Raw genomic sequence first — 72,089 nt, forward strand, 5'->3', positions numbered from 1 at the left:
ACGTATAGGCTACTTTATGCAGTAAGTATAGCCTACTAATAGCGATTGACTAAAAGCATACTTGTAAGTGTACTGTTTCATTACTACTTGGAATTGGCCCACTTTTTAAAAGTATACTTTTACATATAGGCCTACTTTAAGTGTAACAGTAGTAAACTTTGAGTCAGTAAACTACTAGTTTATTAGTTGTATTCTACAAGTGTAGGTTACTTGTAAGTTTTCTTTAAGTGAAGATAACATCATACTTGTAGTTTACTATTTACGTATATATTATATGCACTTTAAGTATGTTCCTAAATCCTATTTAGGTGTTCAATGTTTGAAGATCGCGTTATTTTACATTTTCGTGAGCAATCTTCTTCTATCACTTGTTTCAGCTTCTTCTCTTCCTGTGTTTTGATCCAGAGATTCTGTGCTCTTTCAGAAGATGTGTAATAGCGCCCACTACTGTATAACCGTGAAAACATGGATAGCCGGAAAATTCAGTCAATGGCGGGGAAAGAAAGTAGGTTTGAAGAAAATTCCTATGTACACAACCAGTGGACTAGCAAAAAGTCAGATACTCAGAATTAAAAACATATCTTTATAAATAAATTATTAAGTTTTATAAAAATTATAAAGTTTTCTTTATAAATAAATATTTTCAAAAAAAAAATGTAAGTTAATAAGACAGTATGTAAAACTTTGTGAAAAAAGTATTTAGTTAGCTACTCAATAAAAAGAGTAAACACAACTAAGCCAAGCATACTTAGAATACCTAATTATACTTTTAAGTATAACTCGATCAAAAGATTGAGTACAAGTATAGGCAAAATATATTTAGACTTTTCTGTCAGTATAAGTCAAGTATACTAAAGGGTAAACTATTTACAATAGACAACAGAGCTTTTTGCCTGTAAAACTTCACAGTAAAGTCATACGGGTTTAGAATAACACAAGAAAATGATTGCATCATTTTCATCTTAGATTGAAATATTCCTTTAAGGTTTCCTCATCTTTTAAAGTCTACTGTTTTATTCCTTTCCAATGTCATTCTCTCTCCATCATTGGGAAACCATCATTGACCTACATACACCCCGGCATCAAAACTGCATGTAGAGGAGTACATGAACACACACACACACACACACACACACACACACACACACACACACACACACACACACACACACACACACACACACACACACACACACACACACACACACACACACACACACACACACACACAGTTTATTACTCTTTTAGCTCATGAGACTTAAGTTTAATTTAAGTATCAACTTTGACTCCTAAAATCCTTCAGGAGGGAAAAATGGGCACAAATGAGTCCATAGTTGTCAAAATATAAGAGTAAAAGAAGCCGCTCAGATCATTTACAGTTTTTTACAATCACTTTGTTACTATTTTCAGAACCTTGATGTCATTTTTCAAAACTCTAGACACAAAACTCACAACCAATGATCAAAATGCACATTTTTCAAAACTCTAACCCTTTTCTCAATTGCTTGGATACAATACACATACAACTTAGATCATTTGTTCATTCAACAAAAATCACCTGTTCAATATGACACAACTTAACATCAAAGTACTGCTATTTCAAAAGGCAATTCACACATTACATTTCAAATGAGTGTCTATTCATTTCCTTACATTGATCTAACTATCAATTGATACAACTGCTCAAAATGATAAGTAACTGTTGCATTACTCTGAATGCATAGTTGTGTGGAAACAGACAAACAATCTTCCATGTTTACTAAATCATGAAAGTTTCAAGATAACAATCCATGGATATTGTAGTCTAATTGGTTCATGCTCCACGCTAAATGGTGACAATGAATCCATTGTCACCAATTAGCATGGAGCATGAACCAATTAGACTACAATATCCATGGATGTAGTCTAATATTTTATCATACTGTAATGCTTCATCAGTCTATGGTCCCAAATACTGTACCACCTTTTCAGACTATTTACAGTATTGACAGCACTGCACTGTATAGATAATCACTCTTTTGTTTCTTACAGTACAAGCAAGCAAGTTGAGGAACACTGCATTTGATGTTTTACAGTACTGTCTTTTCTTTTCTATTTCATAGCTAATTATTTTTGCTTTGATTCAAATAAACCTATGTTGTGATTGTACTGTAGTGTTTTGCATCAATATATTACAAACTTTGTTCAATGATTCCACTGTAGTATTCTCTCTACTACTGCAGTGCTTTTACAGAGATGTATTTACTGTACATGTAGTGCCATAATGAAACCTGTATCACCTATTTTGTTCTACAATATTTAATGATTGTACAAACAATGACACAGTGAAACTATCGGTTGCTTGTGTGTGGGTGATCTATAGTTATGTTTCAATGGTATTTCACAGTAAATTTGTTTTTTGAACCAATGATTGTGCAAGTGCAAGATTTCCTTAAAGATGTGAATGCACAATGCAATGTTTTGAACATTAGACAGCCTGTGTTACAAGTGATAACCGTTTTGAGTTTTGTGTCTAGAGTTTTGAAAAATGACATCAAGGTTCTGAAAATAGTAGCAAAGTGATTGTAAAAAACTGTAATCTTGGAGAAAATGCAATCAAATGTGGAAATCTTTGACTTATTCGCTGAGTTTGAATCATTATTAAGACCTCTAGATTATTGTTTTGTTTTTGTTTTCCTCAGAATAAACATCTGAGAAGCAGGAAAATCTCCATTTGTTCTCCATTTAATCTCTAATGCACTCTAAGAAAGTCTCATTTCTGATTTTCCTCTCCTATAGGAGATTGAAGCACGCTGTAGATCAACAGGGGAAAAAACGAATCCCCTCCTCCGTTTTCATCTAGAAACAAATCACATACTCGTCTTTCCCAGCTCCTCCCTTCCGCTCGTTCTGTGTAACGAAGATGTGATCGCTCTCAGTCTTCAATCTATACTTGCTGGAGACCTCCCAATTAGTTTCTTTAATGACTATTGAGCACCAACATGGAGTAAATTACAGCAAGACATTTCTAGCCTGTGACCGAAGGCAATCCCAGCCTCTGTCCAAAACAAATGAACAATCGTAAAGGTGTGTAGAGTTCAGAGCCACACAGAACAACAGTCTTCACTGGTGTATTTAATATCAAAGACTCTCCATAGCAATGCAATTCACACAAAAGTTACTTTATTCAAAGAAAATGAAACAAACTTTAAAAAGACATAGCAAATTTGCCGTGGTGTGATTCTAAAGCAGAGCTTATTGATGTGATAAAGTGGCTAATTAGCTGTGGTTCAATGTGAAACATTACAAATCAGTTCCTATAAAGAAGAGCAATCATGGGTTTTTGTTCATGTTCTGAAGACATCCTGCATTCATTAAATAATCTTTTAAACTGAAGTTACTTTTTGGAAGATAGACAATTAGTGCATATATTGATTTGCAGACAATTGACTCTGATTATGTTTGTGATTTGTCCACAGATAATCACAGACATCCTCATTTGATGTTTACTTGTGCTTCACCAGGAAAAATGAACTACTATATAGAACTATTTATTGGTTCAACATTAACACAACATTAACTTTAGCAAAAACATTAACATTTTTGCTCCTAAAATCATTTCCAGACTAGGTCTAAAATTAACTCTTACCAAACACCAAGTGCAAGAAAAAATAAACGAGTTACTGGAAAAAAATAAACGAGTTACTGGACAGATGGAAATTTACCATCAGCAGTAAAGTAGCAAGCCAAGCATTTTTCTTTGTTCTGTAATTGCCGTAACCACAGAGTGCCATGTGCTGACACACGTGTGGTGCCAAAACAGGAATAAGGAAGAATTAGGATGAGTCTGGATATTTTTGTGACTGTGGGAGACATGATGACCTGTGCTGTTTGTTGCACATACTGTATGCAAGCTAAATAATAATAATAAAAAAAATCCTTTGTCTGAAATAGGGTTAGTAGTTGGTGCCAATACCAGTAAAATTTTGCAGTTCTCAGTACCAGTACAGAGCAAAAGTACTCAGTACAGAGCAAAAACGGCTGAATTATAGGAACAAGCCGACTTTTTGGGACTTTAGCTTATTCACCGTATCCCCCAGAGTTAGATAAGTCCACACATACCCTTTTCATCTCCGTGCGTGCCGTAACTCTGTCTGACACCCACCGCTAGCCTAGCTTAGCACAAAGACTGGAGGTAAACGGCTCCAGCTAGCATACTGCTCCCAATAAGTGACAAAATAACGCCAACATTTTCCTATTTACATGTTGTGATTTGTTGTGATTTGTAACAAGGTCACGAGACAGCCATCTTCTAATCATATACATATTGGGAACTATATTCTCAGAAGGCAAAGCACTGCTACTTGGGCAGAGTGATTTACTCTAACTCTGAGCGAACTCTCTGCTCCTCACCACGGGGCTTCTCAGGTGCTGCGAGCAAATCACTCCGCCTAGCAGTGCTTCGCCTTCTGATAATATAGTTCCCAGTATTTATATGGTTAGAAGATGGCTGTGTCTCATGTGACCTTGTTATTTGTACACGCTGTGACTATACAAATCACAACATGTAAATAGGAATATGTTGGCGTTAATTTTGTCACTTATTGGGAGTATTATGCTAGCTGGAGCCGTTTACCTCCAGTCTTTGTGCTAAGCTAGGCTAGCGGTGGGTGCGTCAGTTATGGCACGCACGGAGATGAAAAGGGTATGTGTGGACTACGTGCTGCACGATTAATAGTATCGCAATCGCGATGTCAAGCCTACGCGATTATATGACGCAAAATGCTGCGATTTTATATTAAATAAACAAATTAGCGCTGTTAACGCAATTAACGCAGCATCTGTTAATTTTTGGCATCCTTTAGCTAGTGTTACATGATCCCGCTCTTATTCATGCAAATGCTTTTAAACCATTCACGCGCGATAAGACAAAAAAAGAACACGCTGCCTGTGAATGTCCTCCTGACACACACACACACACACGACCCACAGATAGACGCGCGCCAGTATCAAGTTCTCTTTCGCGGTAGAACGAACAAAACACATGTATGCCAAAATGAACGCGTTGCCTGTGAATGTCCTGACTGTGACACGCAGAAAGACTCGCGCTAATATCGTGCGTGCGCACCAAACAGCATGCCAGAAATTCAGACTACAGCTCTCTTTCGAGCTTGAACGAACAATAACACACACAATTATGCCAAAATGTCTTTTTGTCGAGTATCTTCATAACATAAGAGTAGTCTTATGATGAACGTGAAGAGTTGTGATGACTCGTGAGAGAATGAGGCGCGTGTGAGATCCGTGTCTCTGACAGCAGCGCAGCAGCGGCTGGTCTTAAAGGGACAGTACACAGCAGCCACTAATTATATCTGTCGCTAAAGTCAATCAAAGAACAAAGGGAACAGAGAAAAACACTCACTGCTCTTGACTAAAGAACTTTTTTCTTTAGGCAGATTATCACTAATCTGTGTGTGCATTTATTTTCCTTGAGAACCAAGCAAGTTGACTCATGAAACCATTTGTTTATTATATCGCATATCGCAATCGCAATTTTGACCTCAATTATTGCAATATGACATTTTCCCCAAATCGTGCAGCCCTAGTGTGCACTTATCTAACTCTGGGGGATACGGGGGATACGGTGAATAAGCTAAAGTCCCAAAAAGTCGGCTTGTTCCTTTGTCTCGTCCGTTGTTATCACTGTCAATCACTGTAGTTTCTGATTCAATTGCGCATTTAAATACGGTTGTCAATCCAGAAACTTTGCGGTGTAGCAGCATGAAAAACTAAACTTGTATTCAGATTGTGAATGGGTAAACAGAAAGCAAGAGAAGAACCCTCCCTTTATTATCAGTAAGGCTAAAGAGAAAGTTCACTTAATTCTGTATTCTCACGAAAACTTATGTTACAATAAAAAAGCTGTCTTAATTATACAATGAATCTCTTATTTACATCATGTTTATGCTTTGTTGGTAAAAATTTAAAGGAGTCGAACCAAACTAAACCAAACTAAACCCTGTGCGTTTTCAGTGGTGTTAAGCGGATTCTGACACACTGACTAGCACCTCTGATAGGCCATTGAGTTCACGCGCTCAACAGATATGATTGTGATTGGCTTCAATGCTCAACACTGTAAATAGAAACCTTTGAGCACAGAGAGCACTCAAGCAAACATGAACGAGAGCGTTTGAAAGCAGCGTCTGTCAGCAGGTACTGAATATACTCAGTACTGGCACTGCAGAAATGCTGGTACCTTCAACTATTCTTGTACCGACTGGTAGTATTGGTACTGTGGTAAAGGTAAAGTGTAATAAAAAAGGTTAATAAATAGATTATAACTACTGTAGTACCATAAAAAACCCTAAAAATACAAAATATTAATATTCATCACTGAAATTAATATTAATACATTTTAAAACATCTGCCATTTTTGACCGCCACATGAGGAGCACCAAATGGTTAGAAGTCTCCTCTGCTCACCAAGGCTGCATTTATTAGATACAAATACAATATACTTACAATTTAAAAGTATTGTTTTCTATTTGAATTTATTTTACAATGTAATTAAAATAATGTAATTATTCCTGTGATCAAAGCTGAATTTTCAGCATCATTCCTCCAGTCTTCAGTGTCACATGATCCTTCAGAAATCATTCTAATATGCTGATTTGATGCTCAAGAAGCATTTATTTTGTTAATATCACATAATATTGTTATGGAAACTGTCATGACTATTTTTGATGATGATGAATAGAAAGTTCAAATGAGTAGCATTTATTCGAAATAGAAATCTTTTGTAACATTAGAAATGTCCATTTAATGCATCTTTGCATTAATAAATAATGTAAAGTAGGTTTTATTTTTGGTTTCCATTTGGGGTGTAAGAAAGCAAGGAAGGAAGGAAAGACAAATGGCAGAGAAAGGAAATTGAAAAAGAAAGTGAATATAAGGGGGAGGAAACTCTGGTGGAAAGAGGAACGGTGAAAAATGGGGAGGAAAAATTGGGAGTAACATGGAGACGAGAACAGCTAAAAATAGATTGAGAAAAAAGGGAAGAGAGTCTGGTAAGTAGGACAAGATTGACAATTGAAAATGAGAGAGATAAAGAAGATTCAGAATTCCAGAAGGATAATTCTAGATCCCCGATCTCATCCTGAACTCACACTTACGATTTCTTTCGCATATTCATACCTGATGCAATAGGCCTATATTGTTGTGAAACAGAGGCGTACCATTTCCAAGGGAAGTTTTGGTTTGCATTCGTCTAGTTTGACAGCAAGAGTTGAAGGTACCAGTGGGCAAAAATAGTCTTGGAACATTCTAGAATATGCATGAGGACCACCTGACATCAGGACGTGGGTGTCGACATACAGCTGCCAGTGACTGGCCCTTTTCCCATCCTTAAATAACGTATCTTACAGACTGCGTGCGTGTGTGTGTGTGTGTGTGTGTGTCTGAGTTTTCCCAGCGCTGTCAGGGTTCACATTACAGGGATCCTGACAAGGTGAACGGCCTCATTAAGATCTCGTCAGATGTGTTAAACTGACGAGATACAGATACAGCCTCTTCTAATCACCAAGGTCAAGTACACTATGCTCAGACTGTGTAATGTCTGCTGGTGATTGACTGCTCGGGAGTGATGAGCACTCTGAAGCACATAAGCTGCTGCCCACCGGACCCATCTGTGACTGACAGCTCCAGCGGTATACGCTGTAATATTGATCATCCGATAAATCATAAATACAACTGGATTCTGGTGAAAATGTGGATGGTGTTTGTCATGGAAAACTTGCAGCTGCGATGCTAGAGTGTTGAGGATGATTTCTACGGCATTTCTGTGTTGTTAGGTGGTTGGATTTGCAAAAATCTTCTTAAGAAAAACATTAAGTTCGTTCTTAAAGTCACAGTGAAATCAAAATGGACAATTATTATTTTTTATGTAATATTGCAGTGTTTATTATTCATTATTTATCCATGCACATCATAATTATTATTTTTAAATTCATATGCCTTGTAATCTTTATTCAAAATAGCTTTCCCTCCCTCTTGCAGCTCATCTCTTCTCTGATGACATGTTTACTGGCGTGAGGGCGGGGCAACCTGTCAATCACATGAGATCCACCAATAGCAAACCACAACCATTCAATCAATTCCCCATGGACAAAATCAAGTCCCGCCCGACATTTATTCTCGTTTGAGAAGCCGTTTCACTCGGATATACATCACTATACCGAAGAAAGATTATTGCAACTTCCATTTCAATCCGACATTAGGATAAATACTAGTACTAGTTTGTAGTGCAGAAGTTCTCAAATATTTTTTTTTTCTTACAAATAAAATGACAGGCTTTACACATTTGGGGATTTAAGACAAGTTGAATTGCATTAAGGCTCACTACAGATCATGCAAAAGCGTCCAAATTCATCACCATTTTGCCAAAACATAGTCACAAATTGCCATGAATCTGGCCCTGATTCTGCTCTTCAACAGCGATGCCATAGAAAAATACAGAGCTGTCTCAAAAACACTTCAGTTAATTCAAACACTAAATTCCCTATTCTAGCTTATGCTTTTCTAAGCAATGTCTGACACTTTGAGCACTTCTTGTGCTTGTTTGACTCTTCACGATGAATCGCTTGCTGCATTCCTCATTTGTAAGTCGATTTGGATAAAAGCGTCTGCTAAAGGAATAAATGCGAATGTAAATTATAAAGATGGCTGTGCGCTTGTTTCTCTGGCACTTAAGGTCTATATGTGAAGAGTCTTCTAAGAGTGTAGTAATAGAACGTAATATATAAAAAAACACTCTCCTCAAGGTATAATTCACATCTATAGCAGAGATGGCGCACCTAAATCTAATACTTAGAGTTAGGGGTTTGTTCAAATCACTGACCGTAAGTATGAGCGATAGAAACCGTGATTCTTGCCTTGGAAGCCGGGAGGAGCCTGTGTGAAACGATTAAAATGATCAACGCTCCCTGACAGGCTGTGAATCAGTAAAGCTCAGCACAAATCTTTTCTAAGTTCAAAGCAAACCAACTTTTAGTTGAATTATTATCTACACCTCCGTGTTTCACTGGTTTTGACAAGAATTTCAGGACTCGTAAAGGTAATGTAAATGTCAGAGCTGCCTGTCTGGCGGAGGACTCTTAATCACACTGTAAGGCTGAGAATTACACAATAATGGATTAAACAACTAAATCACAGACCATCTCCACTCCTGTCTGTCCTGATGCATGATGGGTGTCAAAATATATGGACATTTTTGCCATTTGTGATGGCCAGTGCTGGAGAAAGTACTTTAAAACGGTAGTTTGCCAAGTTAAATATACTGCTCATTATTCAAGCAACATAAAAGCAGCACTATACTGCAATACTAACACAATACAGTACAATTCTAATCAAAAAGCTACAATAGAAGCAACAAACACAAATTTGAGCTCTTTTGATGATATAACTTGTAATTTAATCAGAGCAGAATCAAAAACAATAAGGCTTTTTAAATGAATCTTGATTAAGCATTAAACTTGACTGATACATTTACACTTAATAGAAAAAAATGAATTGAAAACAGAGATGAACAGCAGCGTTAATTAAATATTTTGCCATGAAAAGACACAAAGACAATCAGTGATTCATTTCTTTTTGAACTGGTTCATTTACATATCGTCTAAACAAATCTAAACACCAGCGATTTCAACCCCCTGTTTTTGAGACTGTCTTTGGTTCACTGCAGTTTTAAAGAGAAAATACTCAGCAATGGTCCTGACTTATGAATTTGCACATGGTTTGTCTTAAAGCATAGACATATAAACAAAATTAAAAGCTTGATTTTCACCATAGGGGGACTTTAATAAATATTACTGATCAATAATTGGTAATAATTATTAATGAATAATTATGTTCTACAAATGACAGATGACCTTTTAGGAGACATTTCATTATTTAAGAAATATAATATTAATAATGGATAATAGCCTACAAAGTAATAATTAGCTTAATTGATTAATAATTAATAATAAATATTTAAGCTGTGCTACAAATGCCATAGAGATGACATTTTAGAAGGCATTTAATTATTCTAGAAAACACTAATTAGATAACATAATTATTATAATTAAAGGTCCCACTCTTCGTGATCCCATGTTTCAAACTTTAGTTAGTGTGTAATGTTGTTGTTAGAGTATAAATAATATCTGTAAAATTATAAAGCTCAAAGTTCAATGCCAAGCGAGATATTTTATTTAACAGAAGTCGCCTACATCGAACGGTCCGTTTGGACTACATCCCTCTACTTCCTTCTTTAATGACGTCATTAAAACCGTTTTTTGACTAACCTCCGCCCACAGGAATGCTCCCTCAACTCTACCGAAATTCGTTTATGTACTTGCGCACTTCTTATAACTTACTGTTTACTCAGCTCTTACGGTGATTTTCTGAAGTAAAATTGACGCTTCATCTTTTGTGTGATGTACAATAAACTTTATTAAACTCATCAGTATGTTTGATCATCATTCAGACAGCAGACTTGTAGGCTATTAATAAATAATGGATACAAGCAGATGACAAATACGTTATAATAACCGTAATTAAACTACTAAACTATACCTGTTCCATCTCTATACAGCACTCTGACTCTGTAGGCATTATTGTCCGACTCGAAATGAACACCGTTACTGAGAGTTTCTGATATTATCATCATTCCGTGAGATGAAATTGTCCTGAGAGACTGAGCGCGAGCTCATGAAGCTCCGCCCCCTGGGTCGTCCAGCAGCAGCTTATTTGCATTTAAAGGGCACACACTAAAACAGCGCGTTTTTCTGAGCCCCAAAAAATGACAATTTAAACATGCTGTAAAAAATGATCTGTTGGGTATTTTGAGCTGAAACTTCACATACACACTCTGGGGACATCAGAGACTTATTTTACATCTTCTTTTACATCAAGGGGCATAATACGGGACCTTTAATAATAATTATTAAATGTTCTGTTGCAATATATTGCAACATTAAAAGCAGTGTTTGTCACACTACACTGCTACCTGTAGGAAAAACGTATATAGCGGTTACTAGAAGAGCTGTTATGAAAATAGCTGATCTGCAGTCAGGCTGAAAAATGTAAAGTAAGTAGCATTGCTACTTTCAGCTAGCGACTCGCTAACACCAGCGACGCCACAACAGGCCAGTCTGGGCTGAGCTCTCATGCTAGTATCTGAGCACACTTCTGGATGTCATCAGGCCTGTGTTTTATTTGTCATACAGACGCTGCCCTGTGTGTGGGAGTGTTTGTTCACTTGTGTGTGAATGTTTGTATATTGATCTCTGTATTGATCTGTTTATTGTGAGTGATAAGCTGGTGGGTGTGGGTGAGAGAGAGAGAGAGAGAGAGAGAGAGAGTGTGTGTGTGTGCGTGCGTGCGTGCATGTGTGTGTGTGTGAGAGATTAGTTTTAATAGGCAGGACTGATCCTCTCGAAAAGGTCAGGACTCAAAGCCCAGTGCACACTTGATGCAATTATTCACTTTTTTTCCATTCTCTTCCATGAGTGAGAAAACATTTTTCCCCTTACACTTCTCTTCCTCGTTCTGTCCAGCTCTTTCCGAAACAGATTTTTCCCCCCGTCGCTGCTCGTTTAACATGCAGATGTTAACACTAACTAGGTCACCTCATCTCATGATGTCTGTCAAACCATAATTAGAGATATTTTTAAATCTGAGGAAGTAAATTAAGCCCCTGACAGACACCACTGAATCCGTAATGGATCTCCATGGGGAAAACGCTTCCCACATGCACAAAAAAACATTTGATCTCTAGCACTGATGTAACCAGATATTCAGGTTTGAGGGACCAAATGTAATCATTTAAAGGGATAGTTCACCCAAAAATGAACTGTCTGTCATCATCATTTACTCACCCTCATGTCAATCCATTATAAGAAAAAAAAAAGAAAAAAAAAATGTCCATAAAAGTCAATGGGGTGGTTTTGACCCCCATTGGCATTAACCTGAAACAAAAAGAAAAATCTTTCTGACCCCAAACTCGTAATGTAATGTAAACATTTAAAAAATAAACATGTAAATTATAGACTATTATATTTCAGGCATGTTTCTCAGACAATAGCATGAGTGGAGATTTGACTGTGGCCACACATTTCTGCACAGAAGCTCATAATAAACAAGATGCACTCTGACTGCCATGACAACAGTTTATGGTGGCTGAACTTGTGAACTACGACGCAGAGAAATCCTATACAAATCCTGACAAATTAGCCAAGCCTGAGAAAGCCTGCCTATGTAAACAGAAAACATCACATAAACGTACTAGTTTTTGGAGCAGATTTTCCCTCTATCTCTCTCTTTTTGCCTCAGGCTGCAGTAAATGGCTCTTCAGACCTCTTTGAGAAGAAGCGGATTGACACAGTTTGTGGGTGGATGTCTGTCTGTCTGTCTTTGTGACCAATTCAGGATGGCATCAAACACTCAAGTTACATAATGCCTGGCAGTTGCTGTCCAAGCAAATCACAGTGAGTCTGAATAAGAATGAGAGAGAGGAGCAAAAAGCATAGAAACAATATGTGAAATAGAGCATGCACACACACATAAGTGGATGTATGCGCACACACATACACACATTGTAACTTAAAGGGGTCATGACATGGATTTTTTAGTTTTTTTGGTATTTGAATACGTTCCTTGAGGTTAATTTATAATGTTTATATATTTTTTTCTCTGTCTGAAATGATCTGTTTTTAAAGGGCGACTTGTCATTAAACGGCCAGTGTTATGATTGGCTAACGTCATTGCATAGGAAATGGTATCAACACCCTCTTGTTATTACATCCGAGTTATGAAAACATTATCAATATAAAACCGTCATTTACAGACAAAACAATGAAATAATTAACTTAAGGTTTGTGATGCAGCTGCTGTCAGATCCAATACAGCTTCATCGAGCCCGATCTCATGGGAAAACGTACAAATTCTACGAGGTGGCTTATTCGTACGAATTCATACGACCTGACTCGTACGAATTAGTACGTTTTTTGCAAAATCGTACATATTTTACGAATTGGCCAATTCGTATGAATTCATACGAATGACCTACCCCTGACCCCGCCCCTAAACCTACCCATCACGTGGGTTTAGACAAATCGTACAAATTCGTACGAGTGAGGTCGTACGAATTAGTACGAATTAGCCAACTTTTATCATTCGTACGAATTCGTACGAATTGGTCGTGAGATAGCGTTGGCTTCATCTGTCAACAGCATCATCTTTGCAAACTCTCCATTACACTGTGCCTCATTTACAAAATAAAATGCTCCGAACAAACATATAATCCTCTGATGTGATCCGGGATGCCATTAAAATAAAGCATCCTCTTGTGTCTGAAGCTGGGATCCTTCTAAAGTTAGTCCAGAGACACAAACCAGCTGTTTAAACTGGACACGTCAAAGCAAATTTCTTTCACTCTTCCATTTGTCCTGACGTTGACAGACTTAAAGCCCATGCACACCGGGACGATTATCGCGCTTGTTTTTCGCCAACATTTAACGCCTCGTGACTAAACAAAGGGCACCAATGTGAGTATGCACACCGACGTGCAAAACGCCAGGCATAGGAGCGTAATTTAAAAAAAAAGTTATTTATTTTGGTTTGACAAGCAGCGTTAAAACTGGCTGACCAATGAGATTGGCGCTTTTGTTCAGGTGCCTGGAGCTGCTAAAGTTACAGTACTTGGTGGCGCTCAAGCACAAAACGGTCTTGCCGAGCACACATTGATAGAAGACGATGATGAAGAGTAAGTAAGCAGACGAAAAAGAAGATGCAACGAGGCAAGATGAATGTAGAGCTGCTGGTCTCTGGTGTCTGAACACAAGGAACTTTATGACAAACGCCACAGCGATAGCAAAAATCTGTTAGCAAAAAGTGTGCGAATGGTTTTGGCAAGCACTTCTTCTTCTATGTGAAAAGTGAGTGTCAGAAGCATAAAGTTGTGCAGCGCCACCTTGTGTACCGGGTATTTTTGTTTTTCAATAAGCGCCATCTACTGTCAGGGAGTGAATTTGCATGTTCACTCGGCGCATCGCCAGTGAAAATCGCTTGGGTATGAACACAAAGATGCGCCGAAAAACGTCTTGAAAAACGCTGGCAATAAGCGCACGTGATAATCGTCCCGGTGCACCAGGCTTTAAGCGTGTGAATTATGTGTGTGATTATAATTCACAGAAATAAAGGCTTTATTTGCTTTTGATGTGTCGCAACGCTCACATCCACTAAAGGCAAGTGTCGGCCGTTAAGCGACTGAATGCCAGTGGGCGGGGCCTATGGTGTGAGGATGTATAGATTCGTAAAGTGTATTTCTCTGGAGGCAGTCAAATGTAAATGTATTTGCCCGTGTGACGTCACAAATCCCACAATATCCAAACAAGCCATTTTTGGAGCTTAAATAAATAAATTCTTTGTTTATAATGAGGAAGAAGTTTTAAACGATGAAACTTCAATGGTAAAGAACTCTTATATGTCAAAAGATCAAGGCAAATTTGATTTCTCAGGTCATGACCTATTTAATGACAGCATTCACTAACACACATGGACGCATAGATGTGAGAGAAAACAGAGCATGTATTTGTGTACATGAGAAATAAAATTCAGCCACCTTTATTTCACTCCAATAAAGAATCCTATATGCAGTTTCTCAGCTTGATCAATGCTCCAAACACACCGTGCAAAAACACACACGCATAAGATATTTTACGAGCGCTAATGTTCATAAAACAGCCGGCTGAGATGAAACCAATTAGGTTGTGTTCCCCCGAGAAACATTCCCAGCGAGGAGATCGCCTCATACACACAGAGAGCCGTATAAATATAAAAAGCAGCGAGACAAGCTCTGTTCCCTGTGTCTAGTTTTCTGCCAGGACAAAATAAACTGCAGAGACGCAGGAGGATCTGAGATGTTCTGTACACAGTGCTCGTATTGACATTTCTACAGGGAAAAACTGGTTTTAGGAAATCTTTCAAAGCCACAGAGAGAGATCATTACAGTTTTTCTGCATCACGGCAAGACATCAGAGGTCAGAAAAAGAGTGAAAGAATGAAAGCATCCTGGTTAACACTCCAATTTAGTAGCCCGAAGTCATACTTCCCAACCTTATAACTGCTCTAAATGTTAGATTGCATGAATAAAACAAGGGCGCTTTTACGAAAATGGTGAAATGTCTAATCAAACCCAACTCTTCTGTGACATGAGGTTGCATTGCAGATGAATTTCAGCTGGTCTTACAAGCAGAAATTGAATCTCTTTGCACCTCCAAATGCGAAACTGTTTACACCTTCACACTAAATCATTGATAATTAATGTGAAAGGTCTATGAATTACACTGGATATGATACCAGAGTTACTAATGCAATATAAAGACAGTCTGGAACGTCTGGAGGGTCAACGGGTTATTAATCAGTCCGCAAGGAAACTAAATCTTTTTTAAAAGACACCAGAGTGAAATTATAAAGTATTTCTGTTGAAGATCCAATCATTGTATTGATGTTTTCAGCATAAAATCTTTAAAATGCACTTTGTAGCATTAAAACTAGAGCAGAGCCACTAACAAATGAATCTAGATACTGGACCAGAATTTATGATGATTGTCAGACATCGTGCTCATTATACATTGTGTCATCATAATGAGCCATGTTAAAAATAATATGATTTCAATGTGCACCACATGGAGATCTAAAATGGACGTTATTTTTCATGCGATATGTTCTCAACATCCTCACCCTAAACTGAAGTATACATTCATCACTGGGTATCAATGACATGTTAATTTTCTCATTGCACAACCAATATCAATAGATGATCCAGTGAGCGAGCAGGTGTGTTGCTCAGCAACAGAACCTGAAATAAATGCATTAATTAAATGAATTAATTTGCTGCCAAATGTCTGAATGGTGACGTCACTCAACGTTTTGGCATGAAGTCATCTAACCGGCCCAGGCAAATAAAGTGGATAGCCAGGCTTGTCTAATTGAACACATTGTGTGAACCTGAAATCAACAGTTTTCACTGTGATGATAATATAAGGGAAGTAAAACTTCCTTTTCACAGAGAGGCGATAATATTGTAAAATGCATCCACTGAAGATTAATGGAAAAATTTATCTGTTTGCACAATTTTCATATTCAAAATTTATACATTTACATGTTAATGTGTTTTCTCATGCAATAAATAGATCAGTACAGATGTTACGCTCCGCAAATCTTTTTGTTGGTCACAAAGACATGAACAGATTTAGTCAGAGTCATCAGAAAAGCACCTGCTGTTATTGTAAGCAGCAACAAGCTTTGAAACAACTGAATCATTAATGCTTATACTGAAATCATAAAACGCGGCCTTCTCATAATTATATTGAACACTGTGCTCCTGATATGAATCATATTAATATTTAATCATATTTTTAAACACCTCGATATATTATCTACACGGTTGCTAGTCTGAATGTCTTATGCAGGCTGAACACATTACTCGTGGTTTCTGCCGTGGAAAAAAAAAATGCATATAAATTTGCTGTAATGGCTTCCACACACCAATCAATAATGCATAGGACTGGCTATTGATAATATAAATCTTCCAGGCTTAACTGACCACAACTTACTCCTGCATGTCTCCCCACACCTAGAGTGGCCCCAAAATATATTGGACACTTAAAATGTCTGAATGTTATTGCAAAGATGATAAAACATCAATTCAAGTGGCATCTTGACAAATGTTGCAGCATCTTTTCTCAGAAATGACTTTAATTTTCTTCATTTTTGCTCAATGACTTGTAACTTTAGTGGAACAGTATATGTTTTATCATTTAAAAACGTTTAAATGTTTCTTATATATATTTAGGTCTCTTCATCTTACCAAGGTTGCATTTATTTGACAAAAAATACAGTAAAAAACATTAATATTGTTAAATATTATTACATTTTAACTAATTATTTTCTATGTTAACATATTTTCGAATCTAATTTATTCCAGTGATCAAAGCTGAATTTTCAGCATCATTCCTCCATTCTTCAGTGTCACGTGATCCTTCAGAAATCATTATAATATGCTGATTTGCTGCTCAAAAAACATTTATTATTATTATAAATTTTCCCAGGATTCTTCGATGAATAGAAACCTAAGGATTTTTTTAATATATATATAAATTTTAAAATAAACACACCAAAACCACAAAGAACATCTTAGCAAACGTATAGCAATGCCCTGGCAACGACCAGCGTTTCTTCAGAAAACATACACATCTAATTTCGTCAGAAATACTTCATTTTAAACGCCATTTTCAGAAAAAAAAAACCTTTCTCACAAGTGTAGTCAGACTGTTTTGACGCCACGCAAGGCTCTACCAATTAACTCAGTCTAGCTCTTCCTCCTCTCCCGCATCCCCGTTGAATTTCCCACGCGCGCAGCATGTCACATCCGGTTTCAGCACCTCGGACAGCTCGCGCTCGCACTCCCCAATCTTTCTGCCTCACACATCGCGATACACACAAAGTTTTGGGCTAACCAGACCACCCTGCGTGACGCTAAACCTCCAGAGCCGCTAATCTAACGGGGACAGGAGTCGACGGTCGGGGAGGCAGAAAGACACACGGGAGAAAACGGGAGGCGTGAGACGACGCTCCGCGCGCGAGATGCCCAGAGACGGCTGCGCGAGACCGAGTTCTGGTTCTCTGTCATTCTGTTGCTGAGAAGAGAGCGAAAGAGAGAGAGAAGCGAGAGACCGGGGACAGAGGAGCGAGGAGAGAGCATCATCGAGCGGGTGGACCGGATCTGCATGCGAGAGCGAGTCCGAGCGAGCGGAGGCGCGAGATGCAGCGCGTGAACAAGCTCTTGAGTCTCATCGTGCTGGTGCTGATGGGTACGGAACTCACGCAAGTAGGTCTATCGCCATCTTTACCTCCCACACACACACACACACACACACACACATCGAACACAGATCAGACTGCGGTGAATTAGCCAGATTACTGTAAAAAAGAGATTAATAGACGGGATTACAAGCGGAGAGATATGAGAGTCCACGGTTATACTCATTAGCTCACAGCAAACACGAGAAACAATCTGCACGCGTGCAAGTTGCAAGAAAAGCGCACGATTTACATATTTGTGCCTCAAAAAAGCCCAATTAAAGGAAACATTCATTATAACATATTATGATTCATGCTACTGTATATTTAATCATCATTTACTGTTGAGATTGACTTTGTATTCTTTGTTTTGGGTCTCCACATGCAACACTGTATGTGTAAAATAACAATAATGAAAGCTTTTAATGTGTTCTTCTAATTGAATCAAACCCCATCCAGCAGATGTTGCCAAAAAACTAGTCATGCACTTTTCAGAAATGTGACCAAAATGATATCCAATACAATCATGTTGCTTCTGTTTGTTGTCAGATTGATCAATAGACATTGCAGAAAAACACAAAATAAATATAGCAAAATTTCTAGAGAGATCTTGTGTTGCATTTCATTGCATGTATTTTTTATAACTGGTGTCTCTGAGCCCCTAAAGGATGTTTTTAGTGTATCACAAGTTCAAACACTTGTACAATTCATGAAGTATCAACCTGATATAAGGATGTTTTTGAGCTTTTAAAGGCCTTGAGAGACCAGCTATGTAATATTAATGCAAATATTTTGTGGAGTTGTAATTGCACATTGCTACTGTCAGCATCACACCAATTACATGAAAGAGGGAATGATTTGAAAAAGTCTACATAGTGCATAATTATGATTATCAAAAAGAGGGGGAATGAATATATACATTTTTCAAATTGGGTCATAATTGGTTCTATATACCTTAGGATAGATGTGATATTTCATTTTACATGAATGAAAAGATGTTATAGTACATGTACAGAGTTTAATGGGTTAAATTGTACCTCTTCCTTGATTTTAATTGTTCAGCCAATGCAACGCTGAAATAAACCACACAACGTGGCTTGTGAAAATTAAACGTGTCAAATCTGTAAGTCCCTCATTTTCATTTACGTCAAATTAAAAATGGCATCTCCCCTTGTGTACACTCCTGTTAAAATGGGCTTTAGTGGCAAAGTGTTACAAAAAGAAACTGGAGCTTTTGCACTAGAGAATTCGAGAGCATTTGGCCGCTCTTACTAACATTCCCCAGTGCGCAGTGTTCTTGGCTTCTACATATGCAAACAGTGCTCTTCACGCTTCAGTTATTACTTTAACCAGCGTCTCACTGTAGCATGTATTTTCATATTGATCAGAAAGGATGAGCATGTGAACCGTACAGCCTGTGTAAATGTTGCATTAGGCTCGCAGCGGGGCAGCATGCTTACTCGGCATGTGCGCGCAAGTAAATCTCAAACTGACTCTGCCAAACCCATCAATTACTGCCACGAGGCTCGGTCATCTTCTCATCTCAGAGATTTACGGCCCATTGAATCTGCGACAATTTGGCATTTTGCTCAGCTTTACCCGGGTTAGAGAAGAAGACTTCGCACATGAACATATACAGTACACATGCACATGGTAGCCCATATCCAAAATTCTTTCCCATAGCTACACATAGAAAAGTAGTGTTTCTTCACAGTAGAACAGCATTCTGTGATTCAATTTGGCTCTGCTGTCAGTGTTAAATTAAACACATGAAGTACCTTAGGAGCACAGGTGTGAGCAAATGCATGCCGGAACTTGCATAAATGTGATCTAGTTTTAAACTTTCAGGAAATTGTCATGGTTTGATAATTGTGTTGTGGAATGGACATTGAACTGGCTTTCAGAGTTGAGAGTAGTCACGCGGTCCATTTGAGTTCTTTGTCTGTTCTGTTCCGGCCTCCAGGCGTGTTAATGGACATAACCCCAACACTCTTAAAAATAAAGGTTCCAATTAGAACGAAAAAAAGAGTCTAATGTACAAAGGAGAATCTATGTGAGCTTTTTATCCTCTATCTCTTTAGAAAACCATCGGTGTAGTGATGCTTTAATGGACCACGCATCAATATGCTATATAATGTGACTTCAAGATCTTTTTTGATCTTAAAGAACCATAATAAGAACTCAAGAGAGAAAAGTTGAAGAACACACCTGAACACGTACAAACACATGCACCGTTCATAAAACACTACTTACGGAACACCACCCGAATAACTTCTCCTTAAATGTAAATACCCCTCAGAGAATGCTTAAACGGTAACAGCTGCTGAACCTAAACACCGCTCAACAATTCCCTCACAGTACACATACTAAACACCACCCACCACCATGAAACACCTCCAAAATGCCTCCCCTTATCGCCCACAAAACATCTCCTTAATGGAAAAACCACTCTCTGAACATCTACTAAACTGAACACCACCAATAAAAAAGATCATCACACCACCCACAGAACAGCTGGTATCCTACAGATTTCCTAAACACCACCATCAGTTCACCCACTTCACTAGTTCTAAAACTGAAACAGTTTGACAGAATGAGGTCTAAAGTGATCTCATTTTAAAAGACAGTAACATAATTTAGGTCAGAAAGCAAGTTGGAACATCATATTTCCCACTGTCAAAGTTATGCGCCAACCATCGATTAGATTCAAATTGATCCAACCAGCAGTTTTTCTAGAGGGCTTAACATATGTAAAATATGCATATAAAAGCATTGAGTAGGTAATATTATCCAAGCTGCCCCCCTCATCGTGTGATCATGTAAAGCAACACTGAGTGGAGGACGTTGAGTTTGTTTGACAGGAATTGCAGGAAGAAGCATCAAGCTCAAGTCCTAGGAGACATAAGAACAGATTTAGAAGACTTAGACCCAATTTCTAATAAACTGGTAGCTGTTTATTTATGTGTTAGATATGTCCGGCACAAAATGTTCTGTTTTAAATAGAAATACGTCAACACAGGAAAGCAAACTTGTCATGGTGATTTCACAGAGTCTCTAGTAGGGCCGTCGCGATAACCGAAATATTGTAGTACCGCGCTACTGACAAGCCAATCGCGGAGGAACGCATTCGATATTCACGTGTTTTCTTTTTTCATAAGGCCATACCCTTCTTGTTTTGAACTTCGTGCATGTGTATTGAATGTCAAATAAGTTAATAATGATAACAAGACTGTTTATCATGGTGATTTGTACAGAGGCTTCATGGATTTGCACTTAAGCCTAAACAGACAGTGAATAAGATCGACTGAGCGCGTGCGATCGCTTGCGTCTGTCTTCGAGGCCAAGTCATATATTCTTGAAAAGGTTGCCGTGTCCAAGGAAAAAGAAATGTGTGACAGAATGAGGTCTAAAATGAACTCATTTTAAAAGTCAGTACCATAATTTAGGTCAGAATGCAAGTTGGAATATTCCCAATATTAAATACATTATTGGAATATTTTTTCTTGCATTAACCACTTAGCTCATAACTCTGGCACGGCACGTGTTCCTCGGGTTTCAGTGGGCCTGATGCTTCTGCTCCCAGTGCTGCCTATGCTGTCTTTTCAATTTGTGTTAATGTCCTAATCGTATTTCAGTATGTAGCCCAAGTCCAAATGTAGAATCCATTCAAACTTCCATTAACAAGAGAGAGATTGAGAGTGAGAGTGAGAGAGAGGGAGAGAAATAGATAATGTATCCACATTCTAAATGCTCAGTTCCCCCAGCTATAGAATGGATGAGATTTGTTCTTGAATACCACTGTACAGATACGCGTCTTCTATGGTCTTATCACCTTCATGGAGATAAAGGTCATCACTGTGGTCTCACAGAAGAGAATAATCTAGCCTGTGGATAAGGAGAATTATCATATTAGTAATGGTTCTGCCATTAATCGATTGTGTCTGGTTTTGAGTATGAAAGGGAGATAAAAAGAAAGCGTGTGTGTGCGTTTGAAAAGGAAACACAAGCTGTTGTTTATATGATGGCATTTTACCACCCCTGACACTCTTTGTTTCTCTCGAACAACGCACACACGCACACACACACTTTTCTTGAATTCTCCAATCGATCACTAGACAGATCTATCATCAGCATGCACTCAGTCTTTACACTTGTGTCGTCCATCATATAATCTGTAGCATCTGAACTGTGAAAGGGCAAGTGTGTGTGTGTTCATTGTTTTAGAAAAAGAGATGCATAAGGGTCGATGCACACAGAACATGTTATTTCCACTCCACTGCTCTACTTTTCCATTGTTTTTCTCTGTAAACATAGAGGGCAGGATATTATAGTCTTGTAGACACTTGGGTAGGCTGTTTTAACCTAGGCCACTTAGAAACCACCTCGCAGTCGCAACCAACTATAACACTGTAGTGAGTCTTCAGTAACAACATAGCAATACATCAGCAAACAGCCAAAACAACCAAAAAGCAGTACAATTACAAACATTCAAAACACACTAACAATCACTAAGTACTCTTTAGCAGCATAGCAACAATCCTGGCGGCCACCCAAAACACCAAAGCAATCAAATACCACACCATACACTAACATCCATTCAGAACACCCTGGGGTATTATATATTATTTGTAGGAATCTGGAATATTGAAATCGATTTTGAATGCACGCTCGCTTTTTACTTTCATTTCCGAATTCGTGATCACGCGTACTCTGTGTATAGGGAGTGGTGGTACTGAACACACGTTTTACAAGATAAGCTATTTGTCAATGACGATCTGGATCTGTGGCGCATCAGGATAATTGTTGCATTATTCCAAATAAATAGATTGAGATTTACAAATAAATGTAAAGAGATTCACAAAAATGTATCAGATTCACAAATAAATAGATTAAGATCCACAAATAAATATGCTGTGATTGGTCTGTGCAAATGGCTGTTATCTCACTGACTTAAGTAGAGGTGGGTGGAGTCCACTTATTTGATTTTTCTACATGTCTTGAAGCTAGAAATGTTTCAAAATCCACAAATGCACAGAAAGCGATTCACAAATGCACAGAAAGTGATTCAAAAATGCACAGGAAGCGATTCACAAATGCACCGAAAGCGATTCACAAATGCGCAGGAAGCGATTCACAAATGCACAGAAAGTGATTCACAAATGCACAGGAAACGATTCACAAATACACAGAAAGTGATTCACAAATGCACAGGAAGCGATTCACAAATGCACACAAATGCACCGAAAGTGATTCACAAATGCACAGGAAGCGATTCACAAATGCACAGAAAGTGATTCACAAATGCACAGGAAGTGATTCACAAATGCACACGAAGCGATTCACAAATGCACAGAAAGTGATTCACAAATGCACAGGAAACGATTCACAAATGCGCAGGAAGCGATTCACAAATGCACACGATACGATTCACAAATGCACAGAAAGCGATTCACAAATGCACACGATACGATTCACAAATGCACAGAAAGAGATTCACAAATGCACAGAAAACAATTCTCAAATGAATGCAAGGCACAGTTGTGTTTGTGACAAAACTGCATAAAAAAAAACATTTGTAATTTTTTTTTTAATTTGTGATTTTTTAATCATTTTTGTGAAACTCTTAACATTTATTTGTGAATCTTAATTATTTATTTGTGAATTTTATTCATTTTTGTGAATCTCTTTACATTTATTTGTGAATCTCAATTAATTAATTGGGAATAATGCAACAATTCTATCCCCATAGGTGCGCACCAAATCCCCCGCCATCATCCTGTCAGTCATCTCTCCTTACTCTTGTCATGTGATCAGTGAAATCTGACTCCTGCTGCTCTGTGTTGCGATTCTGCAGCTCATGCTGTACGGAGCAGAGAAGACGCTTTCAGCTTATAATTATAGCGTCCGTTGTCCAACTGAACTAAATGGTGTTTATATGTGTAAAAAAAGCTAAACGACAGTGGGGGCGGTGCCGCAGTGGGCAAGTCATGTAATCGGCCATTGCAACACCCAAAACACCCTTGAATCTTGCCTGTGAATTTTACAGTCAAACGCCTCTTAATTTTTTTCTTCAAGAAAACACCAAAAATCTACCATCTGTTCACACACACAGCACTCTCCTTCCATTTACCGAGATATCATTTTTTTTCGAAATCACAAAATAAATCCCTATGTTTTGAAGCAATTATAGACGGATATTCTATGAACTAGCTCTGAAAACAGCAGGAAGAACAGACTGCTTGGAGAACGCAGTGGAAACGCAGGGGAAGGGGAGAGTAAATGTTCAAACAGCAGGGCTCCGTTCCAAACACCTCTGCAGTACCACGGGCACCAGGGCCCAGAGTCAGCCAGAGCATCTGAAGTTTCAGAAGAAGAAAACTTCTGAAAACATGGACTTCTCCTCCTCCTCCTCCTCCTCCTCCCTACACTGCAGAACCGTTCAGGAGGTCTCCAGCACTCTTGTTCAGACCTATTGATAAATCACTTCTATCATGCTGGACTGTTTTTTTACACGCAGCCTGAAGCTGAAGGCTTTACTGTAGACCATTACAGATGAGTTACTGCTGCCACACTCTCCTTCTGTCCGACAGCTCAGATGGTTTCTGCTGCTACGCTCTGAACCAACCATCATCTAGCGCTCCTGATCTACAGGATATTATCGTTTTGCTGCGGGCTGCAGAAATTGCACAGCCTACACATGAATTATTAAAGATGATAAAAAGAACAGTGTTAAAGGGAATCCCAATTTGAGATTACGGTTTTTGCTTCTAAGTAAAATTGAACGCAGCTATAAAACATTCATATTAGACGTTTACTGCACATCTTGTTTCGGAATTAATAGCAATATACCGGACCCAACAGATGAGTGCTTTTCTATGTGCTTTTGTAAAGAACATACAGATTAAAGAAGCTGTTCACCAACGAATAAAACAATTATGCACTCTACTCACCTTCATGTCGTTCCAAACCCATGTGACTGACTTTCTTCTGTTGAACACAAAAGAAGATGTTTGCCAGAATGTTCACGCTGCTCATTTCCAATTAAACAGCATGTAATGTAAACGGATGCTGTCAAGCTTCAAATATCTCAAAAAATAACAACACGAGGGTGAGAAAATTTTTTGAACGAACTATCTCTTTAAGGTTTAGCTTTAACCTCATTGGTCTTAATGTTAAAACGGTCTTGATCAATTCGCTGCTTAAAGGAGAACTGCGGTCAATTTTAACATTGAGCTCATTTTTTTGTAAATTTGGAGTGCTGTCAATACAGAGAACAACGACAAAAATCGGTGTTGCCTACACTGTGTTATCCTCTTTTTAAAATTTGCACCCTGTTGACTTCAGTGGGGCAAGTTTTAAACCTGCTTTTAGCCTCTTAACATCCTTGATGTGTCATTACAAGTGCCCAGCTAATGTGAGTGATTCCTTCAGAGTGATCACGGGTGAATCTGACTGCAGTAGATGCTAAATATATTAATAAAAATGATGTTATTTCAGCCAGCGCACATACCTGTATTTACATCCTGTTTTCGGTCGAAGTCCTAGTAATCGATTGTCAAGTTCACGCGCGTGATCATAGGTAACTAAACCTATGCGTGTGAACTCGACAATCGATTACTATGGACTTCGACCGAAAACAGTATGTAAATACCTTTAATACCACAATCCAAGCACAATCTATTTGATGTCTTAACTTCTAATATCTATTTGATGTAAAAACTTGTGTTGTCATTTATATTCTAGTCATAGTGTGTAGAGAGAAATAGCCAAAAAACCCATTTAAATTCCTGATGTTTATTAAATTAACCAACATAGACATTTGGCATTGCTTTTGATTGTTTGATTCATTAGCCCAAAATTGCTTTATTGAAAAGTATTATTTAGCACAGTTTCGTAATTAAAAAAGTGTCAGCTTTTATCAAGAGCCAGAAAGAAAGCTAGGTTGGAAACAAGTATTTAATTAACATGGTCAAGTTCACAAAGTTTACAGAGAACTAACAAGACCAAATGTTACATCAAAAATGAAAAACAACCTCCCCGAGGACACTAATTTGTAGATAAGTGTCTATTTGACAGTTCCAAGTCCGAGGCCGTGACACAAGGTCAGCTAAACACCGAGAGCGTTCTAATAGGCAATGCTGAATCTTTTTATGCAAAACCTCATCCTGCTATGTGCGGTGGATATGTTTCTCATTAATCTGAAATAAGATCAAGCCAATGTGATTCAAGTTGCATTGTTCATTGGCACACACACAGAGATATCTCAAGGCCAAACAAATTCAAGCCCAAAGCGATGTGTGCTGAAGTGACCTTCTGTTTCTATGGCTCTGTCATTCATTCACTCCATCTCTTTTATGTCTCTCTCCATCTCCCCACACACAAAATGCAACCAGTGTTGTAACCGTGTTATCTGGGAGGTCATGTGCAGAAGATATTTAACTGTCATCAATTACTCACGTTCGTGTTGCTCCAAACCTCTGGTTTCTTTCGTGAAGCACGTGAGCTGCTCACTTCCGTATTAAAGCAGATGGGGACTTGGACTGGTGCTGAGCTCTAAAAAATGAGAAAGAAACATCATAAAGGGAGTCCATTCCACTTGTGCACTAAATTTCAAGTCGGTCTGAATTTCTAAACTTGCCTAGTCACCATTCAGTTTCTTTGTATGGAAATTGGATGTTCTGTTACAAATAACTCTTTTTGTGTTCTACTGGAAACCAGAAATCATACAGGTGAGAGTGAATGATTGATGGCAGATCTGGTCCTTTAAGACCAGTACAGAAAGATCGGATCATTTCGGATCCGCAAGCAAACCAAAATGTGTGTGTGTATGTGTAATAGACAGTGACAGGCCCGGAAAGAATATCTGCCCTAGATTCAGTGTTTTAGATGTTTTCTGTGTGATGTTTTATTAAAGTGAGGTTGGATATGCTGACAGAGACACAACTGGATGCCTGACACTCCCTGAATCTCTCTCTCTCTCTCTCTCTCTCTCTCTCTCTCTCTCTCTCTCTCTCTCTCTCTCTCTCTAAAAGGTCAGTCTGTGTAAAGTGCCTTCCCTTTAACATATTCATGTTTTTATCCAAAATAGCAGTTTATTTTAGACAAAAAATCTGGTTTATTTATTAAACAACCGAGAATGTATATTTAAAAACTTTTAGGTGTATTTAAAAACTAAAAGACAAATAAGATAAGAATACTTTTTAAAGTGAACACAGTAAAAACTATCCTGAACTAGGCTATTCTCAGGACATTGGTGTGTGTGTATGTATATATATATATATATATATATATATATATATATATATATATATATATATATATAGGTTTGAGTATGTTGTCACATGCTGTATGTTTTATATTTTGTAATTTTAAACTCAATTTGAATGCTTTCTTCTACATTGTTCAGAAATACTTATTTCATATCATGTTTTAAACAGCAGGTTCCTGTTGTGACAACTTACCCCTTATAGTTTGACTAAATGCCCAATTGCAGGGGGCATAAAGCTAACATATATATAAGTTTAGACACCCATACTAAAGTTGACTAAAAAGAGGAATAAAAAAATCATCTTTTGGAAACTGAACTTAATGCCTTAATTAAAAAAATTAGGAAAAATCCAACCTTTAAGGACACCAATTTTCTTTGTGAATGAATAATGTATCGTAAATAAATAAATATTCTTCCTTAAAATACAGGGTGCATAAGTCTGGACACCCCTATGTTAAATTCCCATAGAGGCAGGCAGATTTTTATTTTTAAAGGCCAGTTACTTCATGGAGCCAGGATACTATGCATCCTGATAAAGTTCCCTTGGCCTTTGGAATTAAAAAAGCCCCACATCATCACATAGCCTTCACCATACCTAGAGATTGGCATGGTTTTATTTCAGTTAGCCTAATAGCTAGTTTGATTTGCATTGAGAGATGATCTTATGGAAAGTACTCCATGCCAATCACTAGGTTACTTGTACACACACACACGATAGAAATAAATAAAACTACCCCTGAGAAATATTCACTAGAGTAAGAAGTGTGACAAACAGCCCGGGTCTCCTCTGCTTATTTATGTAATGTGATTATTTTTGGTATCAGGATTCGTGCACATCTAACAATGACGCGTTTTGCACTTTTTGTTGTGTCACGACTACTCACTGTCATGGCATGTCTAGGTTTGTGAACAATAGGTGTTAACCAAGCGATGCATGAGACTGCACACTGCTCGTCCTGTCATACTGCCAGATAGTAGTCGGTATAATTGCATCAAAGTTCCGCCGATCACAACACGGGGGCGCTAGAGTCATTCTAATGCAAACTGAGTTAATGCACTTGCGGCACTGGATGTGTAGGACGAGCGCATGGTGCGTCTCTCAATATAATTTTTCACTAACAATCTGTCTACGCATGTGCATGACAGATATTTACATATGTTTAAGGCTGCAATAAAGATATTCCAACCACATATGCTCCATATGTTTCCCTTTATTTATTTGTTTATGAGAAATAGGCTATGTCTCTGATGTCTCGTGACACTTCTTTTCAGTTGTTTAACGGTACTGTTTCTGAAAAACACTGATAAAATTGACTTTTGCAGGGTGCTTTTTAAAATAACCCTTTAGCTGTGTGTTTAAATTTCAAAGTTTCAGTGTGACGTTACAAACTAGACGCGCGCGAACAGAAGTAGCGTTTAAATGTACCAGATTTAAATATAGCCTACCACACATAAAAACATTAGTTTTTTTTTTTTTTTTTTTTTTTAGTTTATGCTTAACTATGCTTTAAGACAACTTTTGTGGCGCGAGAACGAAAAGAACCTCAAGATTGTGCCGCGAAAATCATGTCTTTGTATAATTTGCAAACTGGTGACAGTTAAGGGTTTTAATGGGAGGATAGTAAAAGGGAGAGCGCGAGAGAAATGTGATCATTATTCACTCCCGTTGACCCGGAGTGGAGCGTGACATTGGGATGTTTCGTTTACAACCTTCTTGTGCGCGTGGCTATGACAATATCGGGCCATTAAAGCGATCCGGTGCCAAGTGCAAATCCCTGGTGGCGCGTCTCGTGAGCACAGGGGCTTATATAGGAGCGCGTGGCGCCGCCTACTTTCTCATCCACGGAGAGCGGTCGGCGTGTGCAGTTGTAATCCATCCATAGTAATTCACTTGCGTTGGGAAGGCGGACCAAAAAGGGCGTGAACGCACACAAAAGAGGCTTGGATAACAGAAAAGACACCAGACGGGACCAGCGCGGAGAAGAGGGTCAAAACTGCTCGGTTTCCGTTACTTTAACCACACCGGACTCCTTTTAACCAACGGCATAAATCAAGATGAGCACCCTGAGACCGTCCGAACCGGGACCGTTAGAGGAGATGATGCGGATGATGGTGATGCACGAGGCGCTCACGGGCAGCGATGCTCGCCGTTATGGTTCCCGGGTGGCTTGTGTAGAATGAGAGTTTGGGTCAGTGCGCACAGAGATGTCGGTGCCTTTGCTGAAGATCGGTGTGGTGCTCAGCACCATGGCCATGATCACCAACTGGATGTCCCAGACTCTGCCATCACTGGTAGGGCTCAACACCACCAAGCTGACCGCGGCGCAGGGCGGCTATCCGGACCGGAGTATAGGAGTAAGTGTCGGGTTATTTTCCTTTCAAATGAAAATTCAAACGAAAAGTTCAGATATTAAGCAATTAACCCAACATGTAAAGAAAAAGAAAAAAATCCATTCGCGCATACAGCAGCGCGAATCAACTCCGCGTTTTTTGTCGACATTTAAGGGGGCGTTCACACGGGGGCGTGATTCTTGTGAATTCTGTTGTATTCTTTTATTTTAATTTTCGAATGGAACGGGTCTTGTGCGCGCGCCTCCTTGCGCGTTCTTTCTCGTTTTCAGAAAGTGGCGTTCACAGACATGCTGCTTGTGATGTCCTAGAATTTCGAACGCTTAGCTCATACATATTCAAATTTGTAATGTTGTCGTTTCGAATATGAGTGTTCTATTTCGCCCTATTAAACTTTTTTTTTTTTTTTTTTTTTAATGAACAAAAACTGCTGAACCATTTTTTTTTTTTGCGATTTCACTAGAATGAGATGCAGTGCATTCAAAGAGTAGCCTAGAGGTCTGAAAGCAAGCTTTAAAAAGTCAAACTTGACACAGAGTCTTAAAACAGCATAGCTGAATTGAACAAAGTATATCACCAACATTTAAAAACGCAGTTGTGTAGTTCTTCCATAGTTCTGTCATTTCCACTTCACAAATGTAATACAGTATGGACAATTTTAATATAAATATAACTTTTAATATGAACAAATATAACATGAAACGACTGCAAAGCGGATAGAATCAAAGTCTATTTGCAGTGTGGTAATATTCCATTAGTGCACCATTGGTTTGGAGATTTAGGACTCTCCAGACCCGCATCAGCGGATGTTCATCAATCCTCCATCTGTTCCTAACTCTCACCAGCTCCACACACACTGTGATCAGATCTGGATCTGTAACAGAAGTTCAAGAATGGCACAGCTGAACGGGACAAGATCCCTTCACTCTAACAGCTGTCAGTCAAATACAACCATAAAACTGTGTGTGTGTGAATGAAACTGGTGTTTGTCTTCCTGGTAGTAGATGTAATGCTGCTGCATTCTGATTGGTGGGTGTGGATATGGGCGTGGTCTGATCTGATGTGGCATGAGCAGATGTGGTCTTAATCTTGTGTCAAGTGTTTGTAATGCCAATGAGTATGGGATTATGAATGAGACCATAACCTTTAGATGTTGTATTACTGGTAAAATCACCTTTCTCTTTCTCTCTCCTCTCTCACAGGTTTTACCCGCTAACCCAGAGGAGTCATGGCAGGTGTACAGCTCGGCTCAGGACAGCGAGGGCAGGTGTGTGTGTACGGTCGTTGCACCTCAGCAGACCATGTGCTCGAGAGACGCCCGCACCAAACAACTCCGCCAACTACTGGAGAAGGTGACCTCCCGACCCATAAAGCTCTACTGCATTGCCCTTGGGCATCACGTTACCTCTAATGCGAAGTTGTCACAGACACCAAATCTATGACAACCAGAGTTTTCCTACAGAGATCAAAGTGACCTAGAGGCATGAGCCTAACGACTCATAGACTACAGTATCATTCACATACAAACACACAGAGTTAATGAGTTCCTCTGGAACACGGCTGGAGCAGAGGCAAACAGCCTTTCCTCAGAAAGACAATGATGCAACTCCTCCGACACATCAGATGATTAGCAGACGTGGAGTAGAGCTCGCTAGTTTTATGAAGGTCACTAGATTCATTATTTATGGATGTTTTTAGAGTACTTATATTTAGATGTTTCTTTAAAACGAGATTATCATGATCTCAAACATGATTTTATGAAATGGTCCAAATAGTACCTTGTGTTAAATTATCGGGGGGGAAAAATGTTTTGGAAAAAAAAATATATATATATATATATGTACACACACACATATATATTATATAAACACAAACTTTTATTAGATTAGCGATTAGTCATGTTGACAGCTCTAATACATACACATACATGTATAATTTCAATTTTGATAATATATCTCTAATAACTGCATGTTTGTGTGTGTGTGTTTGTGTGTGTGTGTGTGTTTTTTTAGGTGCAAAACATGACGCAATCAATCCAAGTATTGGACCAGCGGACCCAGAGGGACCTGCAGTACGTGGTGAAGATGGAAGATCAACTCCGTGGCCTGGAGACCAAATTCAGGCAGGTGGAAGAGAACCACAAACAAAACATCGCCAAGCAATACAAGGTAAACACACAATTAAATGCAAGCAATGCACATATTTCACATGAATCCACACATCAGCCCATATGGATACAGCACACACACACACACACACACTACAGACTGCATGCACACCTTAAATGCTTGTATGATTTTTGTGAAATGTGCAGACCTGTCTGACTCCATCCAAACAATTAGTGAACTTTTGTGCAAATGTAATATTTGCATTTTATTGAAGATTAATTTGTACATTTACTACCATCAAAATGTAATCATACGAATAATTATAATAGAAAATAATAAAAGTTAAACTATAATTAAACAATAATAAAAGATCTGCACATTTCAGTTTCTATAATGTACCATAATCAAAACGTCCCGTGACACACACTTGAATCGTGACACATGCATGGACTGTAATATTGTTTGCACTCTGTAACACAAGCGTGCGTGTGCAAGTACATGAGCGTGTGCGTGTGTGACTGTGAGAGCACGTGAATGTGATAGATAGGTTAGCGAGTTAGCTCCCTGTGCTGAGTGTGTTGTTTCTTGCTTGCAGGGCTAACTATAAAGACATGATAGGAGAGCCAGAGGCCAGAAGAGGCAGGTCTAACCCACGATTGGCTGAAGTGGGCGTCAATCATGCTGTTTATGTCACGATTCTCATATTCTATACGACATTAGCTGTAAGAAACACTCCTCCCCCTCCCTTATCCAACCACCAATCAGATCTCCTCCTGCATGCTACTCTAAAGAATTGTTACGTTTTATTTATATGATCTACATTATTTAGTTTCATTGATATATTGCTATTATTATTATTATTATTATTACTACTACTACTATTACCATTATTATCTCATCTTTGCTAGTATTGCTTAAGTTTTTTTTATTATTATTATTCCTCTTATTATTTGTCACTATGAATCTTTGGTTTTTGAAGTAATATGCGTTTTTGAAGTAAGGAATTTAATCTTAACATCACATTGTTGTATGTGAGTTGTAATTTCAGCATGTGTCCCTTTCTGCTGTTGCATTCTAAACGATAACTAATAAAGTCTTTTCTCAATTGTTTACCGTGTTCAGAGCGCTTCTTTTCGTCGATAAATGTTTGTAGATCTATCATTTTTATACGAATCTCAATAGTTTTACTGCAGCTCGGCCTCTGGTCTCTCACTGGCTCTACAAGCACACACGCACACATACGCATGTTTTATGGGGACTTTACATAGACATAATGATTTTTATACTGTACAAACTGTATCTATTCTGTCCCCTAACCCTAACTCTATTCCTAAACCTATCCATCACAGAAAACGGTCTGCATTTTTACATTTTCAAAAAACATCACTTAGTATGATTTATAAGCTGTTTTCCTCAAGAGGACCAAAAAATGTCCCCTCAAGGACAAGGATTTCAGATATTGCCATCTTTGCGGGGACATTTTGTCTTCATAACGTAGTACCAGGACCACACACGCTTCTAAAAAATAAATATTTTTAATGGTTCATTGCTATAAGAACATTTTAAAAAGCTTGTTAGAAGTTCTACAGATCAACATATTGGTTCAACTTTTTTGAAGCACTAGTACATACACTACATGGCCAAAAGTATGTGGACATTTAGTTAAAGGATTTTTATCTACAACATCACTAACGTATATATAAAAAATAATACTTTAGCATGCTTTTAAAAAGAGTATGGAAATAATACACCTTTAAAGGAATATACTTAAGTGCGGACTGAATGTAATGTGTTTGGACACTGAATTGCATGTTAATTGCAATTGTAAATGTAAATTTAAACCCATACCCAAAGTACATCTTTATATGTAATTTCATAATTATTTCTATAGTATTTGAAATATGCTTAAATAAGTCTGCCGAATGTACTGACAAGCACTGGTAAACTAAAAGATACTTGAAATTGACTGGTAAACTAAAAGATAATGAAAACTGGTAAACTAAAAGATAATGAAATTTCTATTGAATCTTGAAAGTCATTTATTTAAATATATTTGTAATGAGGAAATTGCAATTTTGTACATTAAAAACAATTCACCTTAAGAGTAATATCAAAAAACACGTTATCAGTAATCACATCAAAACAAGTGCTTATTTAAAGCGCAACAAAAGATTATTAAAACAGAATGATTTAAAAAGTAAAATTTAAAAAGTAAAACTTTTGACAGTTTTACAAAGTTAAAGTGTGTTAAGAAACTTATCTGCAATATCTGCATATCTTAAAAAGATATTATTTAAAAATTTGAAGCACACTTCTTTTTCACAAGCATCTATAGAAGAAGAGGTCCGTTTTTGCTCTAGCGAGATTCAGTTTTATTTATTTATCTAGTTGTCTGACATGGACGAAACTTGCACGTCACCTGCACAAAGAAGATCTTTCACGTTCACCCAACAGTACCTGACCTCACTGATGCTCAGGAGAACACACCTTCACGTACAACACTGTTCAACATCAAGACAGTTGAAACCAGTGTAGACAGCAAGGGTTCAGACAGGCTTCACAGTGTACTAGCAAGCCAGACTTTCCAACTTTCCCACATTACGTATTTGCAGGCCATAAAGGCAAAAATGGCGGAGCTGCGTCCGCTAATCCCCGTGCTGGAGGAGTACAAGGCTGACGCCCGGCTGGTCCAGCAGTTTAAGGAGGAGGTGCAGAACTTGACGGCCAGCCTCGGCCTCCTCCAGCAGGAGATGGGAGCCTACGACTACGACGACCTGCACTCCCGCGTGGTCAGCCTGGAGGAGCGGCTACGCGCATGCATGCAGAAGCTCGGTAAGACACACACATACACAAACTAATGTTTTCTCAACATGATTTAAAGGAGAACTCCAGTCAATTTTAACATTGAGCTCATTTTTTTGTAAATTTGGAGTGCTGTCAGTATAGAGAACAACGACAAAAAACGGTGTTGCCTACACCATGTTATCCTCTTTTTAAAATTTGCACCCTGTTGACTTCAATGGGGCAAGTTTTAAACCAGCTTTTAGCCTCTTAACTTCCTTGATGTGTCATTACAAGTGCCCAGCTAATGTGAGTGATTCCTTCAGAGTGATCACGGGTGAATCTGACTGCAGTAGATGTGAAAGATATTAATAAAAATGATGTTATTTCAGCCAGCTCACATACCTGTATTTTCTTTCTGTTTTTGGTCGAAGTCCATAGTAATCGATTGTCGAGTTCACGCGCGTGATCATAGGTAACTAAACCTATGCGTGTGAACTCGACAATCGATTACTATGGGCTTCGACCGAAAACAGATAGAAAATACAGGTATGTGCGCTGTTGTCGTTGTTCTCTGTACTGACAGCACTCCAAATTTACAAAAAAATGAGCTCAATGTTAAAATTGACCGGAGTTCTCCTTTAAGCAAGCAGGACATGATCCTGGATTAACATTGTTTATTCGTTCTGGAATTCGTTCTGGAATTTATGGCATAATGTTGATCATCACAAAATGATTTACTATAATTTAACCCCCATAACCAAAACGGGGTGGGAGCTCAAAATAGGGGGTGTGGCTTCCTCCAATTGACTGACAGACAGACAGACCCCCCCCCCCAAAAAAAACAGTTCAGTGCAAACTCCGCCCCATAGCAATGCTAAAGATTGAATTGGTCATGTCATTCAAAGTGCTGATTTCCAACAATGCTACAACAAATGCAAACCCCTAAACCTACCCTACACCGTAACCTTAAAGGGGAACTATGCAGTTTTTTGAACAGCTTCGGAGTCATTGGAATGGTTATATGACTTTCGGGTTGAATGGTGGTCTTCTCGCACCACTTGTGAGTGGAAAAACCACCCTTGCAACTTTTGGCCGGTGGGCCGTATCGCGTGATATCAGGTCTCGCCATGTAACGAATTGCTTTACAGCACTGCACACATACACTATCTAAACCAGGGTTCACCAATCTCGGTCCTGGAGGGCCGCTGTCCTGCAGAGTTTAGCTCCAACTAGCTCCAACACACCTGTTTGAAAGTTTCTAGTATGCCTAGTGAGACCCTGATTAGCTGGTTCAGGTGTGTTTAATTGGGGTTGGAGCTAAACTCTGCAGGACAGCGGCCCTCCAGGACTGAGATTGGTGAACCCTGATCTAAACATTTATGCGCTAGCCTTCTGTGTATCATACATACCTCAGTGGACATGGCTCTGTACGTTCGCTGGCTTCTTTGAAAACAAATGCATATGACCAGAGTTAGAAGGTGGTAGGGGGGCGAGTCGCCAACGAGTTTTGACGACAGTGTTGTCAAATATCTATTCCGAAGCTGTAGGGGGAACTCTATAGAGAAACCTGCAAGCAAAAAGTGAAGAGAAATTGCCAAAACTGCATAGCGCTGCTTTAACCAATGAAAGTGACTGCAGGGTCGGATTTACGCTGAATAGCATGCCAAGGAAAATGGCAGTTCAGGAGATAAGCTGTTAATAAGAATACAAAATGAGATCGCCGAGCCGGGCCATCTGTAATTCCCCAACCAGAACTTACCAGACAATGGGATCTTTTTAGTTGCACCCAGCATCACTGCCTTTTTCTACCCTGCGCTATAGAGTAAAAAGCTTTGGGAGTGTTGATGGACTCGATATGGACTTTTCAAAGTTTTTGGAAAATGATCAAAAATGCTGGCAGTGACTGAAAAAAAAAAGAAAAAAAAAACACTGGCAGGAAAAAAGTTACGCAAAAAAGAAATCTCATGATAGTTCGTACCTTTTCTTATATTTGACAAATTTTTGGCTAATTTGTATAGTCTCATTTGTACGTGTTTACGGGTGATGTTTATGTTTAAGGGTGAACCTTCATGCATACTTTGTTTTTGATGATTCAAAAATCATCACATTCATACCACCATACCACCAAATTACCACCTTGTGAAATGTCAGATAAAAATACTCATTGTTTTAATATTGTAGCCACAAGATGTAAACTTTAGACAGAAAAAAAATCGCTGACTAACCATTTCTGTGTAAAGTTAAATCCAATTTTACATGACAACACAAAAACTGTAAAACATTGGGATTTCAACAGGTTTACAGCTCAAATAACTTACAATTTTATTTGTTCGTCTAAGGTTTTTAGAATGTTCAAACGTTCAAAACTAACGGTACCACATAATGTTTGTAGAGTGATAAAACGGAATGTTCCCTTAACATTTGTATAACCAAAAAAAAAGGACGTTTGGAACATTCAGAAATAACATTTCATAACTTATTGTTAACGTTAGCCAAACATTCACATATTTTTGTCCCTTACTGTATGTCAGCTATTCTCTCATTTGAGTCAGAGACATAGTGGATACTTAAATGAAGCACAACAGAGAACTCTTGACAAGTCTCTTGAGCTATTAAAGAGTGAAGTTATGCATTCACCATCACAGCTTCCACTTCCCAGCACCCACACACATCGGCATCTTTTCTCTGGTGTGTTTCATCTTTCTCTCTTCTTCGCGCCGAGTTTCTGGAGGAGAAATCTGGGCCAGTTTCACTGTATGATCAATATGGCTTTAAAACAACTCTGATTTATTTCTCTGTTTCACGCACACTTGAGCTTCATCCATGTGTATCGCTTCTGATGAATATAAAACCTTTACAGGGAAACCAAAGAAATTTCACATTTTCCCATGTAAAATTTCATCCTACACGTGACATGAACGAACTTGAATTCGGTTGAGGAGAAGATGCATTACTGTTACTTTAAAGGAACACTCCACCGTTTTTTGAAATAGGGCTTATTCACCTTCTTTCCTACATTTAGATAGGTGGGCAAATGCATTTTTGTCTCAGTGCATGCATTGTTTTAGTTTGACAGGGTCGGCGCTAGCTTAGCTTAGCATAATGAATGGAATCCTTTGTTGCCAGCTAGCATGTCCTGAGTAAAAGTGATATAAAAAAAAAACACCTAATTACTTCTTGTGGCCTGCGTATTCACAATGAGTACAAATAGCGATGCAGGTTAACACTAGGCGATTTCCTAGGCAGATATTGACTTATATATTAAGGACTATATTAGGTGGAAGCACAGGCGAAGCACTGCTACTTGGGCATGATATCTCTGCGCCCAAGTAGCAGTGCTTCGTCTGTGCCTCTCCCTAATATAGTCCCAAGTCAATATCTGCCTAGGAAATCACCTAGTGTTAATCTGCATCGCTATTTGTATTCGTTGTGAATACACAGGCCACAAGAAGTAATTAGGTGGGGGTTTTTTTTATATTACTTTTACTCAGGACATGCTAGCTGGCAACAAAGGATTCCATTCATTATGCTAAGGTAAGCTAGCGCCGACCCTGTCAAACTAAAACAATGCATGCACTGAGACAAAAATGCATTTGCCCACCAATCTAAATGTAGGAAAGAAGGTGAATAAGCCCTATTTCAAAAAACGGTGGAGTGTTCCTTTAAGTGAACGCAATCACTAACATTTACATCAGGAATGTATAAATCTAGTTCACTTCTGATTTCACTTGTTCAAATATAAATCCTCAAATTCCATTTTGATGCAATCCCATGAGATTAATCAAAAACACATGAATTTATAAAACACTCTCACATGTGCTCACATGTGAAATGCATGTGTTTTCTATTTGACAAACATGAATCAAAAATCATGCACATTGTTTAAGAAGATTGCGTAAGACGATTCTGCAGTTGGAGTGAATCAGGGCTTTATTCTAAAGATAGTAGCGTAATAATGTAGGCCTGTGTGTCCCTCTAGACAACAGATTACAGCTCAGTGTGTTAATCTCAAGCATGTGTGTGTGCGTTGAATGGGAGAGGCTGAGCAGGAAAATACACCATGATTAATACACTGCACTATCAACAACACAGGATGTCAGACACCATAATGTTTGACATTTATCTTACGTTTTACCTGTACATTATTCTCTCTCTATCACAGAAACAAAAAACATGTATTCATAAATTATCTATGAAGGTATACATTCACTAGCTCAACCACTTTGTGTATTGATGTCAACATGAACAGCAAAAAAGTCTATTAGCTTTCTTAATACACCGATCTTATTGTGAGCAACTAAACGTTGTAAGTCATTCTAAAGCAAGTTTGTCTTTATAATCTTTCACACAGATTTATATGGGTTTGGATTGCCATTTCATGTTGACTTAGAGAAATAAAACACTGAGGTGAAAGAGAGGTAGAGAAACACAAGCGAATGTTTCTCTCACTCTTCGCCGTGAAAAATCATAATGAAGCTCAGTGTGACTCAATTAAAGTAATTTAACCAGAACCTTCACTTCAAGATATAAGATTACCACAGTAATTATGACTGTATCAGACTCATCATAACATCACTAAACTCATTAAACATGTGTGTGACTGTAGGCTTCTGGTTAGAAAGTGTGTGTGAGCGTGAGTGTATGCGTGCAATTAAACATGTGTGTTGTGTGTATTGCAGCTTGTGGTAAGCTGACCGGCATTAGTGATGCAAACACTATTAAAACATCCGGGTCTCGGTTCGGATCCTGGATGACGGACCCCCTCGCTCCTGAAGGAGACACTAGGGTGAGTAAAAACGATTATGGCTACATATACAATTTTACATGTATTGAGTTACCGTTGCCTTTCTATCAGCTGAACCAGCCACATCAACAAGGCATTTTCACACACAGAACTGCCGCTCACTGGATATTTTCTCTTTTTCGGATCATTCTCTGTAAACTCTAGGACTCTAGAAATCCCAGTAGATCATCAGTTTCTGAAATACTCAGACCAGCCCGTCTGTCACCAACAACCATGCCACGTTTAAAGTCATTCCCATTCTGATGCTCAGTTTGAACTTCAGCAGATCATCTTCATCATGTCTACATGCCTAAATGCATTGAGTTGCTGCCATGTGATTGGCTGATTACATATTTGTGTTAACGAGCGATTGAGCCGGTGTAACCAATAAAGTGGCTGAGTGTATAATACAGTCCAGACATTTTAAGCCAAAATGGGGGTCAACCTTGAACAAATTGCAACAGAAGCAAGCTCAACTGATTTTGTATCCTCAATATGTCCTGAGTAAGGAAAAAAAGCCCAGAAGAATCCAATAAGGGGAGAATTTCTAAAAGACCCAAATATAGCCTATTCATACGCCTATTCTTTTTATAGTTTTATTCTATAGTCTTTTTCTTATGTGAATAGGGTAAAAAATGTAACCTTTAGATATCACCATGAAAATGACTGAGTTGATTACTTACATCAAGACAAACAAAAAATGTATTACAATTTTTTTTAATTGTTTGTTAACATGGACAGACGGTGCATAATCTAATTACGTTCGTGCTAATTTGCATAAATACCACAACAGGTCTAAACATTAGGTATAGCCAGGTGAAAATGTCTTGTTGAATCTTGATGATACAGTATATAACCAATTTCATGGTGATATCTAAAGGACAAAGGTTGAATTTTTTACCCTATTCACGTAAGAAAAAGAATGAATAGGCTATATTTGAGTCTTTTTCTAAACTTTTCCCCTAATGGAATTCTTTGGGGCTTTTTTTTCCTTACTCAGGATATATTGAGGATACAAAATCAGTTGAGTTTGGTTCTGTTGCGAATTGTTCAACCTTTTTTCATAAAATGACTATAAAGAAATAAAGAGGCTATATACAGGTAGCACTTAAATGTCTAATTTTCCTATGGGAAAAGTTGAACAAACATTTGCATGTATATTTTGCATTTCTCAGTATTTGGTAATGAATACAAGTGTAACTTCCTTCTATAGGACATACAGGATTCGTTTCTGATATGCTTTAGAATGCAGATGGTGGAGGATATCTGGTTAATGCCTGCAGTAAAAACCCACGAGCTGCAGCTGTAGGCAAACGCTTTATAACCATGTTGCTTTAGAACCATCAAGAAAAAACACAAAAAAACAAACCTCAAGGCCGAGCCGTCATACACAAATGCAAATACACACCGCTTGAGGAAAAACTCGCGTCCTATTTCCGTGTGCACAGAAAGAAGTTAAATGAAATGAAATTCTTCACCCTTATGCATTTGCAGAAAATACTTCATCTAAATATTTAGTCCATCATCAGGATCACTAAAAAGTCTTTCATTCGAATTCAGCTTCAACGAATTAAATCTAAATCTAACAATATATTTGAATAAAGACAAAACTGAAAACTTTTACTGTATATAGTAAAATTATATATATGGGAACGAAAGAATAAAAAAAGAACCAGTTCATACCAAGCATTCATTTAATAGTCGGATATCTGTGGAGTTGAAGCCAGGTCACTGACACTCACAGCGGCACAAGGGGAAGATAAGCGAGGCCAAATAATTTCCCACTCATCCAGACATGAAGTGCTCCGGCGGGGCTCGTAATGGAGGGCGCAGGGGGGCTTCTGATAACGGGTGGAGGTTAAAACACAGCAGACTGTGCTGGAGGAATGAGGGCAGCTGGAAATGAGCCTGAGATGTTCCTGATGATTGCCTGTGTGCCGATTCCAAGCCGAATCGTTTCTCAGGCATTTGTGAAAGTGTGAAAATCGTGTTTGGTGATGTTGTGTGGCTCATGCAAGCCTTCGATTGGCCTTGCAGAAGTGTGCTATCATTTGTTACCTGTTTAGCTATCGGGTTACAAGGCATTGTGTTTAAGGATCTGGGCCGGTTACAAATGTTAAATGAGCTCCCGTGGCCAGAAACGTAACCCCAGGTTGCAAGAGACTGTTCCTGTAATAAATATCCTGCAAGCGGTTTTACATTAAAGTGTGGGCTAAATGACAAATTGGCAATTAGCAGTTGGCATCCCAGAGCTATATGCTGCATATGCTTTAACTGGTGCGTTTATAAGAAGTTTCTCAGCAAATAGCTTTGCCAGTTCTCGATGAGAAGTTCAAAATCACTAGTCATTAGTTTCACAAGCATCTCTTTTGTTTCAAGTGGAGCCAAATGATATCGAGCTCTCCCTCTCTGGATGTAATGGGCGGGGCTTGACCTAACTATGTTCAGGGATAGGGTTTTAGTAGGGTTAGGGTGCGGCTAGACCTTCAAGCTCCACCCATTGGCTCTGCAGTGAGCAGCCTCTCTTTTATTTGGCCATTGAAACAAAATCTGGATAGCTGAATGGTGAATACAGAGTTCATGCTAAAACAAGCAACTAAAAAAATGAATAGAATTACATCTATGATGTGGAAAAATCTCATAGTTTACATGTCTACATCTTCATGCGCCAGAATTTCAATTTACCATTATTGCTATATAGCCGACAATGAAATGTATTACTATTTTGTATAAATGCATTAAAAACAAAACACAAACAAATAAATATTTATTTGAAATATGCTACCAGTGCATTTGGGCAATAAATCTACAGCATGAACATTTTTATTCACTTTGAGACTCGCAAAAGATTGTGTTTTTTTTTGTGAAAATTATTATTGTTTTTAAAAGATTAACAACAGTAATCTAAATGTTAAAACAGGGGAAAGGAGTACATATAAATATCCAATATCACCTGAATAAAAAACTGGTTCCAGAAAGTACTGTACTTAAATGAATTTGCTTTATATAATAACAATTTAATGACTATTTGTTATTCAACTTTTCAACTTTATTCTCAAAGGCCATTTTATATTATGAATATAGCCAAGTCAAATTTATTTGTGTAGTGCTTTTCAGAAAATACATATTGTTTCAAAGCAGCTTTAAAGAAAACTGTGGTTAATGTTTATAATATCTTAATGTCTTATAGTTGCATTTAGCAGATTAGAGCTGGTGTAGTTATAGTTAGCGATAGTTTACATTTACAAGCAATCATTCATTTGAGATTTGTTATATAGTAGATATTACCCAAAGCAAGTATAATGTATGTATGCAGGACAGTAAAGCTGGACAAACTTATACATCCAATTTCATATAAAGAGTTCCTGTGTCATGCAGCAACCTTTAGCTGTGACTGTATTCACATTATAGTTTAGTTCTCATAAAGTAGTGCTTTAATAGTGCCAATTGTGGAAGGAAAACACATCTGATACTGCCTGGCATTTTGCAAAGAATTATAATGGTACAGCAGACTGGAAAACACAAAAGAATAACAAATAGTCTAATATAAAACTACATAAGCAAATAAAAAAATAGCTCATTGCAAAAGCTCATACCAGATCTTTGATTTAGAAACAACACGTATTCACCCAAGAATACACAATTACAAACCCAAAATGCCATTAAAGTGATGCTTTGCACAAGCTAGTTCCTCCGAAACCCATAAACGCAATTATAAATCAGGCTAGTGAGTATATAACCTTCCTTCACACCCACAGACCCGGTTTTAGTGCTCCCTCCCTCCCCCCTCTTGTTCTGTTTTTCTCACACTTTTGGGTTGGAGGCTCTTGTTCTCAAAGATTGATGAGACCGTAGGCTGTATGTGTGAGACAGACAGAGCGTGTAGAGAGAGAACCGTGTGTGTGTGTGTGGGAGTGAACAATAAGCAATATCTCAGAGCAGTTTTTTGACTCTTCAAAGATAAAAAGCTTTGGCACAGCACTGTGTTGCTGTCAGAGATATCAAGCAGAGATGGATCAGAATTCAATGTCTGCATGAGCACTGAGTTAAAGCCCGAACAAACACCCTGTGGCCGACCAGTACAGTCCAATTTTAATGCTGCACTCCATGTTACTATTTGACATCTCCAGCTTTTGACCATAAAGGTATTCTGTGGCTCGATACCCAAAAGCTGATTTATATAGAAGCAATGCCACTAGAAGCTTTACAAATCCACAAAAAGTGTCCTGGCATCACATGTTCAGCAATACTAACATTTACTCTGCAAATACACTATTACTATCAGAGAGGATTATTTACCATGTTTTACAAATCCAAATGTTTATTTTTATTAACATTAAATGTATATAAATATTTTAGAGATGCACTGATATATCAGACAATAATCGGTATCATCCTGAATCATTGGCTATCGGTATCGGCGGAGAAATTTAGTATCAGTGCATCTCTAATAGGGTTGGGAATCGAATATTGATTCTGTGAAAATCAGGTCAGGTCAGGAATCGGTTACTTGTTATAAAATTCTTATCGATTCTTTTGTGTGCATTCAAGAGCAAGAACTGCACACTCATCCAAAGTGCGCGCACAGAAAAGGATTTTAATATGTGATTTTAAACCATTCAAGCACAAGAAAGAAACATTGCTTTCTTCTTTTTGCACTTCGTATATCCTCGTAACACAGTCGGTTATGTCTTAAGTGAACAAACAGTTGAGAAAGAAGACACATGTGTATCTGTGCAGCTCTTAAAGGATAATTCCGGTATTTAACACTTTGAGTCTATTGTGTAGTTTGTTTTGGATGAACAAGAGTGGTGGACAGAGAAATTTTGACAATGGTTCCTGTCTCGACTTTTTGACTATTTTAGAATTGCCCATGACCGCTTTAGAATGGGAGTCTATGGCCATGCACAAACATGTCCTGAAAACATGTTTTGAAAAAAATTGAGTAAGTGAGTTAGTAAATTTATTTATATAGCAGCACATATAAATACAGAAAACCTGACTGAATTGATGAACAGAAATAACTGATAATATTCCTTGGGCCCTATCTTGCACCCAGCGCAATTGACTTTGTACACCGACTGACGTCGCTAAACTAGGGAATGAACTTGCGCTCCCCGGGGCGGTTCAGCGCAAAGAGGAGGCGTGTTCCGGCGCAAACGTTCCTTCATGCTATTTTGCAGGTTTAGAAAACAATTGCGCCACTAACCAGGAAAAAATAGTTTAAAGTCAGTGGCGCGTTGCGCATGTTATTCATATGCTATTTTAAGGGCGCATGCTTGGCCATAATCAATGTAGCGTGTGCACAACGCGCACTTTGATTCTCTCATCTACACAGAAGCAGCAGTTTTCATTTTTGCAAATCCTACATTATTACGATCGATAGATAGATAGATAGATAGATAGATAGATAGATAGATAGATAGATAGATAGATAGATAGATAGATAGATAGATAGATAGATAGATAGATAGATAGATAGATAGATAGATAGATAGATAGATAGATAGATAGATAGATAGATAGATAGATAGATAGATAGATAGATAGATAGATAGATAGATAGATAGATAGATAGATAGATAGATAGATAGATAGATAGATAGATAGATAGATAGATAGATAGATAGATAGATAGATAGATAGATAGATAGATAGATAGATAGATAGATAGATAGATAGATAGATAGATAGATAGATAGATAGATAGATAGATAGATAGATAGATAGATAGATAGATAGATAGATAGATAGATAGATAGATAGATAGATAGATAGATAGATAGATAGATAGATAGATAGATAGATAGATAGATAGATAGATAGATAGATAGATAGATAGATAGATAGATAGATAGATAGATAGATAGATAGATAGATAGATAGATAGATAGATAGATAGATAGATAGATAGATAGATAGATAGATAGATAGATAGATAGATAGATAGATAGATAGATAGATAGATAGATAGATAGATAGATAGATAGATAGATAGATAGATAGATAGATAGATAGATAGATAGATAGATAGATAGATAGATAGATAGATAGATAGATAGATAGATAGATAGATAGATAGATAGATAGATAGATAGATAGATAGATAGATAGATAGATAGATAGATAGATAGATAGATAGATAGATAGATAGATAGATAGATAGATAGATAGATAGATAGATAGATAGATAGATAGATAGATAGATAGATAGATAGATAGATAGATAGATAGATAGATAGATAGATAGATAGATAGATAGATAGATAGATAGATAGATAGATAGATAGATAGATAGATAGATAGATAGATAGATAGATAGATAGATAGATAGATAGATAGATAGATAGATAGATAGATAGATAGATAGATAGATAGATAGATAGATAGATAGATAGATAGATAGATAGATAGATAGATAGATAGATAGATAGATAGATAGATAGATAGATAGATAGATAGATAGATAGATAGATAGATAGATAGATAGATAGATAGATAGATAGATAGATAGATAGATAGATAGATAGATAGATAGATAGATAGATAGATAGATAGATAGATAGATAGATAGATAGATAGATAGATAGATAGATAGATAGATAGATAGATAGATAGATAGATAGATAGATAGATAGATAGATAGATAGATAGATAGATAGATAGATAGATAGATAGATAGATAGATAGATAGATAGATAGATAGATAGATAGATAGATAGATAGATAGATAGATAGATAGATAGATAGATAGATAGATAGATAGATAGATAGATAGATAGATAGATAGATAGATAGATAGATAGATAGATAGATAGATAGATAGATAGATAGATAGATAGATAGATAGATAGATAGATAGATAGATAGATAGATAGATAGATAGATAGATAGATAGATAGATAGATAGATAGATAGATAGATAGATAGATAGATAGATAGATAGATAGATAGATAGATAGATAGATAGATAGATAGATAGATAGATAGATAGATAGATAGATAGATAGATAGATAGACAATTTATTATAAAAGCATACATCTAGCTTACACATTTACCCAAATTATCATACGCCTTTTTAACCGAAGTTAATTTGGGTGGGTTTCTCCATCCCCAACCTCCCTGACGAGAGCGCTGCTCTCCTTGGCTGTGAACCGCTCCTGGCGCGCCCCTGGCAAATCCGCCATTATACTAGGAATCCGCTTTAGAACAAGCGCGCCTGATCTTAAAGGGAATGTGAGATGACGCTCTGATTGGTTTATTTCACGTTATGCCCAAACCACACCTATGAATAATGAAGCTACTTCAGACCAACCCATTTTAGATTTGCGCCCACAAAGTTACTTGCGCTTTGCGCTTTGACACTTGCGTTTCAGATCGTTATAATAGGGCCCATTGTGTTGCTCACCCATTGCCAACTACATCCAAACCTAAAGTTTTACATGGAAAACTGCGCAGAACCTATAGCCCAAAAATCTGTTTACAAGTTCTGTTGGGCTCGGAGCGGAAAAGAGACCTCTGATTCTAGTTCAGAGCTGGCAGAGCATTTTATACCTGTAAAAAAAATATGTTTTATGGTGTTATTTTGGTTTTAGACAAAGGATGAACGTCCTCAGCTGATTCTTGGCACTTCTTTGCACTCTTATGTCTATCTTGGGGGTTTATAATCGCCACTTCTGCCCAGGACTCGCTAACAGAGAGTATGTTCTTTGTAAAGCTTTGGAACAGTTTATATTGTGAAAAATGTTGTTAAAACAATAAAATCTACTCAAATGTTCCTAATGCAGTAATACGGTAAACAACTGATGCCGGATTTCAAAAGAAGGGTTTTGCAGTATGTTCCAACATGCAGAAGAGAGTGTGTATGTTGATTTATACAGTAGATGTTGTTGACTGCCTCGTGCCTCCTATAGAGAGCATACAGACATCCCGCTGGGCCACGGGGCTCTGGAATATTCCATAAGCGTGACTGCTCCCTTTCTATTCGCTCACCGAGAGACAGAAGCCCCAGCCATGCTGGGAATTCTCCACGGAGAGTCGGCTTTTATCCGGAATGATCTGGAATTATCCCCATAGGGTTCGTAATGCCTGGCACACAGCAACTTCCTGGCTGTCAATTTTCACCGCCTGCGGTCTGCCAAAGCCAGAATGGACACCTTCGGTCTGGAATTTAATTAAGACCTCGCTGAACACGTCCTGATGTGCTGGCGAATTATGCCAGAACAAAAAAATCCAATGCAAGCACAGACAAAATGAAGAACAACTTGACCCACTTTGAGTAAATAGACTGTAGTTTAAACTATACTTGAATTTTGATTCTGTGAATGTCAAGCCAAAATTTTGACCATTTTATACTCTGTTAGACCAAGCTTTGCAACTGTGTATTACTAATGCTAGGTGAAGATACATTTACATGTATATTGATTGGCTGGACAACATCAGGCAATATAAGGATGTTTATGACTCCCAGTAAGAGAAAGATGACTAACTATCAGACGACTAACTAGTCTACCCCTTTGTTACCTGTGCTAGATCTATCTATCTATCTATCTATCTATCTATCTATCTATCTATCTATCTATCTATCTATCTATCTATCTATCTATCTATCTATCTATCTATCTATCTATCTATCTATCTATCTATCTATCTATCTATCGGTCCATCCGTCCGTCCGTAAAAAAGTATTCTTGTCGCTTGATAAACTTATGGTTGAGCCACTGGAGTCACTTGGACTATTTTAACGATGTCTTTACTAACTTTCTGGGCCGGCAAGTTTCAATTACAGAGAAGCCTATAGGAGGAGTGATCCAGCTCTCAGATTTCATCAAAAATATCTTAATTTGTGTTCCGAAGATGAACGAAAGTCTTACGGGGTTGGAACAACATGAGTGTGAATAATTACTGACGGAATTTTCATTTTTGGGTGAACTAACCCTTTAAAGGCTTTTTAAGCAACAACACTTTCAAACAAGACTTTGTCAAGCCAACATTCAAAGTGTGTCTTGATAGGCATTCAGATCCGTAGTTCCTGTTTACTATCTCATATTTAATTCAAATTCAGTTCAGAATGATTCACAACCCAGAGGAACATCGTAAAAACATTAGATCCACATACATTCTGACTCATAAACATCTGCTGCATGTTGTGCTAACATCCGACAGGGAATGTTTTAGGAGACTTAGTCCAGATGAACAAATGCTAAAAATGACATCTTCCAGATGAAAATTAATGCACATCTGGTCAGCATACTTGTTCTATCAGGGATGTGTCTCATTAACTCAACTGCTCGTATTGTACGTCATTTATATAAATTAATCACTTACTCTCTCACTTCTGTTCAGGTGTGGTACATGGACGGTTACCACAACAACCGCTTCGTGCGGGAGTACAAATCTATGGCCGACTTCATGACGTCGGATAACTTCACGTCACACCGGCTCCCGCACCCTTGGTCCGGGACGGGTCAGGTGGTCTACAACGGTTCCATCTATTTTAACAAGTTCCAGAGTAACATGATCATCAAGTTTGACTTCAAGACCTCCACCATTAGTAGGTCTCAGCGTCTGGACAACGCAGGCTACAGCAACACCTACCATTACGCCTGGGGAGGACACTCCGACATCGACCTCATGGTGGACGAGGGCGGGCTCTGGGCCGTGTACGCCACCAATCAGAACGCGGGGAACATCGTCATCAGCAAGCTCCACCCCCTGACCCTGCACATCATCCAGTCCTGGACAACCAATCACCCAAGGCGCAGTGCCGGGGAGTCCTTTATGATTTGCGGGACGCTGTACGTGACCAACGGCTACTCAGGAGGGACCAAAGTCTACTACGCCTACCACACCAACTCCTCAACGTACGAGTACATCGATATTGTTCTGCAGAACAAGTACTCGCACATCTCCATGCTGGACTACAACCCACGAGATCGAGCGCTATACGCCTGGAATAACGGACATCAGGTCCTGTACAACGTTACTCTTTTCCATGTCATCCGCTCGGAGCAGCTGTAACCATGGAGGATTTAGTTTGGAGAATCTGAAAGGAACAGAAAACTGAACCCAAGACAATCCTTTTTGAATGTTCTTCAACAGATTGTTACAACACTGCAAAAAAAAGAAAAGAAAAAAGAAGAAAAAAAACATGTATCAGTATTTTTGTCTTGTTTTGCAGTGTAAATATCTATACACTCTTAAATCAAGATACATTTAATCGAGATTCAAAATGACACTGGAAGATAAAGTGTTTTCTGATTTTTTTTTAAAGTTTTCACTGAAAATATCTGCCAATGGGGTAAAAAAAAACAAAAAAACTTGTTTTCCCTTTGAATTAAGTTAAATTTTGTTCAAATTTAAGTCAAAATATTCATAACCCAGAGGAACATCGAAAAAACATTAGATTCATGTACTTTCTGACTCAAAAACATCTGCTGCATGTCAAGTTAATATCCGACAGGGAATGTTTTAGGAGACTTAGTCCAATTGAGCAAACACTAAAAATGCACATTAATGAAAATTAATGCACACAAGTTTTTATTTTTCTGACCTCACTGGAAGATTTTTGCTCTTGTTTTAAGCATAAACTCACTTCATTTTGATCATTTTGTCAGAAAACAAGACTTCTTATCTTGTGTCATTTTGCATCTTAAGTAAAAGTATCTTGACGTAAGAATGTTTAGATATTTGAACACAAGACAAGACAAAAATACCAAGTAGGAAATATTTTTTGCAGTGAAAAAATGCCATGCTGAATGAAAACTGAACCATTTAAAGAACAATACACATGTGAATTGAAAATAAAACACAAAATGATGAACAGATGCCAAAAAAAAAAAAAAAAATGAAATAAAGCCACGCCTTTCTTTTTTTACAAAAAAACTTTTCCTTTTAGGACAGTGTCCAGTCAGATGTTTTCCAGTAGCACTAAAAAGACATTTGTCCATGTTTTTCTGCACACTGAAATACGGAGAGCATTGGGATTTAGTTACGGACTAGTAGCCCACATGGAATACCCAACCCTTTCCTCATAAACTGAGTGTGTGCGGGAAAACCGATGGTGCTTCACTCGGAAAACTAACTCGGTCGGCAACCAGTCTGTGCAATATCATAAGTCCAACTTGTGTGCTTTGCAGAGCTCATTTCTTTAGATATTCCAGAAAAAAAAAGTGATTGGCTGAAGGCGCTGACTGTTGAAAGCTCTGTTGTCGTTTAAAGGACTCTCGTGAGATTTTACTTGAACTTCTCTGCGATTAAGTTCTCTCGATGTGGACCATATCATGATATTTTTTAACGGCCTACATGTATGTAGCACCTGAGAACAGACCAAAGCGTGCTATCAAAGTCAACATGAATTCAAAATTCACCCTCTTTACTTTCATATCACACTTTCTTAACCTGAAAGGGGTCTAGGGGGGTTTGGGCCCTGGGGATGTTTTGACATGCCGTCATATTTGTGCTTATTTCAGTTACTTATAACATTTTAATGGCTAAAGTCTGTATTCAGCAACAAACTCTGCTACACTGTAAAACAAGTTATGACAACATATGCTTTTACATTGCTTTAACTCATCAAAATAAGTTAAGCAATTTTCAATTTTTTTTCAAGTCAGTTTAATGTAATTTAAGTTGAAATGACGTAAACATCAAGTTGATTGTATGACCATTTGAGCATATCCATAATTTTAGTAATTTTCCCAATGCAATCAATTCCTGATGGATAAAATCAAGTCTTTTCGCATTGAATATCCTGTCAATCACATCAGCAAAATGGGTTGCGAACGTCGTTTCATGTTGACTTTAAACCTTCTCTGGTGAGAATATCACCATTCAGGCTACTTTGTTGTGCTTGTAAATGGATGTCAGCTACATCATGGCTGCTATGATTCACCAACTCCATGTAACAGATGTGCAGGTTTTGCAGATGGTTCAGGTACAATCTTACTCTGAATTAGTCTCTGTGCTGGTGAATTCTTGTAAAATGACTTCTTTAGTTTTGCATGAGCAGTTTCTACATGCGCAGGTGTGCTCAATGGAATGTTTCCCTGTATGATGGGTTGGGGTTGGTTATAATCTTTAGAAAAAAAGATGCTTGTTTCTATCTGGTTTGTTTCGAGTGGCTTGTTTCTTAACGCCCATTCTTGATTTTTGTAGATTTCCAGTTTGATGTTTTTTGTAATATAGTACCGTCTGCTTGGGTGATGCTTCAATGTTTTTGTTTTAGTTTGATGGTGTTTCTGTCACGAAAACTCAAAAAAGATCGATATCAGAATGTTAAATGTCTCTAAGTCACTTAGAGGACATCTCAAATATGAATATGAAACTACGACGTCATTGAGCAGTCTAATATGTAATGTAATCATTTTAACAAGGCTCAAACGGTCTTATAAAGCTAATTAGCTAAACCTAATTCCAGTTTTTATTCTTTATGCGCTTAGCTGGATGTGTGTTGTGCCCACAATACGATGATTCTTATCAATAAAAGGGGATTTATATCCTGATGTCATCATTTTGTATTGATCTCTGAGTTTGTTTCATCATGGGGTCAATGTTTCATCCCTGTTGAAAGAAACTAGCAACTAGCTGTTTAGCTAGCTAAACCCACCTCGATTAACCATTTCATAATGTTGGTTGATAAGCAACATTAATATGAAAAATTACATATTACACTTGCAAAAATCTGATATTTGTTGTATTAACTTGTAGATACCAAAACAAGCATTAGAACGTCCTTTTCACAACAACAACGCTTTTACAACACACTTGAGCCTACATGGGGCATAATGTAGCGATGGCTAGCTCAACTAAAACATTGCTGAGCATTGCTAGTTTTTGTTCTTCCTGCTGAGGGACCCAATTATATTAAAATTAAATATTTTGCAGACACTTTCCAAACCAAAATGTAAGTGGTAGCCAACACAAATCACATTACTGTCATCCACCAGGACAGGAAGCAAATTACAAAATGTTAAACTGGCTAAGATAGTTTTTAAAGGGTAAAAAGGCAGGAGTGAACATAGTTTTGTTATTATTACTGTACGAAGTATACAATTATTGATTTTTTGTGGAGTGGAAAAGTAAGATATTAACACTATAGAAACACTAATGATTTTGGAAGGGACATTGAATTAGCATTGATTTAAACTTGTTTTTCAACAACAAAATCGCAATTAAATCCTAAATCTAATTATATGCCCATGAATAAATCTCAGATTGCAACAGAAAATAGCTATTGATACAGTGTTATTTTTCTATTTAATACATTTTATACTTGTTTATATATATATATATATATATATATATATATATATATATATATATATATATATATATATATATATATTCCTTTAAATAGACAGTAAATATATTAAATATATGTTCATTCTCTTTTAATATATGTGTATCTAATTAAATACTTTATTTAATATAATTTAATTTTGTAATATGTATGCGTGTAAGAATATATGGGATGGGACTTGATCTTATCCATGAATACACACACACACACACATATATAGGCCTATGTGTGTGTGTGTGTGTGTGTGTGTATATTCATGGATAAGATCAAGTCCCGTCCAATATTGTTTACTGCTTAAGTAGGGTCTCTGAAGTCAAATGAATGGCAAAGCCTTTTTTTATGTAGTTGTTTTTAAATCCCGAGAAACAGTTTCACCTAATGGAATTGAAATAGGCAGTAATGCAAATATCATCACATGAATATAAGAGACCTGAGGCAATGACCACTCGTGTCCTGATGAAAATATGATGGGATTTGGGCAAAAAGCATTAGACGTTCAGAATGAGAAACTATCATCCCTCTATCTCTCTGGAAACAGCCGGGAAAAGTCAAGCGCTTCTTTCTGTATCTCTCTTCCTTTCTTTATCTCTTCCCTTCTCCATTCAGATATAGCTTTTTTTAATCTCTCTCTAATGTAGGTTTTTAAGCGTAACAATAAATGTTCAAACTGCTAATTCCTCCCTTCCCCTTTTTTCTCATCCTTCCCCTCTCTCCCCCCTCTCTTTCCCCTGCAAGCTGTCCGTCCTGTCATCCTCTCCCCCTTCCCTTTCTCTCTCATTTGATGTTTCAATCGATGAATAAATGATTGTTTCTATTCTGAGCTGCTCGTTCTGGGAGAAACGGAGAGAGAGAGAGAGAGAGAGACTGAACAAAACACAGAGCGAAATAACAGACTCTCTCTGAGCGAAACAATGTGCCGTCATTTGGGCTGAATCAATCTACATCCTAAACAGGGCAAATATTCTGCTCTCCACCTCAGCTCTTCTCTTCTCTTCACATCTGTCATCTCCCAGCTCTTCATCAATCACTCTTTCTCTCACTATTTTCTCTGCCTTCCAGCCTGTTAGACCACGGATGTTTCACTTGTGGCCCGCGGGCCAAATCCGCCCTGTCAATCATTTTTATACATTGCGCTGATACATGAGAGCGCTCTGTGTGCTAAACTCAGCTGGCGTCAATTAGCCGATTGTGGCACATATCCTCACTGTGTTTAAGGTCTTTCTGACCTTAGTTCAGCTATAGTTTCTCATGCATGAACTTTAGCAGAATACCATATTTTCAATCTAAAAATCACCCTGACACCCCCTCAGTTTTTTAAATCTGGCTCCTGAAATGAATTAGAAGAGCCCTGACACTGAATCCCATTCTACACATGCTGCAATTTTACTGAATAGCATATAATGCATTCACTCATATTGCATTGACCCTTCTTTGTTTTTTGAACTTATTAATTTAGGTTGGTTGAACGTACACACTAACTTTAAGTTGGTAAAATCAATTAACCTAAGGTTGAATAAACTCTAAAAAGCTCTGAAACTGGTTGCCTTAAATCTTTAGGTACTGTAAACTTAAATTTCTATGTTAGGAAAACTTTATATTTATTGTCAACTCAATTAAAAATCGTTTGGTCTACTTGGGTATAAATGTAGTTTGAACAGACACACAACTTGAATTTTTAAGTTTGTACAACTAATTGACCTTCAAGTTGTCCTGGTTGCCTTAAACTTTTAAGTTTTCTCAACTTCTGATTTTTTTTTCATAGTGCCAGCTAACAAAAATATGTTGTAAGTATGTTTTGAAAATGTTAACAATGTAAAAAAAATGTTTTTGTGATTTTCTTCAGCAAATTAATTACTACTTTACTTTCTCTTTTGATATTAAAAAATATGAGTATTCATTAAAATGAATGAGCTCAAAAACAAAAGACTCAAACCATTTAAAGTATATTATGAAATACAAAATAAAAATAAAAACTCTAAAATGAGCAATCTGATTGGATAAACAATTAAACTCCACTTTGTTTGAGCTTTGTATCATACTTTGAAAACTGTCCACACTGTACATACTTCTCATGTAAGGAGAATTATTTAAAATGAGATTCGGCCATACCTCACCTCGCACACACACAGGTTGCCAGATTTCCGAGTGTGACGTCAGGCAGATTGATCTCAGCATTATGACTTTTGCCAGACTGTTGCCTGAGTAACACCTGCTCTCCTCATTATTCACTGGTCTCCAGATTGAGTCTCCTCATGCACCCGTTGAGCGGGATTTCTGGCTCCAGTCAGAGAGCAGATGAGAGATGCTGAAATGAGCTGATGTTTATGCCACATCTGGATAAAAGCCACGTCCTGAGACGACACTGAACACACACACACCTGTCAGCACTGGACATTAACCTTTGCATAAACATTCACATTTAAGATAGGAGTGTTCACTAGTGTGCGGAAACCAAAGTCAGAGACAGTGAACATGCTGCTTTAGTTCAGAATCTTTTAGTTGTTACTAAACTAGACTTTTGTGTCCTGTTTTAAATAAATAATGCACACAACTGTTCAAAAGTTTGTGGTCAGTAAGGCTTTAAGCAAGAATACATTAAATTGAGATTTCATTTTTTTTTTTTTATGCCAAATATTAAGCAGCACAACTGTTTTCAACACTGGTAATAATCAGAAATATTTCTTCAGCAGCAAATAAGCATATTAGAATGATTTCTGAAGGATCATGTGACACTGAAGACTGGAGTAATGATGCTGAAAATTCAGCTTTGATCACAGGAATAAATGACATTTTAAAATATATTCTAGTAGAAAACTTTTTACTTTTTAACTGATATGCGTTTAATTAGTGTTTGGAAATTAATTTGCACCTTTCATACTGGAAGTCTGTTTAATTGTTACAAATTTGATCTCACTGAATAACATTTTATCTTTCAATCTTCTTACTATGTGTATATTCCCCATCTGTCCTTCTCATATTGATAGTGTATTTCATCTAAAATCTCATCACTTCACCAAGGGATTGCTCTGCATCTAAACACACACACACAAACACACACGCAAGTCTCTTTCTCTCCCTTAATGTGACAGACACAACCATCGGCAGCTATGAATAATCAATGAACTCCATCTGTTCATGGGAGACCTGAGGAAGAGAATGAACTCACACACACCTAATGTCTACATTTCTCTCTACAGATGTGTGTGTGTGCGAGAGAGAGGCTGTAGGCCACATCCTTGTCAGAGCAACTCTATTAGTCAAAAAGACAAGCTGACAACATTAACTGATTAGAATATAATCAAATTTCCATTTCCTGCAAATGAGCTTATTAATCTACAGAGGAAGCAAACATTTACTCCTTATTTTCATATGCAAAGTATTTTATGATGTTGTTTGTGTGTGAATCAACTCTCTCAGTAAGGTGAACCCTGCACAGTGTGTGTGTGTGTGTGTGTGTGTGTGTGTGTGTGTGTGTGTGTGTGTGTGTGTGTGTGTGTGTGTGTGTGTGTGTGTGTGTGTGTTGTGCCCTGGGGGTGTTGCAATAGCCAATGAGTTTCAAATGGCAATCAGTAACACTTACAACACTTACAGTATTTCCCTTGACACAAACCAGAGGTGAAAGCATGTGTGTCCGTGCTGATGCAGTTCTGGGATGTTCAATCAAAAGCATTAATCATGGACAATGGCAAGAGACGCGTCAGAACACACATCAGCTGAAGCTGTCGGACACAGATGGTTCATTAAGATTCCTGAGCATGCACCATCTGACAACAACTCCAAATCATCCATCCTCGTCTTAATAACCTGCCAGTTGCCTTTGACATATGCATCACCAGATCCTCCTGTTCACCCTCTCTAAACTTGACATCAGATCAGAGGATCCCCACTTCAGTCTGATTTCACATGAGATCCTACATGGATATCGAGCATTGTCCACAGTTCTACACTTCACCAATTAAGGTAATTATTCTGGTTAAGCCACCCAAACAAACAATATAAATAACTAGCTAGCCAACTGACTAACTAAACAACTAAAATAAACAGATTGACTAATTAAATGAATAACCGACCAAATAAACAACATCTAATGGAATAACTAAATAAACAGCTAACTAAATAAATAATAAAAACGAATTGACTAAGTAAAACAGCTAAAATAAATAACTAATTAAATAAATAAACAACTAACTAAAACAAATAATGGAATAACTTACTAAATAAACAACTAACTAAAACAACTAACTGACAAAAAAAACCCTAAATAAATAAAAAACAACTAACTAACTGACTAACTTAATAAAAAACAACTAACTAAACTGGCTAACTCAAACAACTAACTGACTAAAACAACTAACTGACTACCTAAAACAAATAATGGAATAACTAAATTAAATCAAAAAAGAACTAACTGACTAACTAGATCAAAAACAACTAACTAAACTGACTGACTAACTAAAACAACTGACTGACTAACTTAATAAAAAAAAATTACTCACTAAAATAACTGAATAACTAAAACACCTAACTGACTAACTAAATAAAACAACAAAAAAGCAACTGACTAACTAAAACAACTAACTAAATAAAACAACTAAATGACTAACTAAATATAAAACAACTGACTAAACAACTAACTAAACAAAAAATTAAAGAACAAACGAAAACAATTTAATGGAATAACTAACTAAATAAACAACTAACTAAAACAACTAATGGACTAACTAAATTAAATTTAAAAAGAACTAACTGACTAACTAGATATAAAACAACTTACTAAACTGACTAACTAAAATAACTGACTAACTAAAACAACTGACTAACTTAATAAAATTTTTTTACTAACTAAAATAACTGACTAACTAAAACACCTAACTGACTAACTAAATAAAACAACTAAAAAAAGCAACTGACTAACTAAAACAACTAACTAAATAAAACAACTAAATGACTAACTAAATATAAAACAACGGACTAAACAAACAACTAACTAACTAAAACAACAAGTAATTGATTAACTAGCTAAATAAACAACTGACTAAACAAAAAAATAAAGAACAAACGAAAACAACTTAATGAATAACTAAAACTAAATAAACAATTGACTAACTAAAAAAACAATGGTCTAACTTAACTGACTGACTAACTAAACAACTAACTAAATTACAACTAATGGACTAACTAAAAAAATAAACTAACTAAAATAAATGAAAACAACTAACTGACTTACTAAAACAAATAACTAAACTAATAAAACAACTAAATAAATGAAAACAACTGACTAAGAAAATAACTAAATGAAAACAACTAACTAAAACAATTAACTAACTAAACAAACAACTAAGTAATTAAAACAACTAACTAAATAAAAACATCCAAATAAATAAAATACTAGATTCACTCATACCATTGCTTGCAATGTGTTTGCTAATTCTGCTCTAATTTAAATAACAATTCATTTTTATTCATGTCCTTCACATTATGTTAAAATATGTGCACACAAAACCAGCCTTGAGTGTATCACTTAGTTGCGTTTTCACCTATTTGTATATTGATTTATGCTAATGTTTTGATGCTTATAAACTCTCATTGTTTTTCTGAGGTGGAAATAGATTCCAGCTTTCACGTGATTTACTAAAATTGTAATGAAGCGTCATCAGAGGGAGAATCCATCTGCAGTTTATTGATAGTCAAATTCACAAACAGTAGAAGATAGAAGTGGTAAGTGGTAAGTGGTGCAAGTAGTGTGTGTCTAATGAACTGCAGGTGTGTGTGTAATCAGTCCCAGGAATGAGGGCCTATGGGAGATGAAGTCCAAATGTATTCGGGTGAAGGAGGTGGTGCGGAAGCTTCACTTGTAAGTCATAACTCTCAAAAAAACGTCTGAAGACACACCTGAGGACTCGACTAATACATAACCATGAATAAAGTCTTTTATAAAACACAACTCATTTTCATGAACTACATGAATCAGTGTAAAGAAATGAAAATTAGTTTCAGTAATACTGTGAGGTTTGAAACCGATTCTGGCTCAGTCTCTGGTTTACTCAGTCTCCTCCCTCCTTCCTCACTCCGTTTCCATCCAGCAATGTCTATTTATTCCATCACGACCTTTGACTTCTGTCCGCACTGTTCCGGGGGAACTGCTGATTTCCTCGAGCTCTCTGCTCTCTGTCTCTCTGCAGAGAGCTCTCTGTCAGGCCTGTCCCATAATGCACTGCAAAACTGCCAAATTCTTAGCATGCGGCGGTCTGGCTGTCTGTTCCTTAAACTCGAACAAGAGACAGAAGTCCAAAACTATGAGCCATTTATAAATAAATAAAAACACACCCATCCATCTAGGCTAGTTCATGCAAGTACATGTATAACTGACTTCTAAAGCTTATAAAACAGCATCACTTTCTTTTTCTCTCACTTTTCGCCTTGTCTTCACCTTTCTCTTCTTATCTGTTAATGGCATTTCACCTACTTGGTCTCATTTCCACCTTTCCTTTGATCCTCCAGTCCTTTTAAGTGAAATTAACTGCTCTCCTTTTTTTATTTTTTTTATTCTTTCACATTTTTTTTTATTATTACACACTATAGATTTCATAATCTTCTAATTTCCCTTCTCTGAGCATCCTTTGAAACAGAAGTAAAGCTACAGTCTAAACTGGGTTTTTTTTTTTTCAGAAGGAAATGTTACCTTTTAAAAAATTTTTTTTTACATTTTTTATTTTTTTTATAGCAGGTGAAACAGATTATGCAACAATAAACATTTCAAATAGTTGTACTCTGCTTGTTTGCATGACCTCATTATATGTGCATGTTTCCAGCATTACTTGTGTTTCAAATGCACAGAGTCAACACTACAAATGTTGATTAATCATCTCAAAAATACAATTATTTAAAATTATTAATCCAGTTTCAAGTTAAAATGTTTTAAAGAGGACCTATTATGATTTTTTCTTTACATTTTCACCTTACTTTAGTGTGTAATGTTGCTGTTTGATCATTAAAAAAGGTCTGCAAAGTTATAAAGCACAAAGTCACTCTAGCGGGAGTTATTCTCTATATCAGTGTCACTGTTTCTGAACTCCCTGAAACGCCTCCATTGTAGTCTTGAGTTTCTTCAGGGAACGGACACGTCACAATATTCCTCATTTAAATAATTCCAGCACAAGGCATATGTAAAATAAATTTTGGTTGAGTTAGTTAGTAGTGTGTTGAAACTCACGGTTAAACTAAGGTATGACATTTCTGAAACACACTTAAAGCGGCTGACCAATCACAACACACTGATCCAGCCGACCAATCAGAGCACATTGCGCTTTTCAGAAGGAGGGGCTTCATAGAGACAGGAACTAAACAGAGCGTTACTGACAGACTGGGAAGAGAGGAGCTGCAACAGTGTAAAATATGTGAAAAATTATGCATTTTTGATCATTCAAGCATGAAAACCTATTCTAGTAAAGCCCAAAAACAAAATCAAGACTTTCTAAAACGGCATAATAGGTCCTAAAAATAAACAATGTCTTGAAAAATGATTTAAAAAAAACTAAATAAATCAAGGAGTGTGTGAGATACATACAGTATATAAAGCTACTGTATACTAAAATTGTATGGTGATATGCTATTCTGAGGCTTATTTTCTCTTGCCTTGTGCTCCATTACCCATCATCCTCTTGTACTGACCCCTCTTGCTATTGTAGTAGCAGATTTAATGTTATACAACATGTATTTCTGTAAACTGTGGCAGGGCGACAAGGACAAAAACAAGCTTTGTTTCTCTATTCAAAATCTCATTTGTTGCTATTTGAATACACAACAGATCTGACCAAATGCAAGGAAGAAAATTGAAATAGAGTAAACCCTAAACATGTTGCTGTATCAGCATGAGACATTCTAAATTATGAACATAAATTATTAATATATTTCTTTCAGCGCTGGTTCCCTTAAGAACTCTCACCTCACAGGTTTGATTCAGTTCACAAAATGTTGCTCTGAGAGATACTGTAGAAGAATGAACGTTTTGATTTTCTATTTGAAGAATAAAAACATTGCACAGAACAAGTGAGACTGTAATAACAGAGCTAGGAGAAGAAGAGAGAGTCTGAAAAGAACAAAAGAGTAGGACAGACAGTGAGTCAGCAGAAAGTCTTACTATCCCGAGGTCTTTTCACAGCTGTAACAAGGACATATAAAATCCTGAGCTTCTCGTTCTCTCTCAGATGGATTTTTAATAAGCCGCGGAGCTGTAACTGTGAGACGGCTGCATGCCGAAGGTCACGCAGGAAGTTCACAGTCACAATCCAGGAAACCAGGAGAAGAACTAGAGAAAAAAAAAACAAAAAAAAAAACATTTGGACATGCACATTTAAAATGCAGAACTATCTTTGAATTATATAAAATCAAACCTGCTGAGAACAGCCAGGGAATGTTAGTTTTTGGTTCCCAGAACGTTCTCAGAACATTCCCATAATTTATTTTGTTTTTGGTAAAGCATAGGAACCAAAACTTGTGAACTGGGTTTAAAGAAAGCACATATTTTTCAAGCAAAATGACAGATTTTTAGAGAAAAGGCTTAAACCAAGTCTAGTCCCAGAAAAAAAAAAGCATTTTAAAATATGTCAATGCTTTGCCTCAAGATGCACACCAGTAATGTTTTTTTTCCAAAGACACGTTTATAAAAGCTAATTACATGTCCTAATTTAACTAAGGCCTAATCCTGGCTTAATCTAAACCCTGTGTGTGAAACCAGGCCTAAAACTGAGGTCCTTTCTACCAGGTAAATAGAGCAGCGGTCAACGGAAGGACATTCTGTTTGTTCATATTCAGAGCTGCGTTTTGTTTACTTTTTATCATATTCAGTCATAAACAACCTAAACAATGCAGGGCTTTCATACAGGTTTATAAAGAAGATTATTCATTATTTTGTAAAAGCCAGATAGAAACAACCATCACGGAGTGTTAAAGACGCTGCCCACACATACATTTGCTTTCTGTCTCACATACACACACAATTGGAAAGAATATAAATGTCCTCCTCCGCTAACACCTCCAGTCCATCCGACTCTCAGGTTGTTATGCTCCAAAACACCTCAATCTCTTTCTCTCTTTCCGATTCTATCTCTTTCTCTGGCTTATTCTCCGTCTCAGTGAATTGTAAAGACAGTCTAATAGGTAAGACGAGTATTTGAAATGCTCTACAAAGGCAGCATCTCCGTACACTGTATAAAATATGTTCTCTGTCTTGTTTTCCAGTACAAATATCTAAACATTCTTAAATCAAGATATATTTACTTGAGAATTAAAATCACTTGAGATATTAAGTCTTGTTTTCTGAACAAATAAATAAATAAATAAATAAATAAATAAATCAAAATGTCTCCCAAAGGGGTCAGAAAAATAAACTTAATTCAAAGGATATTGACCTCAAATATTGGAGGATATTTGTTATTTCAAGCATCAAGTCACTTCATTTAGATACATTTTTCAGAAAACAAGATTTAATATATTAAGTAATTTTGCTTCTCAAGTAAATGTCTCTTGATTTAAGAATGTTTACAAATATTTGTCCTGGAAAACAAGACAAACTGAGTGGATTTAAATTATATTTAAATAATTTCATTAATTATTCATATTAAAAAGTCTATATTTACATTAACATTTTACTCTACCATCTTTACAGTTTTTCACTGAGCTCAACAACAATGCAACATTTTATAATCTTTATATAACTCCGTTCAACAATGCTAAGCAAGCATATTTAATAAGCAAGCATAATTGAATTCTTTGCATTGCATTCTGGGATTGCCTTATCCATGCAAGATACATGGGGAGTGCAAAACTACTTGTCTTCAGGAAGCCTAGTGGTTGTATAAACATCTTATTTAATGCACAAAACTATCACAAAAGAGAATAGACTTTAAACACACTGAAGGATAACACATGCTCAAAACATCTCAGACAGACTGTCTCTTAGTTTATATATGTAAAAATACAAGTTAAATAATAATAAAAAAATCCACACAACTTACTCAACCCTAAGTAGTCAGTTGTTGTGAGTGGATCAATGATGTCCTAACATGCTTTCTAGTTCAGCAGCCCACTAGATTTTGGAACAAAACTGCTGACTTTCTCTTTCTTCCATTAAGAAGATTCCTGATGTATCTGGATGTGATTTATTGAGGATATGCTACTGTTATAAACAAGAAAAGCCCTGCAGGGAGAATCGGATGGGGAGGAGGGTGAGAAATGGGCAGGTAGTTAGTGTGTGCATGTTTTACACAAGTCATTATTTCACTCTCTCAGTGTATGTTCATTTTCTGAGAAGTTTCTAAATTAGCCGCAGGTAATTACATTCTCTCGGATCCGTTAACATGAGACTCTGAGCCCGGACTAGAAAAGATAAAGGCGGATTTAAATGGAAGGATTGATGAAGACCGTTCCATGCGATATTCCTGTTAAATCCATAACTCATTTTCTCTAGTAATGATCCTCCTGACATCCCTCGCTCTCTCTCTCTCTCTGTGTGTGTGTGTGTGTGTGTGTGTATAGCTTCATAAGGGTCATGTTTCCTAATGCAGGGCAGATGCTTCACATCTAATAATACTCAGCTTATGTAAAATGAGTCTGTGAGAAAAGAAGACGAAAGAGAAGGAAGAAGGAAAGAAAGAAAGATCATTTACATGCTGTCACTCACTTTAAGATGGCAAAATGTCAGTTTAAAAATGAACACTAATCAATTAATTAACCTGGAACCCTATTACTAATATTTGTAATGATAACACATTTTTATTTTGAAACATGCATGTTATTGATCTATAATGAAACAAGACCTTCTGCGCTTAAAAAAAATATATTAAAAAACATTATATATAATATATATATATATATATATATATATATATATATATATATATATATATATATATATATATATATATATATATATATATATATATATATATAGTAGCTACCATAGGCAAATTGAAATAAGTTAAAAGTAAATAATATTATTTTATATTGATTTTAATGAGTAAAGTTTCTTCAAGCGTCTTGGAGACGTTGCCACAGTTCTTCTGGATTTACAGACTTGATGATGGTGAGATCTGATCTCCGTGTGGAGCACCGGCTGTTGTCAGACTCGTTGTGCATACAAAAATCTCACTGGATTATTACGATTAATCTCTAAATGAATGTTTGGAAATATAAACTGATATTCACTCTACAGCAAAATATATAGATAACTGGCTTAAAAACATTTTTTGGGGTGAAAATACTAACGTGCCTAAGACTTTTGCACAGGTGTATATATATATGCATACTGTATGTATACATTATAAACATACACATCCATCTTAATTAATCATTAATAATTATCTTAAATCATTCTCATTTAAACAATATATATAGAACCAGGCTAATATGGTCATACTTCCTGGTTCTGGTAAGAATATATATATATATATATATATATATATATATATATATATATATATATATATATATCTACCTATCTACCTATCTACCTATCTACCTATCTACCTATCTACCTATCTATCTACCTATCTACCTATCTATCTATCTATCTATCTATCTATCTATCTATCTATCTATCTATCTATCTATCTATCTATCTATCTATCTATCTCTATCTATCTATCTATCTATCTATATATATATATATATATATATATATATTCTTACCAGAACCAGGAAGTATGACCATATTAGCCTGGTTCTGTCAAAACTGCATTGGCTCCTTATTAAACATCGCATAAATTTTAAAATATTGCTGATCACTTACAAAGCACTAAATGGTTTAGCTCCGCAGTACTTGAGCGAGCTCTTAACGCATTATAGTCCGTCACGTCTATTGCGATCTCAAAATTCCGGCCAGTTACTAATACCTAGAATATCAAAATCGACTGCTGGCGGTAGATCCTTTTCCTATTTAGCACCAAAACTCTGGAACAGTCTTCCTACCATTGTCCGGGAAGCAGACACACTCTGTCAGTTCAAAGCCAGATTAAAGACACATCTCTTTGACCTAGCTTTCACATAATACATTATAGACTTCTATAATTTAATGTTAGGCTGCATAGATTAGGTCAGCCGGAACCGGGAACACTTCCCATAAATCCTGATGTACTCGTTACATCATGAGAAGAATGGCATCTACGCTAATTTTAGTGTCTGTGTTTATCCCGAGGTTTTCCTGCAGCCTGCCGGATCCAGGCCGTATCCAGATCTGACGAAGGACCTTAGCCTGGACCGATGACAATGCAGTGCTGAAGTGCCAACTAGTCTCTCCCTATGGAGGATCCCACTACCACTATACAGATAAGGCGTTGTCGGGAAAATTCGTTTCGCGTTCCTACCCCAAAGCAACAAAATAAAATAAAATTCTTTATCAAAATTTATAAGGAAAGACAAGTACTTTGTTTAGGCTTGGCTTGTAGGGAATTCCAAACCTGCGTATTTTCAAACGCACATAACTATAGAACCCATTCTAAATGCGCATGTGAACGCCATCAGCGTTTCTCACAGGTTCGCGTTTAAAGTCTGTGTAGAGAGAATGGTGTCGTCTTAGCGGCCCCTAATTTAATAACAAATGATCGTTGCGACGGAAGCAAATCATTCAATACTAACTTTAGATGGAAAATAACTTAACTCTGCTATAAAGCCAAAACAATCTCTGTTACCTTAAATTATACGCTTATCTCTGTAAAGCTGCTTTGAAACAATCTACATTGTTAAAAGCGCTATATAAATGAAGATGACTTGACTTGACTTGACTATATATATATATATATATATATATATATATATATATATATATATATATATATATATATATATATATATATATATATATATATATATATACACACTCACCTAAAGGATTATTAGGAACACCATACTAATACTGTGTTTGACCCCCTTTCGCCTTCAGAACTGCCTTAATTCTATGTGGCATTGATTCAACAAGGTGCTGAAAGCATTCTTTAGAAATGTTGGCCCATATTGATAGGATAGCATCTTGCAGTTGATGGAGATTTGTGGGATGCACATCCAGGGCACGAAGCTCCCGTTCCACCACATCCCAAAGATGCTCTATTGGGTTGAGATCTGGTGACTGTGGGGGCCATTTTAGTACAGTGAACTCATTGTCATGTTCAAGGAACCAATTTGAAATGATTCGAACTTTGTGACATGGTGCATTATCCTGCTGGAAGTAGCCATCAGAGGATGGGTACATGGTGGTCATAAAGGGATGGACATGGTCAGAAACAATGCTCAGGTAGGCCGTGGCATTTAACCAATGCCCAATTGGCACTAAGGGGCCTAAAGTGTGCCAAGAAAACATCCCCACACCATTACACCACCACCACCAGCCTGCACAGTGGTAACAAGGCATGATGGATCCATGTTCTCATTCTGTTTACGCCAAATTCTGACTCTACCATCTGAATGTCTCAACAGAAATCGAGACTCATCAGACCAGGCAACATTTTTCCAGTCTTCAACTGTCCAATTTTGGTGAGCTCGTGCAAATTGTAGCCTCTTTTTCCTATTTGTAGTGGAGATGAGTGGTACCCGGTGGGGTGTTCTGCTGTTGTAGCCCATCCGCCTCAAGGTTGTGCGTGTTGTGGCTTCACAAATGCTTTGCTGCAGACCTCGGTTGTAACGAGTGGTTATTTCAGTCAAAGTTGCTCTTCTATCAGCTTGAATCAGTCGGCCTATTCTCCTCTGACCTCTAGCATCAACAAGGCATTTTCGCCCACAGGACTGCCGCATACTGGATGTTTTTCCCTTTTCACACCATTCTTTGAAAACCCTAGAAATGGTTGTGCGTGAAAATCCCAGTAACTGAGCAGATTGTGAAATACTCAGACCGGCCCGTCTGGCACCAACAACCATGCCACGCTCAAAATTTTCCCATTCTGACATTCAGTTTGGAGTTCAGGAGATTGTCTTGACCAGGACCACACCCCTAAATGCATTGATGCAACTGCCATGTGATTGGTTGATTAGATAATTGCATTAATGAGAAATTGAACAGGTGTTCCTAATAATCCTTTAGGTGAGTGTATATATATATAGCTCCAATGCTCCCAAAATGTACTCATGCAGGTGGTCAAGCCAGAGATGGTGGGTCTCTGCTTTGTTAGATGAAAATGGGATATGTTACATTTGTATAGCAGATTTCATTAGCTGGACAAATCCAGATCTCCTATCTGGGCTTGTTTCCAAGAACCACACACATACATACATGGAGAGCACATTGAATAATAAAAACAGATGTGTGCAACAAGAACAACTTCTCCCCTTTTCATCTAACAAAGCAGAGACCCACCATCTCTGACCGCCTGCATATATCACCCATTTATAAGCCACAGCAAGTTGAAGAATGACCCAAATCCTTCACGAATCAATGCTACAACAATAAAAGGTTTAAAAAGCCCTAAAAGGGCTGAACAGTTTTTATAGGCTTTACATAATTTAAAAATCTATGTTATATCAGACAATGCAGATGATTTTGTCCTGAAAGAAAGAAAAAGTGGAAAAAGTGTTGGAGAGAGAGATTGTGTTGGTGTTAAACGCCCTCAGAGATGCGTGGCCAGAAGTCTTACAGGAATACAGCATTTATAATCTTTCTGCAGCATCTCAAATGTCTCTATGACAGATATAAAAGATTCATTTCAGAAACGTCAGATAAATAGCCAATATATGTTGTTTATGTGGTTAATTAGTATGTGTGTGTGTGTGTGTGTGTGTGTGTGTGTGTGTGTGTGTGTACATTTGCATGATTTGCCAGTTTGTATTTTCTTAAAAAAAAGATGAGAACTGAATTCTTTGGTAACAAATTGCAATCATATGAACAGACCAACACACACACAAACACACTCTCTCCCTCGAGCAATCTCTATCCCTGTGCATCTCCAAATCCGATCAAACCAGATCACAAGGGAATGATGGATTCATCTATCCTTCCCCTTTTGCTCACGGACACACATTAACGCTCACACATCGGCCTTTTCTCAGAACGAAAACACAAACCATTCACATGTGCAAAAACGAAAGGAGCAAATGGTTTATTCACTCTCGAATTTCCTCCCTGAGTCGAGCACTTGAGGAGAGGATGTGCTAAAAGAGAACGAGGTGAGAGAGAATCCGAAATTCCTCCCATGATCATTAAATAATTTAGAGAGACCGCTCCACTGATCATTAGAGGGACGGAACAGAGGGAAGCACGGCGGGAGGGGGAGAACGAGGAGATTGCGGAGAAGCAGGAAAAGTGGGTGTAATGGAGTGGAGGATCTTTCTTGGAGGGAGAGAGAGAGAGAGAGAGAGAGAGAGAGAGAGAGAGAGAGAGAGAGAGAGAGAGAGAGAGAGAGAGAGAGAGAGAGAGAGAGAGAGAGAGAGAGAGAGAGAGAGAGAGAGAGAGAGAGAGAGAGAGAGAGAGAGAGAGAGAGAGAGAGAGAGAGAGAAAGAAGCTGGAAGATAAAGAGAAATCTTCCAGTTTTAGAAGAAGTTTTCATTGTCCTCTTTGAACCGCTGCCATGAATGACGCTAAAGGGAATAGCTCGAGCACGCGATCAGAAGGCTTGGACGTCTGCATTAATGAAGCAGAGATAAATCTCACATGATTAATTCTGATGTGTCTGTCCTCCTCCAGAGGTTGTGTTGGGATTAATTAGTACTCCATTCACAGTGTTAAAATTCGATTGTTCGGAGTACGAGACAATCTTGGTTTCATGTTCATAGCAAATGCTTCAGCCAAAACTGTAGGCCTACTTCTTTCTTACAATAAATAGAAAAATATATTTGTATATACAGTATATATATATATATATATATATATATATATATATATATATATATATAATTCAGAAGTGCTTGCTCGTACATAACAGTGTTCTGTTTTATTCCTTCATAACTTTTTTAAAGTCAGTTACATAAAAAGGTTTGAATCTGAAAAGTAAGACTGCTTGCCTTTTGGCTAACTGCTAGTTGTCAATTCAGGACCTAAAACTAACTCTTTGCTATGCTTGCAATAAATATTTTTTCCTGGCCATGAAAGGTTTTTTTTTTTTTTTTTTTTTTTTTTTTTAACAGGCTGTTAGAAACTAGCCTACTATAAACACAGCTAAAACTACTAGCCTAACTAATTCAAATGTAAAACATTATTAAAGACATGTAAAAAGTCAGTAGCTGCGTTTCCATTACCCTTCAAATTGTGCAAATTGAAATTGCGAATTGAAAATACGCCCAATGGAAACACGTCAATTTCGCAAATTCGCAATTTCGCAAATAAATATTTCGCAAAACTGCAATGGAAACAGTTTTTCCATCAATAATGGATTCTAAACCTCAAATAAATGCCACAATCAAGACCTCGAAGCAGATTTGAGAGAGAAACACCCAAACACCTCATATGTGCCGCTCACAAGTATAATAAGGGTCGTTCCTTTAATGCTTGGGAAAACACACATACATCTCCTTCGATTAATAATAATGGCTAGTGCAGTGGCTGGGATATAGTACATAAACCTACCAGCGTCCGCTGCCATGGCTTTTGGCATGATTTTACTTGTCGCGAGAGTAAAAAATTAAGTTTTAGTCACTTAACATCGGTTAATGGAAACGCCATCATTTCGCAATAGTTTTTTGTCGACATTTATAAAAAAAAATAAAAAAAATCGCAAAAGTTTTGCACAAATCTGTAATGGAAACGCGTCACTGATAAAAGAAAAGCAATAGCACAAATAAATACAATATAACCAATATACAAATGAAATAAACAGTGCTTTTCAGGTAGGTCTTACTAGTAATATTAGGATGCTGTCACTTTTAGACCTAATGCAAGGATCCAATATACTGATACGGCACACATGCATTTTCTTTCTAAACGTTCACTTATGACATAACTGACTATGTTTACTAAGATAATCGTCAAGACGAGCATATTTTGTGAATTTGTCAGTTCAAGCGCAAGAAGATGTGAAAGAGAGCTCAATTTTGTACTTGTGCGCTGACATGGCTTTCTGGATGCGTGCTTGGGATGTTTGCGCACACACAACTTTCCACACAGTGCGCGAGTAAATTAATTTAGCTTCCCTTTGCGTCTTCTTGAGCTTGAATATTGATTGTTCATGTTCACGTTCCTGTTCTCACAACATTGTATTGTTAGGCCCTGTGTCAATTAATGTAATTACGAGATTTCAACTTGTAAAAACATTGTAAAAAATGACAACTTGTAAGCTGGGAATTTTCTGAGAGCTCGAGGCCATTGTACCACCTGACTGCTGCAGATTAATTTAGGCATTGATTAAAGGTGGTATCAGTGATTTCAGGCCCAAAAATATTTTTTATCACATTCATCTTATCTTTCCTAATGATCCGTGCAGATCTCAGAGCCTAGGCTGCCTACAGAGACGCGTTTTTTTGACGGCATGCTTATGGGGCGGGCAGCTAGCGGATCGTTAGGAAAGATTAGATGAATGTGATAAAAATATTTTTAGGCCTGAAATCACTGATACCACCTTTAAGTTGCCATATAAAAGCACAATTCCCAGCCTGACGACATCATAAGCTCAGAGAAAATACTGTAATTATAACACGGTGTGAATGCAGCATATGTTTATACAATTGGCTCCCTGGTCTCTAGGCATGGCTTACATTTCCTCATTTAATCTATTTCTCTGGAATCTTTATCAGCATTTTTATCAACTACCAGGTGAAAGGTCTCAGTATTTTTGTCAATATATGCATGCAATGAAAGCCAAGTCTCACGGGTTTGGAACGACATTTGAGTGAGTAATTAATGACAGAATTTTCATTTTTTGGTGAACTATCCCTTTAAGACAGACCACTGGAATTGAGTCAAACACTTAAATTGAATACTTACGGTTAGAGGCAAAAAAATAGAAAAAAATAAAGTGAGAGTAACTGTAATAGTGATGCTTAACAGACTAAAACACCTTTATCACAAGCCTTTTCCATTATAAGCCTTACACAGGCTATGTAAAACCTCTCAAATCTCTTCTTGGCACACCAGCAAAGATCCAGAGTGATCGCATAAAGGCTTTAGGTCTGATCCCATGTGGATCTGGAGAATTATTGCCCTGCCCGACGAGACGACTACTATTGTGCCCTTGAACGAAGCACTTAACCACATACTGCTCCATGGGGGAAACTTGGTAATGATACCTAACCTATTTGACCCAGAGTAGATGCTTTTTGCCCCGATAACTTTAACAGCAATGGTCCGGAAGAGCCGTGTTCATGCCAATCAACATCTGCAGCATAGGAGGAGTGTTTTCCCACTGACTGCTGCTGCTTCTGATTGCTTTTAGAGAGAAAACTGCCCATACCTGCTGGTCTAGGATCAGTTTTCTCCATAATAATAGTATATTGGTGAAACAGATTTAGTGTTTGCGCTCTTACAACGTGTTTTACAGCGCTGAGCAATGTAGACAATCACTAACAAATCAGTTGATTTCTTGAACGCAATTGGCCAATCAGACGAGATTTTGGAGTTTTTGTCCATGTGGAGTTCTGCACGCAAGAAAATCCTGTGTTTTTCTGATCAAATTATAGTGGTTTGCGAACATAGATGCTTTAATAACAAATAACTTATCGGGAGCGTTTATGCTGAGATGTCTAAGTTGTTGCTAGATGTCACGTAACTTGAAACTATTTCATGACATTCTGTTTAAATGTGTTTTTAATGAGGAAGTGCATCTAGCCTTACCCTGGAGTAGGTTCACCCTACACCTATAATCTGCAGCTTAGAAAAGACACATGGGAAAAGAAAGGGTGAACTGATATGATAATGTCTGATGAAAAATTAAAAGATGGTTTAATTTATTCATCACAAAAAATATATATAATTTCAAAACTATGAATGAAAAAAAGTTAATAAATTAATCAAAACAGATTTTTAGAAAATATGACAAAATGTTTATTTAATAAATTATTAAATACACAATACAGTATTATTATTATATTTATATAGAGATTATATGTTCAGAAATGTATTGTTATGTTAAAGGTCTAATGAATCTAAAAGTATTATTTTACATAAAGCATTATATTAGGCAATAATGAAGTATTGGTGTATTGGTGTATTGAAGTATTGGTAGAGTTTTGACATGTCTAAAAACACAAATCTAAAAACACGCTGTTTGACTTCCTTAAAGGAGAACTCCGGTCAATTTTAACATTGAGCTAATTTTTTTGTACATTTGGAGTGCTGTCAATACAGAGAACAACGACAAAAATCGGTGTTGCCTACACCGTGTTATTCTATTTTTAAAATTTGCACCCTGTTGACTTCAATGGGGCAAGTACTAAACCTGCTTTTAGGCTCTTAACATCCTTGATGTGTCATTACAAGTGCACAGCTAATGTGAGTGATTCCTTCTGAGTGAACATGAGTGAATCTGACTGCAGTAGATGTGAAAGATATGTATAAAAATGATGTTATTTAAGACAGCGCAAATACCTGTTTACATCCTGTTTTCGGTTGAAGTCCAAAGTAGTCGATTGCCGAGTTCACCCGCATAGGTTTAGTTACCTATGATCACGCGCGTGAACTCGGCAATCGACTACTTTGAACTAAAAGT

General features: G+C 37.2%; 1 protein-coding gene across 3 annotated transcripts; it reads left to right on the forward strand.

The window, feature by feature from the left end:
• The first annotated feature begins 17,500 nt into the window (after positions 1 to 17,500).
• olfm1b (olfactomedin 1b) lies at positions 17,501 to 50,003 on the forward strand. Of its 3 annotated transcripts, none has more exons than XM_081391888.1 (6): positions 17,711 to 17,908; positions 30,700 to 30,849; positions 31,510 to 31,665; positions 34,218 to 34,437; positions 39,069 to 39,175; positions 48,519 to 50,003. In XM_081391888.1, exons 1-6 carry the CDS (start codon positions 17,843 to 17,845, stop codon positions 49,191 to 49,193), a joined length of 1,374 nt encoding a protein of 457 aa, XP_081248014.1. In that variant the 5' UTR covers positions 17,711 to 17,842; the 3' UTR covers positions 49,194 to 50,003. The 3 variants fall into 3 exon arrangements, with proteins under 3 accessions (XP_081248015.1, XP_081248014.1, XP_081248013.1); XM_081391887.1 differs by lacking the exon at positions 17,711 to 17,908 and adding an exon at positions 28,987 to 29,503; XM_081391889.1 differs by lacking the exons at positions 34,218 to 34,437; positions 39,069 to 39,175; positions 48,519 to 50,003 and adding an exon at positions 32,201 to 32,715 and having other exon boundaries at positions 17,501 to 17,908.
• The last annotated feature ends 22,086 nt before the right edge of the window (positions 50,004 to 72,089 follow it).

Source organism: Scardinius erythrophthalmus (assembly GCF_964197995.2).
Source record: "Scardinius erythrophthalmus genome assembly, chromosome: 17".
Lineage (NCBI taxonomy): Eukaryota > Metazoa > Chordata > Actinopteri > Cypriniformes > Leuciscidae > Scardinius > Scardinius erythrophthalmus.

Bases quoted from the DNA above. Each gene is read 5' to 3' on its own strand.
- olfm1b (XM_081391887.1), top strand. From the start codon at position 29,354: ATGTCGGTGCCTTTGCTGAAGATCGGTGTGGTGCTCAGCACCATGGCC. The intron at 34,438-39,068 runs GTAAGACACACA...TGTGTATTGCAG, and splicing joins CGCATGCATGCAGAAGCTCG to CTTGTGGTAAGCTGACCGGC. The intron at 39,176-48,518 runs GTGAGTAAAAAC...ACTTCTGTTCAG, and splicing joins CTCCTGAAGGAGACACTAGG to GTGTGGTACATGGACGGTTA.